The sequence below is a fragment of the Carassius gibelio genome, chromosome B4 (genome assembly GCF_023724105.1).
Source record: "Carassius gibelio isolate Cgi1373 ecotype wild population from Czech Republic chromosome B4, carGib1.2-hapl.c, whole genome shotgun sequence".
Classification (NCBI taxonomy): Eukaryota; Metazoa; Chordata; class Actinopteri; order Cypriniformes; family Cyprinidae; genus Carassius; species Carassius gibelio.
In genome coordinates, this window is record NC_068399.1 from 5,818,138 (window position 1) to 5,890,226 (window position 72,089).

The 72,089-nt window shown below is 38.3% G+C and overlaps 3 protein-coding genes across 7 annotated transcripts; 1 reads left to right on the top strand and 2 right to left on the bottom strand.

The window, feature by feature from the left end:
* Positions 1-22,763: 22,763 nt before the first annotated feature.
* Positions 22,764-30,503, bottom strand: LOC127955941 (uncharacterized). 5 transcript variants are annotated; one of them, XM_052553617.1, is made up of 8 exons: positions 30,375-30,503; positions 29,573-29,695; positions 27,537-27,575; positions 26,233-27,299; positions 25,998-26,153; positions 24,505-24,597; positions 24,177-24,431; positions 22,764-23,806 (listed from the first exon to the last, which is right to left on the bottom strand). In XM_052553617.1, exons 2-8 carry the CDS (start codon positions 29,655-29,657, stop codon positions 23,678-23,680), a joined length of 1,824 nt encoding a protein of 607 aa, XP_052409577.1. In that variant the 5' UTR covers positions 29,658-29,695; positions 30,375-30,503; the 3' UTR covers positions 22,764-23,677. The 5 variants fall into 5 exon arrangements, with proteins under 5 accessions (XP_052409577.1, XP_052409575.1, XP_052409576.1 ...); XM_052553615.1 differs by having other exon boundaries at positions 27,537-27,578; XM_052553616.1 differs by lacking the exon at positions 30,375-30,503 and adding an exon at positions 29,970-30,328 and having other exon boundaries at positions 27,537-27,578.
* A 4,023-nt stretch (positions 30,504-34,526) lies between these two features.
* On the bottom strand, positions 34,527-38,221 carry LOC127955940 (uncharacterized). The gene is made up of 11 exons (XM_052553614.1): positions 38,081-38,221; positions 37,310-37,481; positions 36,994-37,201; positions 36,643-36,916; positions 36,358-36,535; positions 36,169-36,245; positions 35,897-36,077; positions 35,572-35,820; positions 35,253-35,424; positions 35,039-35,175; positions 34,527-34,894 (listed from the first exon to the last, which is right to left on the bottom strand). Exons 2-11 carry the CDS (start codon positions 37,395-37,397, stop codon positions 34,614-34,616), a joined length of 1,845 nt encoding a protein of 614 aa, XP_052409574.1. The 5' UTR covers positions 37,398-37,481; positions 38,081-38,221; the 3' UTR covers positions 34,527-34,613.
* Positions 38,222-39,017: 796 nt separating this feature from the next.
* On the top strand, positions 39,018-51,733 carry LOC127956026 (gastrula zinc finger protein XlCGF8.2DB). The gene is made up of 3 exons (XM_052553782.1): positions 39,018-39,060; positions 39,758-39,893; positions 49,346-51,733. The coding sequence occupies exons 2-3, from the start codon at positions 39,809-39,811 to the stop codon at positions 50,254-50,256; spliced, it is 996 nt and encodes a 331-aa protein (XP_052409742.1). The 5' UTR covers positions 39,018-39,060; positions 39,758-39,808; the 3' UTR covers positions 50,257-51,733.
* Positions 51,734-72,089: the final 20,356 nt, after the last annotated feature.

Consider the following 72,089-nt stretch of genomic DNA (forward strand, 5'->3'; position numbering starts at 1 on the left):
CCGGTAATAATCATATATGTTGGTTTAGCTTGTCAGTGTGAATTAAATCTAAGTATTTATTTGTATTTTAACCGATTTAAAAATGAAACTAAAAGAGAGTCTCCTCCCTTTCAGTCGAATTTCCCTTTCAGGAATTGAACCTGTAGGGGCGCATTTTCTCTCAGACAATGTAAGTCTCAGCACATAATACTCAAACAGAGGGACAGAGTGAGATGAGATGTCTGACAGTTTTTTAATTTTCTGTTATCCATACAGTGTTGTAAAGTCATTAAACTATGCATATTTACTCAGAATAACTTTTTTTTCTGTATGAAAAAAGGTTTTGAAGTGTTTGGAATTTAAAAATGCAGGAAAATTAATAGTTCCATCTTTATTGTCATTTAAAAAAATCACCACGACAAAACCATCCAAGCTATCCAAAACCCATTCACAATTTAAGTTCCTCAATGTTTTTTCAACATGTACACCAAGTTTGGTGTGTATAGTGTTACTCTCCTCTGAGCAGTATGCATTAATTCACAGCTAAATGTAAAAAAAATCCACATTCAAATCAAAATTGCCGACTTCCTGTTGGTCGTAGCTGATGACTGTGAATTAGAAAGTTGTCCGTCTTAAAAAGAACAATTTTTGTACTGAGTTTGGTGTTTGTAGCTAAAACTAACCCCCCCACTTTTGACAAAAGGTGGCGCTATAGAGTGCCTCTTCCACACCCTCTTATGAACTTTTGCCAGTGTCTAGCTGTCACTAATACTGATATGTGTTCTGAGTTTGATGAAATTCTAAGCATGTTATATGCCTCAAAATCACCTGAGAAGTATTCCAGTTTGACATGTTGCCACGGCAACAATATTTTTTAGATATCAATATCCCCCCAGCAGATTTATATCGGCTGTGTTTTAACATTATTCTGATGAAGTTTGAAGCAAATCGAGTAAAAATAAGATGTTGAATTCCAAGCATTTTGAAAATGACACACTTCCTGCTGCCAGTTGGTGGCGCTATAACTTTGACTCCTAATAGTCACATATATGTGATCGACATCATACAATGAATAATCTGATGAAGTTTGATTGAAATCAGGAAATGTATCTGGATGGTATTAGACACTTCCAGTTTCTCAATTCTCGCCATAATTTCAACGCCTCGCCACGAGCAAACCGTTCGAGATATCAAAAATCCCCTGGCAATTTTTCATCCCCAATGTCTTGAGATCATGTTGACCGAGTTTGGTGGTAAATGAGTAAAAAACCTATGACAAGTATATCAAATTCCAGAGCATGCGCTTTTTACATAACTCTAAATAGCTGACTTCCTGTTGGGCGGAGCCCAATGACATGCAATACGAAAATTGTTTGGCACAATGAGATCTATATGTGTACTGAGTTTCATATGAATATGTGCAAGTATGTGTGAGCTATACATCAACATTTATGACTGTGTTCCAGGGGGCGCCGTAGAGCCCCTGTGCCACGCCCGGGTCCCAGCCTCTGCAGGCTCCTAAAGGGCACAGATTCCAAAGTGTGTGCAAATTTTCAAGAGTTTTTGAGTATGTTAGGGACCCCAAAAGCCCCCACAACTTTGACCAAAAATATGAATAATAAACCCTAAATAGCCAACTTCCTGTTGGGCGGAGCCTATGACATGCAGTACGAAAGTTGTTTGGTTTAATGAGATCTACATGTGTACCAAGTTTCATGTGTCTACGTGCAAGTATGTGTGATATATGGCCCTCAGTATTCCAGGGGGCGCTGTAGAGCCCCTGTGCCACGCCCGTGTATCAGTCTCTGCCCGACCCTAATGGCCGCAGGTTCCAATCTGTGTGCCAATTTTCAAGAGTTTTCGAGCATGTTAAGGACCCCAAAAGCCCCCGTAACGTTAGAAAAAAATAATAATAATAATAATAATAAAAAATAATCCTAAGGAAAACAATAGGGCTCTCGCCCTCCAGGCTTGAGCCCTAATTAAAGCTGCAAGCAGCGATGAACGGGCCCTCGCACCCGGGCTCACCGGCAGCGAGTGGCTTTAGTTAATAGGTGAACGGTGAGAAATATGCATTTAAACTCATAAATATAAGTAGAATATATCAATGTTTATTCCATATATGTGCCAATCTTCCTGTTGCCAGCAGGTGGCGCTATCATTATAGTGGAATATTGGCCTTCAGTTGTGTTCAGGGCATGACTTTTGTCGAACATGTGAGGTTTGGGGAGGATTGGACATTTTATGCCTGAGTTACAACAACATCCTATTTCATGGCGAAACATCGAAATTTGTCAGGCCGCCATGGACACGCCCTTTAACGAAACCTCAAGATCTTCGCAATTTAAGATCGCAAAAGGCTTTAGATTACACTGACCAAGTTTGGTGTTGATCTGAATAAATCTCTAGGAGGAGTTCGTTAAAGTCCAACCCCTGAAAATGGCCAAAACAACACTAATTTTGCAGGGAAAATTCTAAATAACTGACTTCCTGTTGAGATTCGGATTTCGTACCAAGAGACTTTTTCGTAGATATTGGTGTGTTACATGTGTGTACCGATTTTTGTACATGTACGTGAAACATAGCTCGAGGCGCACTCCGTTTAAAGTGCATACGCACTCCGTTGAAAGTGTATAGGTGGCGCTATCGAGCCATTTTGCCACACTCGATGGAATATTGGCCTTCAGATCTGTTTAGGCCAGGACCCTTATCACACAAGTGAAGTTTGGGCAAGATCGGACATTTTATGCCTGAGTTATAACATCTTTTATTCCCATGGCGAGACATCGAACTTCATCACGGCGCCATGGACACACCTTTTAACAAAAACTCAAGATCTTCACAACTAAACATCACACAGGTCTTTAGATTAGACTGACCACAAAAAAGACATTGATGTCATAAAATTTCTAGGAGTAGTTTGTCGCAGTGTAAAATATGTAACTTCCTGTTGCCAATAGGTGGCGCTACGACTATAACTGAATATTGGCATGTAGATCTGTTCAGGTCAAGAGTCTTATCCAACATGTGAAGTTTGAGGCAGATTGGACATTGTATGTCTGAGTTACAGCAACTTCCATTTTCATGGCGAAACATCGAAATTTGTCAGGCCGCCATGGACCCGCCCTTTAACGAAACCTCAAGTCCTTCGCAATTTATTATCGCAAAGGGCTTTAGATTACACTGACCAAGTTTGGTGTTGATCTGAATAAATCTCTAGGAGGAGTTCGTTAAAGTACAACCCCTGAAAATGGCAAAAACAACACCAATTTTGAAGGTAAAATTCAAAATAACCGACTTCCTGTTGGGATCCGGATTTCGTACCAAGAGACTTTTTTGTAGGTATTGGAGTGTTACATGTGTGTACCAATTTTTGTACATGTACGTGAAACATAGCTCGAGGCCCACTCCGTTGAAAGTGTATAGGTGGCGCTATAGAGCCATTCTGCCACACCCGGTGGAATATTGGCCTGCAGATCTGTTCAGGCCAGGACTCTTATCACACATGTGAAGTTTGGGGAAGATCGGACATTTTATGCCTGAGTTATAACATCTTTTATTCCCATGGCGAGACATCGAACTTCGTCGTGGCGCCATGAACAAGCCTTTCAACGAAAACTCAAGATCTTCACAACTGAACATCGCACAGGCCTTTAGATTAGACTGACCACAAAAAAGACATTGATGTCATAAAATTTCTAGGAGTAGTTCGTCGCAGCGTAAAATATGTCACTTCCTGTTGCCAATAGGTGGCGCTATGACTATAACTGAATATGGGCATGTCAATCTGTTCAGCTTCGGAGTCTCATCAAACATGTGAAGTTTGGGGCAGATTGGACATTGTATGTGTGAGTTATAGCAACTTCATTTTTCATGGCGAATCGTCGAAATTCGCCAGGCCGCCACGGACACGCCCTTCAACGAAAACTCAAGATCTTCGCAATTTAACATCGCAAAGGCCTTTAGATTAGGCATACCAAATTTGGTGTTGATTTGAAGAACTCTCTAGAAGGAGTTCGTTAAAATACAACACATGGAAATGACCAAAATTACACAAAATATGCTCATAATATTAAAAATAACCGACTTCCTGTTGGGTTTAGAATTTCGCTCCAAGAGTCTTTTTTGTAGGTATTGGTGTGTTACATATGTGTGCCAATTTTCGTGCATGTACGTGAAACACAGCTGGAAGGCTGTTGATTTTCTTGGTATAGGTGGCGCTGTCGAGCCATTTTGCCACACCCTCTTCTGAATCCTATATCAGACGAAAATTTTCACCAGGTTTGACGAGTGTGCAAAGTTTCATGACTTTTTGAGCATGTTTAAGTCCTCAAAAATGCGATTCATTTTGGAGAAGCGGAAGAATAAGAATAATAATTAAAGCTGCAAGCAGCGATGAACGGGCCCTCGCACCCGGGCTCACCGGCAGCGAGTGGCTTTAGTTAATAGGTGAACGGTGAGAAATATGCGTTTAAACTCATAAATATAAGTAGAATATGTCAGTGTTTATTCCATATATGTGCCAATCTTCCTGTTGCCAGCAGGTGGCGCTATCATTATAATGGAATATTGGCCTTCAGATGTGTTCAGGGCAGGACTTTTATCGAACATGTGAGGTTTGGGGAGGATTGGACATTTTATGCCTGAGTTACAACAACATCCTATTTCATGGCGAAACAATGAAATTTGTCAGGCCGCCATGTACACGCCCTTTAACGAAACCTCAAGATCTTCGCAATTTAAGATCGCAAAAGGCTTTAGATTACACTGACTAAGTTTGGTGTTGATCTGAATAAATATCTAGGAGGAGCTCTTTAAAGTACAACCCCTGAAAATGGCCAAAACAACACTAATTTTGCAGAGAAAATTCGAAATAACTGACTTCCTGTTGGGATTCGGACTTCGTACCAAGAGACTTTTTCATAGATATCGGTGTGTTACATGTGTGTACCGATTTTTGTACATGTACGTGAAACATAGCTCAAGGCGCACTCCGTTTAAAGTGTATACGCACTCCGTTGAAAGTGTATAGGTGGCGCTATTGAGCCATTTTGCCACACTCGATGGAATATTGGCCTTCAGATCTGTTCAGGCCAGGACCCTTATCAAACAAGTGAAGTTTGGGCAAGATCGGACATTTTATGCCTGAGTTATAACATCTTTTATTCCCATGGCGAGACATCGAACTTCATCACGGCGCCATGGACACACCTTTTAACAAAAGCTCAAGATCTTCACAACTAAACATCACACAGGTCTTTAGATTAGACTGACCACAAAAAAGACATTGATGTCATAAAATTTCTAGGAGTAGTTTGTCGCAGTGTAAAATATGTAACTTCCTGTTGCCAATAGGTGGCGCTATGACTATAACTGAATATTGGCATGTAGATCTGTTCAGGTCAAGAGTCTTATCCAACATGTGAAGTTTGGGGCAGATTGGACATTGTATGTCTGAGTTACAGCAACTTCCTTTTTCATGGCGAAACATCGAAATTTGTCAGGCCGCCATGGACCCGCCCTTTAACGAAACCTCAAGTCCTTCACAATTTATTATCGCAAAGGGCTTTAGATTACACTGACCAAGTTTGGTGTTGATCTGAATAAATCTCTAGGAGGAGTTCGTTAAAGTACAACCCCTGAAAATGGCAAAAACAACAGCAATTTTGAAGGGAAAATTCAAAATAACCGACTTCCTGTTGGGATCCGGATTTCGTACCAACAGACTTTTTTGTAGGTATTGGAGTGTTACATGTGTGTACCAATTTTTGTACATGTACGTGAAACATAGCTCGAGGCGCACTCCGTTGAAAGTGTATAGGTGGCGCTATAGAGCCATTCTGCCACACCCGGTGGAATATTGGCCTGCAGATCTGTTCAGGTCAGGACTCTTATCACACATGTGAAGTTTGGGGAAGATCGTACATCTTATGCCTGAGTTATAACATCTTTTATTCGCATGGCGAGACATCGAACTTCGTCGCGGCGCCATGAACAAGCCTTTTAACGAAAACTCAAGATCTTCACAACTGAACATCGCACAGGCCTTTAGATTAGACTGACCTCAAAAAAGACATTGATGTCATAAAATTTCTAGGAGTAGTTCGTCGCAGCGTAAAATATGTCACTTCCTGTTGCCAATAGGTGGCGCTATGACTATAACTGAATATGGGCATGTCAATCTGTTCAGGTTCGGAGTCTCATCAAACATGTGAAGTTTGGGGCAGATTGGTCATTGTATGTGTGAGTTATAGCAACTTCATTTTTCATGGCGAATCATCGAAATTCGCCAGGCCGCCAAGGACACGCCCTTCAACGAAAAGTCAGGATCTTCGCAATTTAACATCGCAAAGGCCTTTAGATTAGGCATACCAAATTTGGTGTTGATTTGAAGAACTCTCTAGGAGGAGTTCGTTAAAATACAACACATGGAAATGACCAAAATTACACAAAATATGCTCATAATATTAAAAATAACCGACTTCCTGTTGGGTTTAGAATTTCGCTCCAAGAGTCTTTTTTGTAGGTATTGGTGTGTTACATATGTGTGCCAATTTTCGTGCATGTACGTGAAACATAGCTGGAAGGCTGTTGATTTTCTTGGTATAGGTGGCGCTGTCGAGCCATTTTGCCACACCCTCTTCTGAATCCTATATCAGACGAAAATTTTCACCAGGTTTGACGAGTGTGCAAAGTTTCATGACTTTTTGAGCATGTTAAAGCCCTCAAAAATGCGATTCATTCGGGAGAAGAAGAAGAAGAAGAAGAAGAAGAATAATAATAAATATAGCTGCAAGCAGCGATGGCGGGCTCAAGCCACCAGTGCCATCGCCACCCCGGTGGCATCAGGTAAACTGTGCCCAGCGGGCACATGCATTCATAATATCCCTCTGGCAGTGAGGTTTTAAAGGATATGGCAGTTAAAGGGTTAATCCGAATCATCTAGACTTTAACATCACATTCACAGAACAATATATATGTATAACTTTAGTAACACTTTACAATAAGATTCCATTCATAAACATTATGTTAACATGAACAATATTTATATAGCATTCATTCACGTCAGTTAATATTCCAAACTTAAACATTAAAACATTGTTTTATTGTGATTTTTTTCCAAGCACATTTTACCAATTCCAAACCATATCAATCTTAATAACTACCATTATTTTTTATTTAATCATTTATGAGTGCTATACAATAGTCCAGGAAAGCTGGAAGAGAAAAACTCCTTATATTCATGTGTGCAGAATTATTAGGCATGTTTTCTTTTACAAATGAAATGCGCTAAAATAGACTTTTAACTCAAACTGTAAGGTCGAAAATTATGAAATACCCATGAGAAATATCAAACACAAATGCAATACAGAAATGGATAAGTTAAGACTTGACCATTGTACAAAAAATACTGACTGGGTCATGAGGTCAGAAAAGAAGAAGAAAAAAGCAGGTCAAGAAGAACTGACAAAAAGAATTGCAAAATAATTAGTAATTAATGTGAAGATTAATTTTTAGTCAATTCTGCAAGACAGACTTTTCAGGAAAGGAGGTGGAATAAAAATGAGCTCCTAAATCTTAATCCTGGATTCTGGAAGATATATTCCTCAAACCATCGAACAAGAGGAGGTGGTGCTGGTCCTTCACGAGTCACTCTAATCTGTTCATAAAGCCTATATATAAAGACTTAATATATAGTATTTCACAATACTTCATGGTATTCTAATTAAATCATTTTTTGGAATCTTAAGTCTCTCAGAGCCTGACACCGAGTAATTCTGGAGACTCCAGGAAAGTGGCAGTTCTGTAAAATGTTGGCGCTGGAGACTAAATGCACCCTGATAGTTTCACACCTAATTCACTTAACACACACACACACACACACACACACACATTACCCACAGTGACAGTGGGACTGAGTGACATCAGATGTATGATAGTTTTTTTTAATTTTCTATCATCCATACAGTGTTGTATAGTCATGAAACTATGGTCATGAGACCAGTCATTCTGAGGAAATATGCCTCAGAATGACTTGTCTTCTATGTGTACATTTTTTTTTAAGTGTTTAGAAGCTGCACTTTAAAAAAATAAAAAGACATTTACTGGTTCCTTTTTTACTATTATTTCAAAAAATCATCACGGCAAAACCATTCAAGCTATCCAAAATTCATTCACACCTATTCTGTAAGATTAATTCTTTAAACAGTGGTAAAAGAGGATGTGGTGCTGAACCTTCAAGAGTCACTCAAAACGTTATCTGTCCATAAAGCCTATAAAGAATTATTCTTAATATACAGTTCAAAATACTTCAGCTTGTTATTCTAATTAAGTGAGGGCCATTTTATCAGTAAAATATATACAATTCATTTTTTTTTTTGAAAGATTTCTATAAATGATTTAAATCATACTCGTTTCTACAATAATTATTTAAAAGTAATCCTATAGCTCCCTCTGGTGGCCATTATAGGTACTAAGAATTGCAAGCTTGATTTATAAGTTATGATAGTTTAAATTTTATGCTGGCTCTTGAAAGTGATAAAGCTATGAAACTTACTGTGCTTCCTTCAAATGAGGACTTCTACTTATATAAAAAATTATGAAGATTTAGAATGGAAAATTGTAAAGATATAGTAAAATAACTATTGTATTTTTTTATGTTACTTTAATAAATCTCTATGGCAACACCATTTAAGCTATCCTAAACCCATTCACAATTTAACATCTCAGTATATAGGCATAATGTTGAAAAAGGAGTATGGAGTAGTATGAGTAGGAGTATGAATTCATTTGCAGGCTTTATCATAAATCCACAATAAAATTTCTGAGTTCTGTATCAATCTGTGTTGTTGTTTGTTTATTTTTATCTTTTATTTTTCATAGGAAGATAACTTACTCTCATTTTTAATAAATGTGCTTATAAACCAAGGACAAGCTATTTATAGCTGTATTTATAAACTGCTTACTACTGACTATGTATATTGGGACAAGGCTTTATAAAGCATGAACTGACTATTTAATAATGAGTGTAGTTATTATAAAGTGTTATCAATGAATTTGCTAATGTTAACAAATTAGACATTATTTTACAGTGTTATCAAATCCTTAAATGACTCATAAGCATTTGTGAAAGTTCTGCTTGCATTACAGCTTAGTATTGATCTGTGAGCTGAACAGATTTACTGTTACATCCATGAGATTATGTAAATTAAAATAAATATAATGTCACAGGATGTCATAGGTCAGTATCAAATGAGTTTGAAATTATTATTTGCAGCACAAATAAGGTTTTTTAGGATTTTTAAAAATCCCTAAAACTGTCAGAAAAAGGTTAAGGCCTAAGCTATTTCTATGTGAGTGGCTAATTTTATTTTTGTTTTTATAATTGTATTACACAAACTATGAAATTATACAAAATGTATAAAAAGATAAATAAATAAATACGCACACATTAAAAAAGCAGCCAAGTCGAATGAGTTTCCTTTTTTATATAGATTAAAATTGAAGACAGAAACAAGTGGTAAATGTGGTCACTTTAATATTCAAATCCAGTAGATCCAGTTTATGTTCACGTGGCTGTTTTCGTTTATAGTCGCCAAGCTATTATGTATTTTGAAATAATCTTGTCCGTGATGTGTTCGTTCGTACGACGAAAGGCAGAATCCTGCAGCTCGAGAGATACATGTTATTCTGCCAGTCGCTTTTCAAATAGTCTTGCACACTTAAACAGGTCACAAACACCTGCATTTACCTCTTGTAGTGTTACAATGGGTTTATTGTGTGCATTTGTGGTAATATTTTATTTAAAAAAGCTCTTAAACAAGAATAAATTCGTTTGTTTTGAGCTGGACACTGTACGCGCTGATCGGAGGCGTGATTTCAGATAGGCAGCCACAAATATTTCATTTTCACACAAACAGTTCAAAAACATCTTAATTTAGCTCTTGGTGTGTTCTAATTGGTTGATTGTGTGATATCGCTGTAATAATTTATTTTTAAAAGCTTTAAAACAGGAATAAATTCGTTTTCTCTGAGCTCTTTACTCCAGACGCTCGTGATCACAGCGGTGATTAATCTCTCCTATTTCTCACATATCTCTGGCCAGAAATAATTTATCCATGAGCCCTGAACCGGTAATAATCAGATATGTTGGTTTAGCTTGTCAGTGTGAATTAAATCTAAGTATTTGTTTGTATTTTTAACCGATTTAAAAGTGAAAGTAAAAGTTCGGGAATTGAACCTGTAGGGGCGCTATTTCTCTCAGACAATGGAAGTCTGAAGCACATATACTCAAACAGAGGGACAGCGTGAGATGAGATGTCTGACAGTTTTTTTTATTTTCTGTTATCCATACAGTGTTGTAAAGTCGTGAAACTATGCATATTTCCTCAGAATGACTTTTTCATCTGTATGAAAAAAATATTTGACGTGTTTGGAAGCTGCAATTTAAAAATACAATAATGATTCCCTTTGTAAGGTCATTTAAAAAAATCACCACGGCAAAACCATGCAAGCTATCCAAAATCCATTCACAATTTAAGTTCCTATCAGAAATACTGATGTGTGTTCAGAGTTTTGTGAAATTCTAAGTATGTTATTTGCCTCAAAATCACCTGAGAAGTATTCCAGTTTGACATGTTGCCACGGCAACAATTTTTTAGATATCAATATCCCCCTTGTAGATTTATATCGGCTGTGTTTTAACATTATTCTGATGAAGTTTGAAGCAAATCGAGTAATAATAAGATGCTGAATTCAAATCATTTTGAAAATGACACACTTCCTTCTGCCAGTTGGTGGCGCTATAACTTTGACTCCTAATAGTCACATATATGCGATCGACATTATACAACGAATAATCTAATGAAGTTTGATTAAAATCAGGAAATGTATGTGGATGGTATTAGACACTTCCTGTTTCTAATTTCTTGCCATAATTTCAACGCCTTGCCACGAGCAAACCGTTCGAGATATCAAAAATACCCTGGCAATTTTTCATCCCCAGTGTCTTGAGATCATGTTGACCGAGTTTGGCGGCAATCGAGAAAAAAACCTATGACAAGTATTTCAAATTCCAGAGCATGCGCTTTTTACATAACTCTAAATAGCTGACTTCCTGTTGGGTGGAGCCTATGACATGCAATACGAAAGTTGTTCGGCACGATGAGATCTATATGTGTACTGAGTTTCATATGAATATGTGCAAGTATGTGTGAGCTATACATCAACATTTCTGACTGTGTTCCAGGGGGCGCCGTAGAGCCCCTGTGCCACGCCCGGGTCCCAGCCTCTGCAGGCTCCTAAAGGCCACAGATTCCAAAGTGTGCGCGAATTTTCAAGAGTTTTTGAGTATGTTAAGGACCCCAAAAGCCCCCACAACTTTGACGAAAAATTTGAATACTAAACCCTAAATAGCCAACTTCCTGTTGGGCGGAGCCTATGATATGCAATACAAAAGTTGTTTGGATTGATGAGATTTATATGTGTACCGAGTTTCATACGTCTACGAGCAAGAATGTATGATATATGGCCCTCCATATTCCAGGGGGCGCTGTAGAGCCCCTGTGCCACGCCCGTGTATCAGTCTCTGCCCGGCCCTAATGGCCGCAGGTTCCAATCTGTGTGCCAATTTTCAAGACTTTTTAAGCACGTTAAGGGCCCCAAAAGCCCCCGAGACGTTGGAAAAAAATAATAATAATAATAATAAAAAATAATCCTAAGGAAAACAATAGGCCTCTCGCCCTTTGGGCTTGAGCCCTAATAAAAAACAAAGCAGATACAAGAGGGTCCTCGCACCTCGGTGCTCGGGCCCTAATAATAAACATAGCAGATACAATAGGGTCCTCACACCATCGGTGCTCGGGCCCTAATTAAAGCTGCAAGCAGCGATGAACGGGCCCTCGCACCCGGGCTCACCGCCATCGTGTGGCTTTAGTAAAAAGGTGAACGTTGAGAAATATGCATTTAAACTCATAAATATAAGTGCAATATATCAAAGTTTATTCCATATGTGTGCCAATCTTCCTTTTGCCAGCAGGTGGCGCTATCGTTATAATGGAATATTGGCCTTCAGATGTGTTCAAGCCAGGACCCTTATCACACATGTGAAGTTTGGGCAAGATCGGACATTTTATGCCTGAGTTATAACATCTTTTATTCCCATGGCGAGACATCGAACTTCGTCATGGCGACATGGACATGCCTTTTAACAAAAACTCAAGATCTTCACAACTAAACATCACACAGGTCTTTAGATTAGACTGACCACAAAAAAGACATTGATGTCATAAAATTTCTAGGAGTAGTTTGTCACAGTGTAAAATATGTCACTTCCAGTTGCCAATAGGTGGCGCTATGACTATAACTGAATATTGGCATGTAGATCTGTTCAGGTGTAGAGTCTTATCAAAAATGTGAAGTTTGGGGCGGATTGGACATTGTATGTGTGAGTTATAGCACCATCATTTTTCATGGCGAATCATCGAAATTTGTCAGGCCGCCATGGACACGCCCTTTAACGAAACCTCAATTCCTTCGCAATTTAACATGGCAAAGGGCTTTAGATTACACTGACCAAGTTTGGTGTTGATCTGAATAAATCTCTAGGAGGAGTTCGTTAAAATACAACCCCTGAAAATGACAAAAACAACACCAATTTTGCAGGGAAAATTAAAAATAACCGACTTCCTGTTGGGATTCGGGTTTCGTACCAAGAGACTTTTTTGTAGCTATTGGTGTGTTACATATGTTTACCGATTTTCGTACATGTATATGACATGTAGCTCGAGGCGCACTCCATTGAAAATGTATAGGTGGCGCTATCGAGCCATTTTGCCACACCCAATGGAATATTAGCCTCCAAATGTGTTCAGGTCAGTACTCTTATCAAACATTTGAAGTTTGGGCAAGATCTGATATTTTATGACTGAGTTACAACAACTTCTACTCCCATGGCGAGACATCGAACTTTGACATGGCGCCATGGACACGCCCTTTAACGAAAACTCAAGATCTTCTCAATTTAACATCGTACAGGCCTTTAGATTAGACTGACGACAAAAAAGACATTGATGTCAAAAATTTCTAGGAGTAGTTTGTCGCAGCGTAAAATATGTCACTTCCTGTTGCCAATAGGTGGCGCTATGACTATAACTGAATATGGTCATGTCAAACCGTTCAGGACAGGAGTCTCATCAAACATTTGAAGTTTGGGGCAGATTGGTCATTGTATGTCTGAGTTATAGCAACTTCCTGTTTCATGGCGAATCATCGAAATTCGCCAGGCCGCCACACACAGGCCCTTCAACGAAAACTCAAATGCTTCGCAATTTAACATCGCAAAGGCCTTTAGATTAGGCATACCAAATTTGGTGTTGATCTGAATTAATCTCTAGGAGGAGTTCGTTAAAATACAACGCATGGAATTGACAAAAATGACACAAAATTTGCTCATAATATTAGAAATAACCGACTTCCTGTTGGGTTTCGGATTTTGCTCCAAGAGACTTTTTTGTAGGTATTGGAGAGTTACATGTGTATACCGATTTTCATACATGTACATGAAACGTAGCTCGAGGCGCACACCGTTGAACGTGTATAGGTGGCGCTGTTGAGCCATTTTGCCACACCCACTTCTGAAACCCATATCAGACGTAAATTTTCGCCAGTTCTGAGGTGTGTGCAAAGTTTCATGACTTTTCGAGCATGTTTAGGCCCTCAAAAATGCGATTCATCTTAGAGAAGAAGAATAATAATAATAATTAAAGCTGCAAGCAGCGATGAACGGGCCCTCGCACCCGGGCTCACCGCCAGCGAGTGGCTTTAGTAAAAAGGTGAACAGTGAGAAATATGCATTTAATGTCCTAAATATAAGTGGAATATATCAAAGTATATCCCATATATGTGCCAATCTTACCGTTGCCAGCAGGTGGCGCTATCATCATAATGGAATATTGGCCTTCAGATGTGTTCAGGTCAGGACTCTTATCAAACATGTGAAGTTTGGGGAAGATTGAACATTTTATGCTTGAGTTACAACAACTTCTCTTGCTGTGGCAAAACATCAAATTTTGTCATGGCGCCATGGAAACGCCCTTTAACAAAAACTCAAGATATCCAAAAGTTAACATTGCACAGGCCTTTAGATTAGACTGACCACAAAATATATGTTAATCTCAAAAAAATTATAGGAGTAGTTTGTCGCAGCGTAAAACATGTCACTTCCTGTTGCCAATAGGTGGCGCTATGACTATAACTGAATGTGGGCATGTAGATCTGTTAAGGGCAGAAGTTTTATCTAACATGTGAAGTTTGGGGCAGATTGGACATTGTATGTCTGAGTTACAGCAACTTCCTTTTTCATGGCAAAACATCGAAATTTGTCAGGCCACCATGGACACGCCCTTTAACGAAATCTAAAGATCTTCGCAATTTAACATCGCAAAGGGCTTAAGATTACACTGACCAGGTTTGGTGTTGATCTGAATAAATCTCTAGGAGGAGTTCGTTAAAGTACAACCCCTGAAAATGGCAAAAACAACGCCAATATTGCAGAGAAAATTCTAAATAACCGACTTCCTGTTGGGATTCGGATTTCGTACCAAGAGACTTTTTTGTAGGTATTGGTGTGTTACATGTGTATACCGATTTTTGTACATGTACGTGAAACATAGCTCGAGGCGCACTCTGTTGAAAGTGTATAGGTGGCGCTATCGAGCCATTTTGCCACAACTGATGGAATTTTGGCCTTCAGATGTGTTCAGGCCAGGACTCTTACCACACATGTGAAGTTTGGGGAAGATCGGACATTTTATGCCTGAGTTATAACATCTTTTATTCCCATGGCGAGACATCGAACTTCGTGACGGCGCCATGGACACGCCTTTTAACGAAAACTCAAGATCTTCACAACTTAACATCGCACAGGGCTTTAGATTAGACTGACCACAAAAAATACATTGATGTCATAAAATTTCTAGGAGTAGTTCATCGCAGTGTAAAATATGTCACTTCCTGTTGCCAATAGGTGGCGCTATGACTATAACTGAATATGGGCATGTCAATCTGTTCAGGTCAGGAGTCTCATCAAACATGTGAAGTTTGGGGCAGATTGGTCATTGTATGTCTGAGTTATAGCAACTTCCTGTTTCATGGCGAATCATCGAAATTCGCCAGGCCGCCACGGACACGCCCATTAACGAAAACTCAAAAGCTTCGCAATTTAACATCGCAAAGGCCTTCAGATTAGGCATACCAAATTTGGTGTTGATCTGAATGAATCTCTAGGAGGAGTTCGTTAAAATACAACGCATGGAAATGACAAAAATGACACAAAATTTGCTCATAATATTAGTAATAACCGACTTCCTGTTGGGTTTCGGATTTTGCTCCAAGAGACTTTTTTGTAGGTATTGGAGAGTTACATGTGTATACCGATTTTCATACATGTACATGAAACGTAGCTCGAGGCGCACACCGTTGAACGTGTATAGGTGGCGCTGTTGAGCCATTTTGCCACACCCACTTCTGAAACCCATATCAGACGTAAATTTTCGCCAGTTCTGAGGTGTGTGCAAAGTTTCATGACTTTTCGAGCATGTTTAGGCCCTCAAAAATGCGATTCATTTTGGAGAAGAAGAATAATAATAATAATAATAATAATAATAATAATAATAATAATAATAATAATAATAATAAACGGAGCAATTCCAAGAGGGTCCTCACACCATCGGTGCTCGGGCCCTAATTAAAGCTGCAAGCAGCGATGAACGGGCCCTCGCACCCGGGCGAACCGCCATCGTGTGGCTTTAGTAAAAAGGTGAACGTTGAGAAATATGCATTTAATGTCCTGAATATAAGTGGAATATATCAAAGTATATCCCATATATGTGCCAATCTTACCGTTGCCAGCAGGTGGCGCTATCATTATAATGGAATATTGGCCTTCAGATGTGTTCAGGCCAGGACTCTGATCAAACATGTGAAGTTTGCGGAAGATTGAACATTTTATGCTTGAGTTACAATAACTTCTCTTGCTGTGGCAAGATATCAAATTTTGTCATGGCGCCATGGAAACGCCCTTTAACAAAAACTCAAGATCTCCAAAAGTTAACATTGCACAGGCCTTTAGATTAGACAGACCACAAAATATATGTTAATCTCAAAAAAATTATAGGAGTAGTTTGTCGCAGCGTAAAACATGTCACTTCCTGTTGCCAATAGGTGGCGCTAAGACTATAACTGAATGTGGGCATGTAGATCTGTTAAGGGCAGAAGTTTTATCTAACATGTGAAGTTTGGGGCAGATTGGACATTGTATGTCTGAGTTACAGCAACTTCCTTTTTCATGGCGAAACATCGAAATTTGTCAGGCCGCCATGGACACGCCCTTTAACGAAATCTAAAGATCTTCGCAATTTAACATCGCAAAGGGCTTAAGATTACACTGACCAGGTTTGGTGTTGATCTGACTAAATCTCTAGGAGGAGTTCGTTAAAGTACAACCCCTGAAAATGGCAAAAACAACGCCAATTTTGCAGAGAAAATTCTAAATAACCAACTTCCTGTTGGGATTCGGATTTCGTACCAAGAGACGTTTTTGTAGGTATTGGTGTGTTACAGATGTATACCGATTTTTGTACATGTACGTGAAACATAGCTCGAGGCGCACTCTGTTGAATGTGTATAGGTGGCGCTATCGAGCCATTTTGCCACACCTGATGGAATTTTGGCCTTCAGATGTGTTCAGGCCAGGACTCTTATCACACATGTGCAGTTTGGGGAAGATCGGACATTTTATGCCTGAGTTATAGCATATTTTATTCCCATGGCGAGACATCGAACTTCGTGACGCCGCCATGGACACGCCTTTTAACGAAAACTCAAGATCTTCACAACTTAACATTGCACAGGCCTTTAGATTAGACTGACCACAATAAATACATTGATGTCATAAAATTTCTAGGAGTAGTTCATCGCAGTGTAAAATATGTCACTTCCTGTTGCCAATAGGTGGCGCTATGACTATAACTGAATATGGGCATGTCAATCTGTTCAGGTCAGGAGTCTCATCAAACATGTGAAGTTTGGGGCAGATTGGTCATTGTATGTCTGAGTTATAGCAACTTCCTGTTTCATGGCGAATCATCGAAATTCGCCAGGCCGCCACGGACACGCCCATTAACGAAAACTCAAAAGCTTCGCAATTTAACATCGCAAAGGCCTTCAGATTAGGCATACCAAATTTGGTGTTGATCTGAATGAATCTCTAGGAGGAGTTCGTTAAAATACAACGCATGGAAATGACAAAAATGACACAAAATTTGCTCATAATATTAGTAATAACCGACTTCCTGTTGGGTTTCGGATTTTGCTCCAAGAGACTTTTTTGTAGGTATTGGAGAGTTACATGAGTATACCGATTTTCATACATGTACATGAAACGTAGCTCGAGGCGCACACCGTTGAACGTGTATAGATGGCGCTGTTGAGCCATTTTGCCACACCCACTTCTGAAACCCATATCAGACGTAAATTTTCGCCAGTTCTGAGGTGTGTGCAAAGTTTCATGACTTTTCGAGCATGTTTAGGCCCTCAAAAATGCGATTCATTTTGGAGAAGAAGAATAATAATAATAATAATAATAATAATAATAATAATAATAAACGGAGCAATTCCAAGAGGGTCCTCACACCATCGGTGCTCGGGCCCTAATTAAAGCTGCAAGCAGCGATGAACGGGCCCTCGCACCCGGGCTCACCGGCAGCGAGTGGCTTTAGTAAATAGGTGAACGGTGAGAAACATGCATTTAAACTCATAAATATAAGTGGAATATATCAAAGTTTACTCCATATTTGTGCCAATCTTTGTGTTGCCAGTAGGTGGTGCTCTCATTATAATGGACTATTGGCCTTCAGATGTGTTCAGGGCAGGACTCTTATCGAAAATGTGAAGTTTGGGGAAGATCGAACAAATTATGCCTGAGTTACAACAACTTCTCTTGCTGTGGCAAGACATCAAATTTTGTCATGGCGCCATGGAAACGCCCTTTAACAAAAACTCAAGATCTCCAAAAGTTAACATTGCACAGGCCTTTAGATTAGACTGACCACAAAATATATGTTAATCTCAAAAAAATTATAGGAGTAGTTTGTCGCAGCGTAAAACATGTCACTTCCTGTTGCCAATAGGTGGTGCTATGACTATAACTGAATGTGGGCATGTAGATCTGTTCAGGTCAAGAGTCTTATCCAACATGTGAAGTTTGGGGCAGATTGGACATTGTATGTCTGAGTTACAGCAACTTCCTTTTTCATGGCGAAACAACGAAATTTGTCAGGCCGCCATGGACACGCCCTTTAACGAAATCTAAAGATCTTCGCAATTTAACATCGCAAAGTGCTTAAGATTACACTGACCAAGTTTGTTGTTGATCTGAATAAATCTCTAGGAGGAGTTCGTTAAAGTACAACCCTTGAAAATGGCAAAAACAACGCCAATTTTGCAGAGAAAATTCGAAATAACCGACTTCCTGTTGGGATTTGGATTTCGTGCGAAGAGACTTTTTTGTAGGTATTGCTGTGTTACATGTGTGTACCAATTTTTGTAGATGTACGTGAAACATAGCTAGAGTCGCACTCTGTTGAAAGTGTATAGGTGGCGCTATCGAGCCATTTTGCCACACCTGATGGAATTTTGGCCTTCAGATGTGTTCAGGCCAGGACTCTTATCACACATGTGCAGTTTGGGGAAGATCGGACATTTTATGCCTGAGTTATAACATCTTTTATTCCCATGGCGAGACATCGAACTTCGTGACGGCGCCATGGACACGCCTTTTAACGAAAACTCAAGATCTTCACAACTTAACATCGCACAGGCCTTTAGATTAGACTGACCACAAAAAAGACATTGATGTCATAAAATTTCTAGGAGTAGTTCTTCGCAGCATAAAATATGACACTTCCTGTTGCCAATAGGTGGCGCTATGACTATAACTGCATATGGGCATGTCAATCTATTCTGTTCCAGAGTCTTATCAACCATGTGAAGTTTGGGGCAGATTGGACATTGTATGTCTGAGTTATAGCAACTTCATTTTTCATGGCGAGTCATCGAAATTCGCCAGGCCGCCACGGACACGCCCTTCAACGAAAACTCAAAATCTTCGCAATTTAACATCGCAAAGGCCTTTAGATTAGGCATACCAAATTTGGTGTTGATTTGAAGAAATCTCTAGGAGGAGTTCGTTAAAATACAACGCATGGAAATGGCAAAAATGACACAAAATTTGCTCATAATATTAAAAATAACCGACTTTCTGTTGGGTTTAGAATTTTGCTCCAAGAGTCTTTTTTGTAGGTATTCATGTGTTACATGTGTTTACCGATTTTCATACATGTACGTGAAATGTAGCTCGAGGCGCACACCGCTGAACGTGCATAGGTGGCGCTGTCGAGCCATTTTACCACGCCCACTTCTGAAACCCATATCAGACGTAAATTTTCGCCAGTTCGGAGGCGTGTGCAAAATTTGGTGACTTTTTGAACATGTTTAGGCCCTCAAAAATGCGATTCATTTTGGAGAAGCGGAATAATAATAATAATAAACGGAGCAATTCCAATAGGGTCCTCACACCATCGGTGCTCGGGCCCTAATAATAATAATAATAATAATAAACGGAGCAATTCCAAGAGGGTCCTCACACCATCGGTGCTCGGGCCCTAATAATAATAATAATAATAATAATAATAATAATAAACGGAGCAATTCCAAGAGGGTCCTCACACCATCGGTGCTCGGGCCCTAATAATAAACGGAGCAATTCCAAGAGGGTCCTCACACCATCGGTGCTCGGGCCCTAATAATAATAATAATAATAATAATAATAATAATAAACGGAGCAATTCCAAGAGGGTCCTCACACCATCGGTGCTCGGGCCCTAATAATAATAATAATAATAATAATAATAAACGGAGCAATTCCAAGAGGGTCCTCACACCATCGGTGCTCGGGCCCTAATAAGAAATATTTAGTGACTTGCCTTGTCTGACCATAACTCTATTGTCTGATTTTGTCAATGCAAATAGTTTGAAAAAATGTCTGTTTTGTTAATGAAAGAAACTAGTCAGTGATTCATGATTCCCCATTCATAACTGCTTCATTCCTGTACAAATCAGCAATTCGAATGAATCAATTTAAGTAATTATTAAATGATAAAATCAGTGACCTGCCGCCACTTACTAGCAGTTTTAGTTTCATTTATAAGTATAATTTCAGTCATTTCAATCACTGAATATTTCTACAGGCCTATTAAATTTGTTAATTTAAAACAATCTCAACATGAATTTAATTGCACTCATGCCACCTCTGAGCCTCATTAAACATCTGAAAATGCACCTATAACCCACATTTTTCTTCTTCTGTGCAACCTAGTAGCCTACAAATTAACATTAAAGGAACACTCTGACTTTTTGAGACTACACAGATCACAACATGTAAATAGGAAAATGTTTGCATTATTTTGTCACTTATTGGGATTACTATGCTACCATTATCCATTTACATCCAGTCTTTGTGCTAAGCTAGGCTAGCGGTGGGTGCGTCAATTAACACTTACAGAACGCACAGGAATTAAAAAGGTATGTATGGACTTATCTAACTCTGGGGGATGCTATGAATTAAAGATGGGTTTGTGGACCCACACATCCTAGAGATGTAATTTGAGAACTGTGCTTTGCTACGGTCGTAAACCTCACACATATCTATGGTACTTTCAGACACAGAGCAGGAAAGACATTTTGCAGGGCCTCGGTTTAGCCGTTCCAAAATACCTCCATTTAAAAGCAAAGATAAAATATTAAAATGACCACCTGTAAATCTAATGGCTGTAGTTCTATTTTATATTAAAAGTATCCTTACTATCCATATATTCTTTATTTAAAACAATATATTCAACTGGCGGTATTCCCCCAACGTGTGTTTTCCATCAGTTGTTTGGCCTTCAGCCTTTTTACGTAGTTCTTTTCATTTACTGTAAGATCGCTTTACACTAGTGAAAGTTAACTTTTCTTAAAGTTCAGTTGTATTTTACTGCATCCGCATCCTTCCATCCTGTAGATTGTGTACTGTAAAATAACAAATATACATTTTGCTTAAAGTCAGTAAAATTTCACCTACAATTTTAAACGTGTTTTAAACACATTGTGTGTCATTAAAGCAAGGCACACTGTCTATCGTCTTATTTTTTTATTAACCTGATGACTCAATGCAGTGCTAATTTACTTCAGTAAACAATCGGTCATACTCATTAGGTTACAACAGCTGTTTCAAATTTATTTGCTTCATCTGTCAGCTCTATTGTCCCCAACAGAAGATCGTCATGTAAACTAATTAAATTTTATATTTTAACAGTCTACACAATCATCTAATTCCTATATAAATTGGCAACTTAAACCACCAGGATTTCAATCAGCTTTACATCTCCGATATGGGCTCGAGGCGACTTGAAACGCTGAACCTCTTAACAACCATACTCCAAGTAAGTTCAGTTGCGCGAGAAGCGTACCCCCACCCAGGATTTCCTTCAGAAAACTCGAGATAAAATAAAAAAAATAATAAAAAAAAAACTAAACATAAAAAACAAACAGTGTTCCGATGGAAGGACCACTCACTCACAGACTAACCGGAGTGAAAACTGACGCTTACAGAAATTCTGAAGAGACAATAAAAATACTCCCTCAGAAAAAGCTAAAAATAAATCTCGAACGAGGCCCCATTTTAATGTTACGGCTGACTCATAAACCGCAACATAAAAGAGGCAGACAACAAATTCTTTAACAATAAAGTAATTTATTAGCAAACCAAATAAACAATTCAAAAGAAACGACGTCTAGGGGGAAAAAAAATAGGACACACGCGTGTGGTTATTAAATAAACAAATATAGCAAAGGGATGATTAATAAGAAAATAAAAATGTACAAATGACAAAGTTGGGAGAAGTGAGGGTGAAGCAAACCACCTCTCACTCCAAGTCACCGGCCTTATACTCTGGTGAGTTACTCAATGATTGAATACACCTGTTGCCCAATTAACATGTGCACTGTGTAGCAGAGCCAGCAGGGGGCAAACAGGCAGGCGTAACATAGGGGAATAATATGAATGCGTGTACGAGTGGTCTTGATGCACTGATCACTTTGAAGATCATTGGTGTCTCTCTCCCCTCCCTCCAGGACATTTATGGAACACGTCTCACCCGTAAACCCCTCTGCATCGCAGGTGATCCCACCCACCCATCACACAGCTTCTTCAGTCAGCTGCCATCAGGGAGGAGACTGCGGAGGCTCCAGGCTAGGACCACCAGGCTGAAGGACAGCTTCATCCACCAGGCTGTCAAGAAGCTGAACTCCCTCCCGAACTTACATACCACAAACACAGCTCCGATCATGGCATCCTCCATTCCCCTGTGCTAAATTGACTGCAGTCGCTGGCTGAAGTTACTTCAGTGTTCCTGTTGGTGGTCTGAATACACCAGGAAAATGGCCCTGGGGGGAAACTAGTTCCTCAGGAACCGTTGTGATGAATAGTTCCTAGTACTGTGTGATGTGAAGGCGCCTAATGTCACTTTACCAGACCTCTTCAAACACCTTAGTGCGTATTGTCAGTATATGATTCTCTAAAGTTTTGCATTAGATTTTAGCTGATTGTGTAGTCAGTTAATTACTTTAATTCTTTGTTGAGTTCAGACTAAGGTTTACCTTATTCGTCTCATAGAAACAAGTCTCTGTTTTCACTTTAATTCTTCATTTTATTGCACTTTATCTATTCATAGTGTTCATTAGTAGTTGTTAGTTACTATTGTCTACTGTTGGTTTCATGAGGCAGACTATGGATGACTTATAGCGCAGCACACATGGAAGAAAAAATGTATTGCTCAAAACTTGTTATAGGTTATTCCCAAAACACAATTGTTCCAACATTGCTTAACAGTTACAAGGTTCTCACTTCCTCTCGAAGTGGTGGTTTTATTTACATCCAAACAAAAGAGCAACACATATACATAGAGGTCAATAAATATGGTGAACATGGAAGCTTGATTTTACGGTGCCTCATTTTACAAATGGTGAAAACTGTGTGATGTGTAATAAACTCCACATTCAGTAAATGTGAAAACTAAGGGCTGATGTTAAAGGACTTCAGGAGGTTGACTGACATTAGGTCAAGTGTTGACAGATAAATGTGGATATTGTACTGACTGAAGAGTAAATCTCTTCAGAACATAAATATATATATATATTTTTTTATTGTATAAAATCTGAGAGCTCTCGGTCCCTTCATAGACAGCAATGCAACCACAATGTTCCCAGGTCCAGAAACATAGCAAGGACATGTGACATCAGTGGTTCAACTGTAATTTTCTGAAGCTATAAGAATACTTTTGTGTACAAAGAAAACAATTTACTCAATTCTTCTCCCAGAGTTACTGTCTTCCGCCATTTTGTGATAAAAACTAAAATGACATGATCTTTGTTGGGAAAAAATTATGACCCGTTCTTGTAGAGAGCAACCAATTTTTCAGGATGCGTGTATACAGTTTTAGATTTGACTCAGTCATGTCCATGCAAAATGTTACATTATTTTCTGAGTACTGCTTATTTATTTCACTTCAGTAGAAACAAATAAGACATTACAATTCCAGTATTAACAACTGTTTAATATAAAAGTAGTGGCAACTTTTTTTTTGGTCCAAATAATTTGGTAATCATCAAAGGTTTGCAGGCTCTTAGCAGGAGTTTTCTGATGGTGGATTTTGGAGGACTGCATACAGCGCTTCACAATTTAGATGAAAAGGAGTATCCACAGATTTAGTGTTGCCAAAAGCAATCATGAAATAAAAGATGTTTTTCAAAGTTATTTTCTAAGTAAATGTGGTTTTACTTTCAAAAAGAACAAAGAAAACATGAGAAATTTCAACAACACTCATTGGCAGTTCACTTGTGTACATCCTAGCTAACACTAATGCCATTCTTGCTTGGGCTGTTGTTTTAGTTTTCAGTTTTTTTTTAACTGCCAACTTTCAAGAGCACAGATGCTGTAATTGTATGCACAACTTAACTTCTTCACATCAAATCTAAATTTGATGACAACAGCCTAATTTCTCACACTTTTAGTACAACAATTTGTTTTTTAGAGATATTACCTTTGGGCAAGATTTCATATCATCCAGCTCAAGAAAGATCTTTTGAAATGCCTCAAAAGTGTTTTTCAGTTCTTTTGGGTAGCTGAGGTTGAGTGCATATATTAGTCCCATTAGCAATGCACAGGCCCTGGGTACGTCCAGGTCTTGCTGGACTACTGTTCCCTCAATCACAATTCTTGCAGTGGCTGGTTCTGATATTGTGGAACCTCTAGTTATAATAATCTTCATCACTTCATTGGAAATATCCCCGTAATCCTAAAAAGGTCCAAATCAATGTTGGTTTAAGTTAGAACATATTTGGAAATCAGATTAACTATGTCTGACTTACCGAATGTTCTTTAAACAGCTCTTCCTCGTTTTCTCTGAAATACACCACTAAGGAACGGATAGCAGCCTCTCTCCTTCTTTCCAAAGAATAATCCTGTAAATGAAAAAAGGTTATACTGCTTGTCCATTCGAAATGGGCTTTTAAATACACAACTCTTATAAAAAATATTAAATAAAATAAAAAAAGACTAATTAAAGATGAGGTTTATGACTAAACTGTACCAATTATTGATTTCTACTAGGGCTGTAGCTATCAAATATTTTAGTAATCAAGTATTCTACCAAAAATTCCATCGATTAATCGGATAAAATGTGTTTTTGCTTAAAATGCAATATTAATTATGCAGGAGAAAATAAGACTACGTTCCCTTTTTTAGAAAATTTTTATTTTTATTTTTTAAATGCATACATAAAAAATATAAATTTAATTATTACCCATTGTTTCTCTGTCTGTACTTGTACCGTGAACAATGACAAAGTTGAAAGATGAATTAAGTGCCATTCAGTTGGGGTTTTAATTAAACTTTTTCTGAGATGCACATTAAACACATAAAACATTAATTTATCGTTTAATTATTGAAAATTAACTTAACTTTTTGGTAAATAAAAGGGTATTTACTATTAAAAATAAAACATGGAAGAAATGTAGTGTGATTAAACCTTAAAAAAAGCTTGATTTCTTTTTAGTGGTAGGCTATGTACATTCTGCTGAACAACAGTCTTTAACTGGACTTTTATTTTGACGGGTTGATGTGTCTTTACAGTTCTGTGTATGTGATGTGACGCTAGTTTTACTCAAATCAAACAGTCAAATGCTCATGAAGTAACCGTCACAGCAGTTCTGGAGATGTTGTTCATGTGTTCACGTCTTTGAGTGAGAGGAAAGACGCTGAAATCACTGCGAGCGTCACGCACGCTTCAGTGTGTGTGATAAAGGAAGTCGAGCTTCTGCTCCATTCATTAACAGAGACACACAGAACATGCAGGATTCATATTTAAATAGACCGTTCCGGCTTAATATTTACAGATATTAGTCCATATCGTGATTTGATGTAAGTGCAATGACCTATTTTTTATTGATTCATTAACAATTTGGCAAATTCCATGCCATTTCGTGTTAAACTGTAAATTCTGTTTTTATGACTGGATTCTGCGATTCCCTCCGCGTTTTCTGCATCTGCATTCGTGGTATGCAATCCCTATCTTGCAATGAACATACGCCTCGACGTTCTCTTTACATTTCCCTGCGTCCTCAAATCAAAACACTGCTGACTCCTTGCATTATGCGATTTCGGACACAGCGCTTGTGTCTCCTTCTGCTTTGTGGGTAATGTAAACGCGTTGTGTCACATTAAAAAAAATCATTGCGAAAGATTTCAATGTGCTTTGAAGGACAGTGTTTGTAGCTAACAGGCTCTGAAAGATGATGTTTGTTTGTCTCTTTTTTGTGTTTGTAGTGAGGTTTCTACTTGTAAACGTTACATTTATTCATACCTCTAGTAGCATGTTCTTAATATGCTGAATACTGATTTTTGAAGACCGTCCCCTTGAGAACACCAAGGACATTAATTTAGGAGAGTACTGGTCCAGTTTTGCCATGAACGTTGCCTCCAGGTCAACAGTGGTGATCCTTCTGAATTCTTCGTTTATCTGTAAAAAATAAGGCACAGTTCTGTTAAATGTAGAAAACTGAATGCAATCTAAAAAACTTTTATGACAATATATTTACCTGTGCTGGATCAAAAAGTGCAGGCCATCTGTATTTTAAGTCATTTAATGGTCTTGCTTGACTGACAATTTCCTGCCTGCGAATAGAGAATGTCTTTGCCATTTTTTCACTGATTATTTGATGGTCCACACCCCTAATTATTTCATTAAGGAGCTCGACCCTTTCATTTTCCAAGCTTTCTTCAGTTTCTCCATGTGGGTGAGGGGGTAAAAAGTTCACCTCTGCTTTTCTTGGTTTTTTAATATTTTTTGCAGGTGCTCTTTCATGTGCTCGCTTCTTTTTGAGAGAGTTAACATCGAGCTCGGGGCATCCAAGGCCTCTCAGTTTTGCTCTATAGTTGCCCATTTTATATTTTAGTCTCTGTCGCCATCCATAGCATCCATTATATGAGCCCGGTTCTTTAAGGCAGGGATATTTCTGAACCAGAGCCTCAGCAACATCAGATAACTGCGCGCTTGTTGGGTAGGCCACATACTGAAAGATGTTTTCAGCTAATTTCTCTAGGATGTCTGGAAGGATTGGTGTAAAGTTGAGTTGGGTTCCATCCTTCCTGAAAGCCTCACTTCCTGCGGCAAGCACAAGTTCTGTATCATAGGCAAAGCGAGGTACTGAGAATTCAGTAGGCCAACGTTGTGAACGCTGAGTCTTGTGTTCAGGTGATGGAAGTATCAGTGTATCCTGCGATTCAGAAAAGGAACTGCTGATAGAAGGATAGATGTCGGTCACTGAGGTGTGGACAGAGGTTTGGATGCAGGTCTTTGATGCACTTTTAAAGGAATTCTCCACATCAGTAAAAGTCAAAGTAAGTGTGGGAGGTTCAACAATGTGAATCACCTTAATTGTGTCCTTGTCTTTAATGTCACTTGTTGAGGTAAGAGAGAAATATTCCTCCCCGAAATCAGCATCCTTATAATGCAAAGTAAAGTTCCCATTGAGGACAAATGTCTTCCTCACAATAGACTCGAGTTCACTCACAGTCTCAGGGATTCCCTGAGGCAAGTCCAGTTTGCGAATGTCATGGTCTTGAAGAATGATACGAAGTTTGGCTGGACAAGACTTTGGAGCTTCTGTAAGAGAAACCACATCAGTGTGAGTTACAGAAAATAAAGGGGATGAATCTCTTTCCATATAAACGTCCCTTGTCCACTTCAAACTTCAAACATTAAAAATCATGTAGACTTACCAATGCATGACAATGCAAATGCAAAAAATAAATAAAAAAGGGATAAACAACCAGCAAGCCAATATCGCAGACTATTAAATGGATAGTTCACCCGAAAAAGAAAATGACTTTATCTGCTTACCCCCAGGGCATCCAGGATGTAGGTGACTTAGTTTGTGTTCTACTGAAGAAACAAAGACTTTAAACTCAAACCGCTGCAGTCTATCACTCTTATAATGTAAGTGGATGGGAATCACAACTAAAACATATTTTTGGGTGAATTATCCCTTAAAGGCCAATTCACACTAAGGACAATAACCATAAAGATACAGTTGAATTATTTTTTTTTCAATAAAAAAAGAATAGACAAAGTCCACACAAAAGCTATATAACGATAAAGGCCCAGAAAAATTATATTAGTGGTCGACTGACTTTTTTATTTTATTTTTTTAATATAAATATAGACATCTAGGAGGGGTATATATTTTTTAATTTTTTAATTTTAACAAGAGGGAGGAGCACTGTGCGCACTCAGGCACTGCTCTGCGCCATCAAAATAAATGTCTCGAACACACCAACCAAGCAGAAAAATTGATCAGCCGATGCCATTATTTGAAAAAAGACAAGTATTGGCCGATATATAAAAAAAATATAAAATATTCTTAATTATATATTACACAAAATATACAAATAACAAAACGTTATAAAAGACATTTCAGATCTATACTAGACAAACATTATAAAATACATTCAGGTGATGCATTTTTAAATAAACCAGTTAAACACACCTCTGAATTAAACTATTGTCTGTTTACATTAAAAACAGTACAGTTCAATAAAATATGCTTACCTGCAAACAGAGAGTTAACTGAAAACCAAAATTTTACTTATAAGCCAGTAAACAGTATTTATATTACTTACAGTTATATATAAGTAATACACAGTGCTCAGTCACAGCATCATGTAAGAGCTAGTCTCTGTCTCTCTGTGAAACCTGTGACTTAAAGGTACAATTTGTAAGACATATGCAGTAAAATATCCAAAAACCACTAGGCTAGTGTTATATATTTAGTCCAGCTGATTACTAACATCTCTAATGTTTTCAACTACTTGTAAATCATGAGATAATTCCCATTATAAACAGTGACACGGGGCAATGACGTTAGTTTCCCTTTGTTACCGCCTTTACTGACAAACCACATGACAACAGTGTCGTGGACAAATGCGGAAGTAGCTTTGCGAAAAACTTCAACTAGAAAGAGATGCCGATCTTGCTTGTGTTTTACTCGACAGGTGAGTTGTTTTGATTCGTATCTTTACAGAAAACGTATTCTATTATAACGATCAACAAGATTAGTATTATGGAGCATAAACACCAAACGCGGGGCATCGCGTCTCCAGACCCGCGCGAGGACGCGTCTAATTCGCAGTCTGATCGCGTCTTTGCATTGACTTTGTATGTAACGTTAATCTACTCAAGCAAATCGTTGAACTCGCGTTAAATCCATAATTTATCTTTCCGTCTGATTGATGGCCGTCAGAAGTTGGGTAGAAGACAACAAATCCCATCATTCCACGCTCCTTTCTTGGCATCATCAAACCACGCGATTGTTATTGTTTTGGTAGTGCGCCCTCTCGTGGCAGGTCCTACAACCTGTACCTTTAAGAGACTGTTTGTTTCTAATACCATTTCAGTTTTGGTCTTAGCACTAATCCTAGATCAACGTCAGATACTGAGGGTTTTATAAGAAGTGAAAGTCACAACAGATGTTTTCTTTACAGGCTAATTCATGCCTTTTATTTGAACTCTGTGATGCTAACAATCAAGCAGTTTGATTCAAACCATATATTATGTTGCTGATCACTGGATTTTAAAGCCTTAATTCAGTAAATATATTGAAAGACAAACTTGAAGACAAAAAAAAAAGTTAAGTAACACATCAGATTTATACAATATAAATGCCACTGGGTAGTTATTTACTTTAAGCTAACAAACGTTTTAAACTACTTTCATATTATTTTGAAAAACAACATGTATGTCCACACTCAATATCAAATAAATCAGATTTATTTAGGACCCTCATTTGACATTCTTCAAAAATAGAATATCTGTACAACACAACATTTTAATAATGATCAAAAACTGACTTGAGTTCAGCTCTGAGATAGAAAACCAACCTGTTTGTTCCTCGGCCTCCTCGTGTTTGACTCTGAACGATTCCTCAATCCTCATGTCTTCACTCTCCACTTTAAAAACCGCCATCTTTACAACAGTGTGTCACATGGATCTCATTCGCTTCTCTGTGTGTTTGGAAACATAACCAAGTTTAAGATAAGCATCAATAAGTGGAACAGACATGAACCCAAACTAAATCTCTGTGTGTGCTTCGGTCAGCTCCCTAGTTTAGTAGTTAGCGCACTGGTGAGGCCCGATTAACTTATACAAAAACAATAACAACAACACTCAAAACAAGCACTTCTAATAAATAATAAAAAAAAACAAATTTTACTGACGCTTCATGGTTAGTTACGGTTTATATTTGTATTTAATAATCTGAAGATAAGAAGAGATTACACTTTAAGAGACAGATTGCATTGTTATTAAAACGATTTCCATTTGTTTGTGAAAGCATGTCACTCTCTTGACCAGGTGTCCTCGCGTGCAGGGACTCGAGCGCAAAACTGAATCATTTCGCGAAGCATTTGGTTCAAATGACTCGAATTCTCGAAAAACCCATGTCCTAGCGCTGAATTCGTGTTTACTTTAAACTGATTCCCAAAATGAGACGCATCTTTTCTGTTACTCGTGAATGCATGCGCTTCACAAAGTAAATAACGAGCAGTAATGTTAGATACAGAATAACATTGTTATATTTAATAAAGCTTGCTTGGTTTATGTCGCCTGTGAAAGAAACTATAAAACAGACTGAACAGTTTGCATGTATTTAAAAAAAACTTTCAAATGGTTAAAAACACAAACCTCTCTTCAGTCGAAACGCAGCAGCGTGGCGCCGCCTTGTGACGTCACACAACCAGCCCAGAACAAAAGTCCCAAAACAGGAAGCTAGTCGGTGCAAACAAAAGGACATTCGTAAGCCAGAAGTAGAGGCAGAAATCTTTCAGGTTTTGGATTTTTTTTTATTAAAAAAAAAGGTACCATGGTTCACAACTGTTGATTGCTTTTGAAGCATTCAAGAAAATGTTTATTAGTCAAGTCAAGTCATTAGGATTGGATAAATATCCCAGACAGCAAGCAGTGTGGCCCAGATCTGGCGCGAATGGATTTCACGCGGGCCAGATCTGGGCCAACACTATATTGCTGTCTGGGTTAAAGTCTGTAAACGGTTTCATTAAATCAACATCAAGAAATAAAATAAATGAATAGAATGAAATAAATAAAAGATGGCACATTTTGGCATGAGAGCGAGAGAGGTTGTGGTTTGTCCCTGGCAGGAAGAACAGAAACTCAAGGAAACCTAAACAAACAGAACATAAACGTGACAAATCTGAGCAGCTGAGTTCTTAGCCATCTTCAAGTAATGACTGAAAACACATCTCTTATATCCTTATTTGACCCTCTAATTCAGTGGTTCTCAAACTGGGGAATGCAAAGGGTATCTGAGAGAAAGTGGACATTTCGGAATAAATCATGAAAATTGGCAATTGTATTTTTATATGAAATTAGGACTACAAAGAGGTGCATTAAAAATGAAGTCATACATTTAAGTTTATTGGAGTTATTGAGAACTGGATCCGGTGTCAGGAGCAGTGTCTGCATGAGAAATGATGTAGGTTAGGAGAGGTTGAGATAAAATGGAAAGGTGGCTTCTCAAAAGAGGACAAGCTCCTCCGTCAGAAGACGAACATGTTAGAAGTCCAGAGCCTCAAAAATACAGCAGGGTTAAAGCAAAAAAAAAAAAAATCCTGGGGGTTGCAGGGGCAGACACATACACAGGGTTATTTGGCAAAAAAGAAAATTATGTTCCTTGAAACTAACTAGTAACATTAGTTCGCCATTAGCCCTTGACCGGCTCAGACTACAAATTATGGAGGGATATTTGAAACCGCAATAATAAAGAAAGGTTACTCACTACTGTATGGTGCGAACACATTTAACATGATGCGTTTGATATCAAGTTTTGCTGGTTAGCTTTGTCCTTGACATGGTACAAGATGAACTACAATCTAGAACACAAAATTGTTTTGTTCAAAAGATTTAATGGTAAATTAAATATTAGGATTGAAATGAATAGAAAATAAACAAAGACAGTTTACTACAGAAAACTTCACGTCGGTTCAAATGACAACAACAATAACATTAAAATTAAAAACATTAAAGGGGTCATAAGATGCGATTTCAAGTTTTCCTTTCTCTTTGGAGTATTACAAGCTGACTGTGCAGAGATAAGATCCCTGAAGTTGCAAAGACTAAAGTCTCAAAACCAAAGATTTTATTTTATTTTTTTATGAAAAGACTGTCACACACCCCTAAAACGGCTCATTCAAACACATCACCACGTCTACAACACTATGTGGAAATATTTGCATAATGCCGCCTCCCTTTTCATATTATTGCTGATTAGTGTTGCCAAGTCTGAGGTTATCATGCAGGTTTAAGCAACCCCAATAACAGGATATTTAGCCCCTAAAATTCAAATTCACTAGAGGAATCCCATGTACGAATAAGATTTTTACCAATTTTACCAAATATATATATATTTTTTATACCGTATTTTCCGAACTATAAGTTGCACTTTTTTTTCATAGTTTGGCTGGTCCTGAGACTTATAGTCAGGTGCGACTTGTTTATCAAAATTAATTTGACATGAACCAAGAGAAAACATTGCTGTCTCCAGCCGCTCTATGCTGCTCAGTGCTCCTGTAGCATACACTGAAAACATAGAGCGCCTTCTCGCTGCTGTAGATTGTAATGTTTTCTCTTGGTTCTTGGTTCTAAATAAACGCGTCTTTTAGTCCAGTGCGACTTATATGTTTTTTTCCTCATCATGACGTATTTTTGGTCTGATGTGACTTATACTCAGGTGCGACTTATAGTCCGAAAAATACGTTAGTAATTGAGTGAGTTTTGTATTGAAAACCCAAGAGCTCATGCTCCTAGGCAGGCCATCGCTAGTGGGGTGAAAGGTGTCGACGATTATGGGGACCACGGCTGATATGGGTCCCCTAAACCCCCATCCCCCCACCCGATTATGTCAACTGTTTGCCTGAGGCCAACCAAAAAAGATGATCACGACAGTCAACAGTGTTTAAGGAATGATAAGGAAAAGCTTATCATTTTCACAGGTTTTTAAGCCTTGTCACTTGCCAATTTAAACATTCAAAAGCGTTTAAAGTATTTAAAAACAGGACATGGAAAAGCTCAACTGAGTAGCTGATTACTCTCTCGCTGTGTTCGGTGCGCACGCAGAGAGCTATGTCCTCTCCTTTGTGAAGTTCGCCTCGAAGTTCCTCATGTCCTGCAGCTGAACGAACAAATACAAAATCACAGTTTAAACAAACAAAAGGATGTGAAAGAGCCCAATACAGCAATACAATACGCTTCAACACCGAATTTGCCTCTCTTTGCTTTTGTACTGACAAATACATACAAAATTCCAGTCTTGGAAAGCAGGTTCGAAAAAACTGTCTATGTCTTAAGTGAAAGTAAAGTAAACAGTGAAGAAAGAAATTGAAAGGTATATCATTATAATGTATGCATTAAAGAGCACCTATTATGGCATTTAAAATGTTCCAAATATTGTTTTAGAAGTCTCCAACAACAGTTTTGCATGAATGCAATGACAAAAAAGACTTTAGTTTTCTTATAATATGAATTTATTTTTACCTGTTTTGACAGCGATTCTCAAATGATTTGTTTAGTGATTCACTTTTCAAAACCCCGCCTTTACGTGACGCTAATCTGCGGTGATTGGTCCGATGACCCAGTCAGTTTTGATTGGTATAGTCTGTGCAGATATTTTCGGAAACGGAACGCCCATCACCATAAATGGTTTTCGGTTTAACAAGTTTAAACACGTATAAAGTGTGTGAACAAACATGGCATAAATTTTACCCTATCAATTCGAGCCTGAATATGAAGGGGAAAACGTCTGGAGATGCGAATGATCAACAAACTCAATCGCAAACACCACGACTGGAGCGGGATATTTCTCAATGGTAAGCATCAATTGTAACATTACCTTAGTTTTTGTCACTTCAGGCCAATGGAGCACGCTTAATATGAGTATTAATGTTAAATAATTTTGCTGTCATTAAGTGTAACGTAAGTAACAGATTAATTAATTGGCGATTTTTTTAGGTGCACGTGCGGAAACTGCATTAAAATGCCAAGAGAGACAGAAAATGTTTGCTGCAAAGAAATACGACAGGTAATGCTGATCTATTGTTTATTCAATACTTGTGCTTTTGAAACTAGTACATGTAAACCTATAGATTAAAATCACAATCTACGTGAAGTGAACACATTTTATATCTCTCTATATATATATATATATATATATATATATTATATACATACAGGAAGAAATTAAGTGCTCTAAATGTCTGTGAACTAAACTACTGTGTGATTTCATGCAATATTTTAATTTTCTGAGATTATAATATTGTGGTTTTCACAAGCTGTAAACCATAATCATAAATTATAACAAATAAAGGCTTGAAATATCTCACTTTGCTTGTAATGAGTGTAATGATTTATTTTCAAATTTTAAGTTGAATTCCTGAAGTGAATTAATGTTTTAATTTGATAAACACACACACATATATATATATATATTGACTTATACTTGTTCTTTGATGATTAAACTTTTTTTTTCAATATAGGTTGTAAAAAAATGAATGAAGTTCCAGTCCCACCAACATGCATGCTGCATCATCCATGCTTTGATCCGAATTGTCTGAATATTCATGTACTGCAGAACATCTGTTATACAGATGTGACTATGGCCATCTAAGGCGAAGAAACACAGAGGAGTAAGTATAGTTTGACATTACTACAAATAATCAAATCTATATAATAACATTCTTATATTTTTATTGTATAAGTTGAACACGTAAATGACAAAATCGAAATAATGTTTTTATTTTCATTAATCTTTATTTATTAAAAAACAATATGTAATCATCTTATTTGGTCACATAGAAAAAAACATGTCTTTTATTTTTAGAAAGTTCCGCCATGTGGCATACCGCAGCTTTGTTAGCTGGTGCTGGGGCTACTTGGGTCGGAGTGTCCGTGTTGTCCTTCCGAGCCGTGTTGTGAACCGGATACGCCAGGAGTTTCCAGATCCGACCGGAGAGTACACCGGCTTTCGACCTCCGCTTGACTGAATCTTGAAACATGGCTGGAAATTGCTTCCACCTTGACAAACTCTGCACAAAGTGGCTTTGGAATGGGGATTGTTTTCAGTTCTTCCACAAATGTAGAGGGGTCCATGACCACTTCTTCAAATACGAGCTTCAGTAGCTCATCAATATAAGCTGTAATTAAAACATTACATTTTTTATTAATTATTTCATATTTAAAATATCTTTATTTTTTAGTTGGTGTTTGTAATTTAAATGTTACATTACTTATTACACATAATATATTTCACATTTTTTATAAAATGTTTTGTTACGTACTATATGTTGACTCTTTTTTTAATGGCCGCCCTTTTTTTGATTTCGGGAACACCAATCGGTACACCGGCTGTCCTGCCTTGGTTGTGGCTTGTTCTCTGTTGGCGTTTTCATTATGATGAAGCGCAGCAAGATACAGCCTGCAATAACAAAATAGACAGTTAAGGCCAGCTTCTCTACAATACGTTTCTAATTTTTTTGTTAATCGTCATATTACCTGCACAACATTCCGATGAAAGGCAACACTACATTTTTCGGTGCAAAACGTAGAATTAAGCTGTGGAAAGCCTCAAGGGAAGATGTCTGGAAACTGTGACTGAGCTTCTCCACATCTCTGAGCACCCTTTTGTTGTAAAGTATTTGTTCGACTTTGTGGACAGCTAGCGATCCTTTATTATTAGAAAAGTGTCAGTAATACCCAAATGATAGTAATACATTACCATTCCATTAATTATTTCACAGTAATAAATAATTTTTGCATATGTAACAATTTTTTTTTATTAATAAAATATATCATAGACAATATTAAGACTTACCTTGTTGAAACCATTTCTTTTGATTATTTGAAGCTATGAGTGGATGTTCGCACTTGGGAAAGATAGGATTGTCATGTGTGTGCACATTCTGGAGGTGGTTGACCAGTGAAGTCCACTTAGCCACCTTCTCTGGTCCAGATGTCGAGGAAGTGGCGCACCAGTAAACATGATTTCTGATGCTACGCAGCCACGGCCTCAACAATTCACAGTCCTTTTTTTTTGCCAGTTTATCCAATTTCTTAGACAAACCTGATATACAGAAATGAAAGAATAAGTAATGCATCAAAATTAAAATAAGTATATGGTTAAAAAGTCATACCCTAACCTTGCTCAAAGTGCCACACATCATAGAACTGTGTTATGTCACGCTCCCTGAGATACTTCTGGATCTGTGGATGACGGTCAGTGACGATGTAATCCACTTCTAAATCGTTAGACTCCAGCAGGTCCAGACATCTCTTTAGGCCTTCCTTCTCCATGTGATAGCTACCACCGACCTCACTGCTCTAAGTAAGCATCATAACATATATTTTAACTAAAATTACTTAATTTAATTTTTAAGTCAATCATGTACACTATTGTAAAAAGGTTACACACCTGAACAAGCTGTAAGTCAACAATAGTATTGCTATGCATGTGCATAAGAGTATAGCTGCCATATTTAGCAGAATGTCCTACATAAATTAAAAATAAAACAATTGTTTCAACATATGATTTAATGCTCACATATACACAATTTGTAAACTTAATTTTGAGCTATTAATAAAAGACAAACGTATGGATTACCTGGGGAATCTGCACGCATATCTCCAGATAATGCAATCTTTCCTCCCTTTTGTAACTTTTGTATAATTTTTCGTTGTTCACTTCTCCACTTGTGTACAATTGCTGGTTCCAAAAAACTCCTGCAATGTCTCCTGAATGTGACGTACTGGTGAATTTTTAATTCCATGGCCTTGAAAATCTATCGTTTTGAAACAATCACAAATTACATTTGTAAATAATATTAACATTTATAATTTCACACAAAGAACATACGTTTCATTGTTGTAATACTGATTGCATGCCTACCTTTCGTAGTTGGATGAATGATCCCCCAGTAAAATGAGTTGCAGCTGATAACAGGAGGTTGCCCATTGGTGTACTTCCAATTATTGGTTGGCTCTGCCACTTACGGTTGTACAAACACTTGGGGCAAAGCTGCCTGATTGCAACATAAGTGCCTATTCGTTGTAGCTTCATATCAGATTGCGAATTGCAAATTGGACACGTGGAGAACAACTCACGCAAACATGTTTCAAACACAATGTATTTTGTGTCTGCATATGTGGAGCTTTGCCCAAACCTGATAAATAAGTAAATAAGTGTAATTAAAAAAAAACCATGTATCAGTGACAAAGTGAACTTATAGATGTTTTTTACCACATTTCAGATTTGTGTGAAATTGTTGTGTCATCAGCGGGGTTAAAAGTTGAATCATGAGGTTCTGTTGGAATTTGTATGTCTGACTCTTCCTCCTCCTCTCCCCCCTCTTCCTCCAACAGCAGAGGGATTTTTGGTGCTCTGAAACCAGACTTTACTGGTGTTGGTGCAAATGGTAAATCATAGGTGGTTGATGTGGTTGTTGAACCTTAAAAATAACATACAATTACATTCAATTTTTTATGTATAAAAAAAGACATTTAAAAAGTGATATTAAACTCTTTAAAAATAAATAAAATATTTATGAAACGTATACCTGTACTCCGAATGTGAATGTTCTTCATTGTACTAGAGGACAGTTGGGTTCCAACAGATTTTTTCTGAAATTCATCTGTTTGCGTCATCACAGAAACAGTTTGTGGACAGTCAGTCTGACAAGCCACATCCGATTGCAAAACTCTCCTTTGACTGCTCTGATATGATGTACTCTGAAAGAATAAAAGCAAATAATTTATTTGTTAAGGAAATGTTGGTGCATAAAAAGGAATAAAAACACATAATTTACGTAAAAATTACAAAAAACAACATATAAGTTTATTAAAACATTGGTGCACATATTGTATCCAATGTCTGTATATAAGTAAAATGTTAGCAGTGTTTACAGAGATAATACTTATTGTTTAACACGGAGTACAATGATGCTTTTATCAATTGCATTGTGTTATAATAATGATAACAGTCAACTGCTTTGTAGTCTATAGTAAAAAATTAAAAATAAGATAAGGAATTATGTTAGCGAGTATATCCCAGAGTTCATATTGTAAAAGCACAATCAGTCTTTGTTTGCGTTAACTCTATGCATAAACATAACGTTTTTACAAAAAAAATAAAAAATGCAGTAACTTTAAGTTACTACGAGGTATGACTCTATTCTTAAAGAAAACTCCGAAAACAACGACAAACAATTCACATCTCAATACAATTGTCATTGAAGACCTAGAAGCTAAACGGTGCTTACACAACAAACCAAACAATTATTAAGCATGCTACATAAAACATAAAAGCAACAATTATTAATAACACTTACAGGTTGTGATACGGAGGAGGAAGCTGATGCAAATACACTTGGAACTGAACCTTCCTTCAATATCAGCCGGCTCGCGAATCCAAGTTTGATTGCATTTAAGTTGGTAAAGCAATCGTCTTCAAAATGGCGTGAACAAAGCACAAGGCTGGGACTATACTTCTGTGGTACAGTTGTATATATGAATTGTAGCCACTTAGTCTTCAAATGCTCATCCTTGGGCAGATGAAAAAAGTTTGCTTTTGAGTCGCACTTCAGAACACAGCGTCTCGACGCCATGATGTTTTCTAGTTTTCACTGGCGTCTTGGAGCGCAATTAGTGGGCGTGTCGTATTCAAATAACTTGACAAGTTGACGTCATCTAGTCAGAGAAAAAGCTTCGGTCTTCTAACGAATCATAAAAATGACTCAGAGTCGACCCTTACTTTTGAAAGACAATAACTTTATATACGGTGCACTGTCATATTTCAAACTTTGCAGGATGTTTTTGTTCACTTAGATCTATGTTACACACTACATGAAAGGTAAATTTCAAAATTCCATGATAGGTGCTCTTTAAAAATACAATGCTGGGACATTATTTGTCTCTTGTATGTCACTTTCGCTTTAGATATCAATTTCTCAAACTTGACAAGCATTTCATCAATATCAAATCTTGATCTAAATAATTTTTTCGATGGATACACATCAATTAATTTAAATGGAAGCTATTTTACTTTTGGGGAAATTGGAAAACAAAGGTAGCTCATTCTTATCTCTTTTAATTCATTTGAATCAAAATATATAATTAAAAAAAGAAACATATGATGAGTCGAACTGGGTTAAGTCTATTAATGAAAATGCTTCTTATAAATAAGTTCGTACATTTTTATTTTTTTAATTTATTTTTATATCTGACAGAAGTGCACTATCTGGGACTTTTATTTTGATCTGACGGTGTGACGTCTTAAGGATGCCCCACGCTGGGATTTGGCTGAAGAAAGGTTGGTGTTTTTAAGCTTTTTACAGGCAATTTAACATGAATGACAAAATATTGAATGTGACATTGAAATTATTTACCTTACATTTAGGAACGTTATGCTGTAAATAAAGCACACCAACACATGACTAACAGAAAAGGCGCGTCTAGTTTTGCTCACTAACGTTAACGTTATATCACTTTATTGTAAATATGAATTTGGTCACACTGTCAAACGCTGTTGGAAACTCCGAGCTCAGCAAAATTATTCACTGTTTCGAGGTTTCAAATACTATTGTATTGAATGAAACAACCAACCTGTTTTTTTTTAAATATATAATAATAATTATAACAACAATTATAAATTAAATGCATACATAACACAAATTCTTAATTAATAAATATTTAAATATGTAACTTAATTTGTGTCCTTTTAATAATTTGCAGTTCTAGTTTTGCATGTGTTTTGGCTAATCAGACATTTATCGCGAAGACTATATACCAAAACTTTCAATCTGTGTTTCCCAAAAGCATCGTTTCCCAAGTATTATTACAAGATGCATTGAACTGTATTAGTAATGACAGAACTTTAAACCATACTTGCTTTTGGGAAACGCATCCCTTCTTGCCAGAGCACTGGGTGCAGACGGAAACACACAGAGATATTTAGTTTGCATTATAAGCTATTATTTCTGCTAATTGTTCTCATCTTAAACGCACAGAAAAAACTCCAGATGAAGCGACTGGGATTCATGTGACATACCATTATCAAGATGGCATTTATTAAAGAGGAAAGTAAAGACATGAGAATTGAAGAAACATTCAGAGTCAAACAAGAAGTGACTGAGGAACAAACAGGTTGTTGTTTTTTTATTCTCAAAGCTTAATTCATTTGATCTACATTAAAATTGTCAACATTTACAGAAATTAATGATATTTCAGAAGAATGACTTGTCTAACCTTTCTTTTTGATAAATACAACACCATGATCAACCATATCATAATTGATACTTTTTCCCCCTCTAGTTTAATTGTATATATATACAATACACATATTTTAACACATAAATTAAACGAACAAGATGTGCTTTAACTGCAGCTGTAATTTGAGGGTATTTACATCCAAATCAGGTGAACGGTGTAGGAATTACAACAGTTTGTATATGTACATCCCACTTTTTAAGGGACCAAAAGTAATGGGAAAGATTAACAATCATAAATCAAACTTTCACTTTTTAATACTTGATTGCAAATCCTGCAGTCAATTACAGCCTGAAGTCTGGAACGCATAGACATCACCAGATGCTGGGTCTCATCCCTGGTGATGCTCTGCCAGGCCTCTACTGCAACTGTCTTCAGTTCCTGCTTGTTCTTGGGGCATTTTCCCTTCAGTTTTGTCTTCAGCAAGTGAAATGCATGCTCAATCGGATTCAGGTCTGGTGATTGACTTGGCCATTGCATAACATTCCACTTCTTTCCCTTAAAAAACTCTTTGGTTGCTTTTGCAGTATGCTTCGGGTCATTGTCCATCTGCACTGTGAAGTGCCGTCCAATGAGTTCTGAAGCATTTGGCTGAATATGAGCAGATAATATTGCCCAAAACACTTCAGAATTCACCCTGCTACTTTTGTCACCAGTCACATCATCAATAAATACAAGAGAACCAGTTCCATTGGCAGCCATACATGCCCACGCCAAGACACTACCACCACCATGCTTCAATGATGAGGTGGTGTGCTTTGGATCATGAGCAGTTCCTTTCCTTCTCCATGCTCTTCTCTTCCCATCACTCTGGTACAAGTTGATCTTTGTCTCATCTGTCCATAGGATGCTATTCCAGAACTGTGAAGGCTTTTCTAGATGTGTTTTGGCCAAGGGTCCAAGGGTTTACATCTTGTGGTGAACCCTCTGTATTCACATGGTGAAGTCTTTTCTTGATTGTTGACTTTGACACACACATACACCTACCTCCTGGAGAGTGTTCTTGATCTGGCCAATTGTTGTGAAGGGTTTCTTCACCAGGGAAAGAATTCTTCCGTCATCCACCACAGTTGTTTTCCATGGTCTTCCGGGTCGTTTGGTGTTGCTGAGCTCACCGGTGCATTCTTTCTTTTTAAGAATGTTCCAAACGGTTGATTTGGCCACACCTAATGTTTTTGCTATCTCTCTGATGGGTTTGTTTGGTTTCTTCAGCCTAATGATGGCTTGCTTCACTGATAGTGAAAGCTCTTTGGATCTCATATTGAGAGTTAATAGCAACAGATTCCAAATGCAAATATCACATTTGAAATTAACTCCGGACCTTTTATCTGCTCCTTGTAAAAGGAATAATGAATTTTTTGAGATGTGTTGATGCCATGAAATTTAAAATCACCTATTTTTCCCTTAAAATGATACATTTTCTCAGTTTAAACATTTTTCATCTATGTTGTATTCTGAATAAAATATTGAAATTTGAAACTTCCACATCATTGCTTTCTGTTTTTATTCACAATTTGTACAGTGTCCAACTTTTTTGGAATCAGGTTTGTATATTTGGTTAGGTTATTTATTTTTTTTGTTTAATTTTTTTTGTTACACAAAACCTGATTGTGTGTGTGTGTGCTAATGTTTGTCCACAAATGTCAAATAGTACAAAAAATACACACTGCATACTCCTTCGTCAGGCACACACTGACCAAAATGTTTCCACTTTAACTTTTTTTTTAAATAAATGGATAATTACGGTGCTCAGGATATGACATGTTCAGTTCACTTAGTTTTGGCATGGCCACAACATAACGTAAGTTATGACTATAACTATGGATCTATGAGACCGAACGATGACCGTCACCACGGTCTTACCTTGAATGACGCCATTCCTCCGCCTATCCTTGAGACCAAATATCAACAATGTCAGGTGACTGACCTTAGGGGTTGGCTATATAACATCCAGGTGAACCAACCACTTCCTCTTGCCTGGAACGCCCCAGTTCATCCCGAGTGACAAGGGATGGTGACGGTCATCGTTCGGTCTCATAGATCCATAGTTATAGTCATAACTTACGATCTATTTCGACCTCACTCAGACCGTCACCACGGTCTTACCTTGGATGACTTATACCCCCAGGGTCACGAGGGACTAGCATGTTTTCCTTCCCCTGTTTATTTAGCCGCAGATAAAACCGCAGACCCAAAAGGATTTGGCTTTGCCACATTAATCCTATAAAACCTCGTAAACGTGCACAAGCTGCTCCAAGAGGCTGCGGCACAGATGTCCGATAGTGCTACCCCCTTCAGTGCCGCCCAGGAAGTGGCCATGCTCCTGGTAGAGTGAGCAACCAGACCACCAGGGATAGATAGATTTTGGCTGACATAAGCTTGTGAAATGGTATCCACTATCCAATGAGATAACCGTTGCTTAGACACAGGTTTGCCTGCACACTTCTTGTCAAAACATACAAATAGTTGTGTGTGTGACTGTCGTAGTTGATGAGTTTGCTCAATATATGTGTGCAATGCCCTAACAGGACATAGAGAACAATGATCCAACTCTTCACCTGAACAAAGGGGATCTGGACGGAAAGCATCAAGCTCAATTACCTGATTTATTGTGCTAGGCTTAAGGACCTTGGGCAAGAATGATGGGTTTGGCCAGAGAAAAACCCCTGTTTTTTCTGCCTTCCATCTCAAGCAGTCTTCACTGACTGATAAAGCGTGCAACTCACCAACTCTCTTGGCTGAACACATCGCTAGTAGGAAAACTGTTTTCCATGTCAAGAACTTGAGATCTGCTTGCTCCAAAGGTTCAAAAGGTGCTTTGGCCAGTGACTGTAAGACAATAGAAAGGTCCCAAGCAGGTGATCTCATAATTCTCCCTGGTCGCAAGCGTTTTGCACCCTTAAGAAATTGAGACACCAAACGGTGTTTGCCAATATTTGCACCATCCACTGACACATGGAAGTGTGAGATGGCTGCAATGTAGACTTTTATGGTATTAACTGATTTCCCAGAATCAATCAATGTTTGAAGAAAACGAAGAACCAAACTGGTGTCACACTTGGCCGGATCTAGTTGTCGGTCATGACACCATGTTGAGAATATTCGCCACTTGCTAAAATAGTTACTCCACGTAGACGGTGCCTTAGAACTATTTATTGTCCTTAATACAGCTTCATCTAAGCCTTCAGAGAGGGACTGAGCAAGGGCCATACCCATAGTTGAAGTGTCTCTGGACTGGGGTGCCAGATTTGGCCTTCCACTTGAGAGAGGAGATCTGCTCTCTGTGGTAACTGCCAAGGGTAACCTTGGACCAAACGTACAAGGGTCGGAAACCAAAGTTTCTTTGGCCAACGTGGGGCCACAAGTAAAATCTTGTGACGGCCCAAAGCTACCCTGTTGATCACAAGGTGGATCAAGGGTAGGGGTGGAAAAGCGTACAACAATTCTTCCGGCCATTCTTGAGATAGTGCATCGATCCCTAAAGGGCCTCCCTGGCTGTTCAGGGAATACCATAGATCGCAATGAGTTGTCTCCGTGGTCGCAAGCAAATCGACCTTCGCCATACCGAAACGCCTCCATATCAATCTCACCACTTCGGGATGGAGGCGCCACTCTCCCGGGAGTGGTCCAGTTCGTGACAGCAGGTCTGCCGCTCTGTTCGCCACTCCCGGTATGTATACTGCTCTGAGTGATGAGAGCTTTGGAAATGCCCAAGAAAGTAGTTCCTGTGTCACCTGGAGACACCGCGCTGATCTGGTGCCACCCTGGTGATTGATGTGGTACACTGCCGACATGTTGTCTGTTCTCACTAAAACATGTTTGTTCTGTAACAACGGGAGAAAAACCCTCAGGGAGAGATGGACTGCCCTGAGTTCCAGCACGTTGATGTGCTCTGTGGTCCAGGGGAATTTCCAGTGTCCCCTGATGGACCTGCCTTCCCAAACTGCTCCCCACCCTGTTAGAGAGGCATCTGTCGTTATCACAGACCGCCTCGCTGGGATGTTGCCTAGAGAAACCCCTTGTGACGGTAACGACTTCCAAGGGTGTAACATTTGGACACACCTTCGTGTAACCTTTATCCTTACATGTCTGTGTAATTTGGGATGCAAGTGAAAGCTGTTCAACCAACGTTGTAGTGGACGGGCTTTGAGAAGGCCGAGTGGGACCACAGCTGCTGCTGCTGCAATCATGCCCAACAATCGCTGAAACTGAATTAACTTCACCTTCTTGTTCAGATGGAATGATTGAGTTAGACTGATCAACTGTACCACTCTCTGGGGTGATAAAGTTGCCGTCATCAGTTGGGAATCTAGCGAAACTCCTACAAACACGGTCTGTTGTCTGGGACTTAGATTGCTCTTTTCCCAGTTCACTTTGAACCCGAGAGACTGGACATGTTGGAGCACCACTTCGGTGTCCCTCATGGCTTGACTGTGTGAAGGAGCACAAATTAGCCAGTCGTCCAGGTATGACAGAATCTTCAAACCTGCACACTGAAGGGGACGAAGGGCTGCTGACACCACCCTGGTGAAGACCCTTGGAGACAGAGACAGGCCAAATGGAAGGACCCTGAACTGATAAACCCGATCTTGAAAGGCAAAGCGAAGAAACGGGCAGTGATCCTGACAGATGGGTATGTGGAAATAGGCATCCTTCAAGTCTATGGAAGTGAACCATTCTCCCAGTTCTATGGATTCCAGAATTTGTGCTGTAGTCAGCATTTTGAAGGGCAATACCTTTATGAATTCGTTCAACTTTCGTAAGTCTAGAATGGGTCGAAGTCCCCCGTCTCTCTTTGGCACCAGGAAATACTTTGAATAGAACCCAGTGAGCTGTTTGCTGGTGTCTATCTGTACAATCGCCTTTTTCTGAAGTAAAACTGTGATCTCTTTGGCCAAAATTTGTGCCTGGACTGGGTCTCTGACTACGGTCATATGATCGCCTGAAAAAGTAGGAGGGCGCCGCCGGAACTGTATCCTGTATCCTGTCTTGATGGTATCTAGGACCCAGGGATCTGATGTTACCTTCTCCCAACTGTCCAGGCACAGTTGGGAGCATTCTCCGACGACACAGAGACCGCTATGCCTGGCCTCCCCGGGGTTTGAAACCCCTGGAAGGACGCCTCTTAAGTGGTCCTCCCCTGACTGGATTATGGGCCTGGTCGGCCTGGGGAGTCTGATAAAAAGGTCTGGTTCCTCGATCATGGGACTGGTAACCCCTAGATCGTCTTCTGTCATACCCCCAAGTTTCTGAACGAGGAAAGTGTGGGGGCTGAAAAGAATGAGCAGCCCTATGGCCACATTTGGTAGGGCCAGCAAATGTTTGCTGAACTGACTCCCTTCTGCGTCTTGCCTGATCAGCATTATCCAGCAAAGCCTGTGCATCAGTGTGAAATATCCGTCCTGGAACCACTGGCATATTAGTCAAATCCTTCCTGATTGCGTCAGGTAAAGATGTTTGAGCCAACCAAATTTGTCTTCTGGCTAAAATTGCAGACGACATAGATGCCCCTATGTCCCTGGTAAGCTGTGAGTGTGTGATGAGTGCTGTGTCAATCAAGCTCATCACATCACGCTCTTCCTTATTAACAACCTTTCTTAACGCAGCCAAAACTATTGCTAGAGCATTTCCTGAACGGGCTGCCCGAGTAGCTGCATTATATGCCTGACTCATTAACCGGTCTGTCTTTTGGCACTCCTTACCGGGACAACGAGGATTGTCAGTAACCTTATCAGGTCCCAAAGCGGTTAAGGCTGCGATCTCTCGCTCCACTGATGGCATGTTCCCCATACCACTCTCAGCGGGATAATCCAACTTAACAAACCGTCTACATCCTGCATTAAACTGGGGTGCCGCTTTTGGATTATTCCAGGCTTTCCTCAACATCTGGGAATAATCCTCAGCTACAGGGATTGACACAGTAGGCTGTGCAGGGGAAATACTCGCCCATACACCTTGTGTGGGGGCTGGAGCTGTAGCTTCTTCCTGTGCATTAAGGCCCAGGATCCTTGCTGCACTTAAAATGCGCGAAAGAACATCAGAATGCAGGCTTCCTTCTGAAACCTCAGACCTGGATTCCTCTCCCTCGTTTTCATCTGCATTCTCCTCACTACCATAAAGGGAGTTATTTGCATGCAGTGAGACGGCATCCGTATAATCATCCCCCTCTTTCTGACGTGATGTCAACTCATCCCCAGCCCGGAGTGCAGATGGCTGTGTGTTTACTGAAGAATTACGTGTTTCAAGCTTACCAGCTAAGTCATGCAATGCTGCTAAGATTTGCAACTGAGTGTCATCCTTGGGATCTCGGACTACTGTGGCTTTCTTTATTTTATCTGGAGGCATGTCAGGACCTGCATCTGGCCTCTTACGTTTATGAGAGGAACTACTGGGAATAATTTCTTTATTACCACCAGTTAACAGTTTAGCTCTTTGCACTCTTTCCCGCAAAGATAGCTCCAACGCAGCTGCACAGGGATCCTCAATATCATCTAGTACATGTTGCATACCCAAACAGGAGGGACATTCGCGATGCCCATCTCTTGGGTGTATGCTAGTTTGGCAAAAACGACACCTTGAGTGACTCATGACAACAAGTCCGAGGTCAGGTCACTCATATAATGATAGTGCATGAAAAGGAAATAAACTGTAATGAATCACAGTATTTAACTAATTCTGGAAGTTGAACTGCGAGACTCCAAAATAACTCAGCATTTAATTGAAAGAAACAAGCAAAAATGCCATTAACAAATAGACTGTGACGAATCACTAGATCATAATCAAATTGAACACTTCCTTAATCCACAAAAAATATATGTCTGGTATTAGTTAAACACAATTAACCAGGTACAATTTAATATAAAGATTGTGACGAATCACTCTTCATACTCATCATTCAGAATACGTCTGCGAACAGAACTCCTTAGAAAATTATATATCCATCATTCTACGTGCGCACACGCAGTAAATGGAAAAGAAAACTCTCGTCTGCTGCGAACAGCTGACCTGAGAACCATCAATAAATGCCTGAAAACAAACAGAGAAAAATAAAGAAATACTCACCGACATGCGTTCCGACGACACGTCGAAATATTTAAATGAGGAGAAAAACCACTGCAATCCTCAGGGACTTGAAGCACCTGCACAAAACGTGACGGATTGAAACTAATCTCTCCTGTAATCAAAAACAATGCGCTCTACCGCGTCGGTCTCAGATGAGGCGAGAAAGGCAAGAGGAAGTGGTTGGTTCACCTGGATGTTATATAGCCAACCCCTAAGGTCAGTCACCTGACATTGTTGATATTTGGTCTCGAGGATAGGCGGAGGAATGGCGTCATTCAAGGTAAGACCGTGGTGACGGTCTGAGTGAGGTCGAAATAGATCCCAAGGGAACGTGATATGTTGTGGCCACAAGATCATTTTGATGAGGTAATCCATATGTCATGACCTCGAGTTGTTATTTTATATTATATTTATTGTTATATATGCTTATTTCCCCTTTCAATTTGTGTATTGCTTTACCTAGTAAAGGTTTTGTATAATTATGCTAGTATTTGCTAGACTACCATATATTTTGCAAATAAACGGCTGATAATTATGCCAAAAAGGTTTGGATTTTTTAAAATTGTATTTATGCATGTGTGTGATGATAAATGAGCATATTGTTTTTATTTACAAATTAAGCTACGTGAACGATTAATTCTTTGATAAAATGCTATAGTATTAATAATTATGGTCTATTAATTAGCCAAAATACAATTTAACATGTGAAATGTAAACTGCTGTCTAGTATAAATTCCAGTCACCATAATCAAAGCTTTATTGGCATGTTGAGCATTTACAGTTGGCTATTATTTACAAAAGTATTCAGAAAGTTAAGTAAAAAAATATCAAAATGTTGATAATAAAAATAATAATATACAAATATTATGGTTAAAAGACAATTAATTAATGGCCTTAAAAAGACTGTTGGACAGATAAAAGTGTTTTCTTGAAGGCCTATTTTACATTATGCACTATTACATTTATTCATGATGAACTTCATTTAAATGCCGACTATCACTTAATACAGTCTGGTAAAGCCAAGGCATGTGGTTAATATCATTTCTATAATAATAATAATAATTTCTAAATTTAAAAAAATAATCAATGATTCCATCTCTTGTAATCCCGGGTTGCTGTGGTCACACAGGATTGTTTATTCGCATTAGAGAAAAAATGTCTTTCCCTCAACATAACATCTTGAGGTCACCTGTGTTGTGATTCGACACCAGCTTAGAGCAGGCTGCCCTCCTGCAAACGTGATTGGACTCGTTTTGGAGTAGTTTTGAGAAGCAAGTGGGCAGGAGCGTGTGCTAGAGATGCATTTATAGTCACAGGAGCGTTTTAACTGACGAGATGCACATGAAATTCGCATTCGTTTTTTTGCACAGCCCTACCTATTTAACAAAGCTAAACAGCGTTGCCCTTTGTGTAATAAGTTACAGAAACGGTTAAACGCTACCACTTAAATAATAAAATACACTTGCCGGTTGTGGTCCATAAACAACGCCTTCTCCAGACAAAGAGGGAACTGCTCCATCTTTCAAGAATAATTTTGGTGCGAATCCGGCATTAAACTAATTGAGAAAGTAAAAATAAATGCTGTAAAATATGCTGCACATAGTTTTATATGTGGATTATAATTTTCCAGAACCGAGTTAAACATAAATTGTAAATCTCCAAGTATAGTGTCCCTGGGAAGCCCAAACAAAGATGATTGGACTCCGAGATGAAAATAACAGAGTTTCAAACGACATGGCGACAAACACAAACACAGCTCTTCCTCTTCTCCGTCGGAGCGCAACAAGGCCACGCCCCCTTTTTCTGTATTCCTGTGGGCGGAGGTTAGTCAAAAAACTAGTGACATCATTAGTGACGTCATTACTGCAGGAACTAGAGGGCTGTAGTCCAAATGGTTAGTTTTTTGTAGGCGAATTGTGTTAAATGAAATATCTCGCTTGGCATTGAACTTTGAGCTTTAGCATTTTACAGATATTATTTATACTCTAACAACAACATTACACTCTAACTAAAGTTTAAAACATGGAATCACGAAGAAGGGGACCTTTAAAGCTAATAAAGAAATCGTAGTTAACTTTAATAAGCAAAGGTTCTGTATTATAATAGGGTTTAATCTTAACTGTTCGTAAATGGCATATGACAGTCTATAATATACCCTCCAAGAACTGAGTTTGACACTTATGATTTACACGTATAAATGCAACTTAAAGCAATTAAACGAGTTAACTTTTTTAACACCGTTAACAGTTTGTCTCTTTTCACTCTAGACCCAATGCAGCTGAAAGAGGAGTGTGAAGTACTGAGTGAAATGGAAGTGAAAGAACAGAATGAGAAACATCATGATTTCATAACTGGAGAAAAAATCAGTTGCCCACAGACTGAAAAGACTTCCTCACAACAAAGAGCTCAAAATACTGAAATTCGAAATTATTTATCCTGCTTTCAGTGTGGAAAGATTTTCAGTCAACATGGAAACCTTAAGACCCACATGAGAACTCACACTGGAGAGAAGCCTTACTCCTGCCAGCAGTGTGGAAAGAGTTTCACTCAAAAAGGTAACCTTAAGACCCACATGAAGACTCACACAGAAGTCAGCTCTTTTATCTGTCATCAGTGTGGAAAACATTTTAACAAAAAAGCAAACCTTCAAGTCCACATGAGAGTTCACTCTGAAAAGACGTTTTTCATCTGCCCTCAGTGTGGAAAACAATTTAACAGAATAGGAAACCTTAATTCCCACATGAGAATTCACACTGGAGAAAAGCCTTACACATGCCCTAAATGTGGATTAAGCTTCACTCAAATAGGAAACCTTAACAGGCACATGAGTATTCATACTGGAATGAACCCTTTCAACTGCAAACTGTGTGGAAAATATTTTGTCCAAAAAGAGAGCCTTAAAAGCCACATGAGAATTCACACCGGAGAGAAGCCTTACACCTGCAAACAATGTGGAAAGAGCTTTACACACAAACCAGCTCTCAATGCCCACATGCGAATTCACACCGGAGAGAAGCCTTACTCTTGCAAGGAATGTGGAAAGAGTTTCAATCAAAAACAAAACCTTAGAGTCCACATGAGAATTCACAACGGAGAAGTCCCTTTTTCCTGCCAACAGTGTGGACAGTGTTTCACTCAAAAAGGAAACCTTAACCCCTTTGCGTGCAAACATCGCTGACGGCCCCAGTTTATTATTGTTTCACTTTCACAGCACATTAAACATCACTGTCTTACTTCATCTGGACAAACTGTGCATCAATGGAAAGTTTAAAGACTCAAGCTTCGATATTTGACCAATATTTTGATAAAACATTGTTGCAGTGACAGATATTTAGTGATTTATGTCAGGAGTGCAAAATAATAAATCCGTATTATGCCACATTTTGAATAGAAATTCACAACTCACTCATATTCAGTCACGTCAAGAGCGGTTTATTTGTGTTCACATAGACTCACTGAACAGCGTCAATAAGGATTTACAGACCAAAGATGCATATCTGCGGAGATATATGGATATATTTACTGATGTTTACTTCATATTTCTTCAGACAGAATCGTCATTTCTATTCATTTTCCACGGATTTACGCGATCAGATGATAAACAGCCTCTCCCAGCGATCTCTGTGTGCGTGCAGTAGTCACAGCTCGTGCGGTGTGTGACTCAGACTCTGATTGGGTCTTTCAAACATCAATCTTAGAGTTTCATATCTGGACACCGCCCCATCGTGTCACATGCTTCCTGCACACTTCCTGGTAGTTATCTTGCCAAAACAACACTGAAACACCTCTGTACACACAAAATATCCGAATAATAAACCCGCGATTACGATAGTAAAGCTTGGTATGAGAATTTCTTGAGATCTGGGGCGTTTTTATAAAAAAAATCGAAAATGTACATCGGAAATGCTAACTTGTGCAGCGATGAAAAAGGCAACAAATAACATATTTTTACAACAGTAAACGACCAAATTCCACCCCTGATCGCTAAAGGAAGTTATTATAAACACTCGATCGGGGTTTAAAGTGAGTTTTGAGTAAAAGTGTACTAATAATTTCATAAATTGTCAGATGTAGCTTGATGCTAACGTTAGCACCAATGCTACTAATAGCAGGTGCTTTTCTTCTTCATAATGCATTTTTGTCTCAATAATTCACGTAAGGTCGTAAGAAAATGTTTTGTTGTATTTTTATAGTAAGACTTTTGATAAATAAGGGCTAAATGCAAAGAGAGACTGAAGTGAGATCGCTGCTTTGTTGCTTTGTAAAGCCTGAAAAACCACAATCAAGGCTAATAAAGGTGGAATAAAAACAAAAGAATAATGATAAAAGAATAATGCGGATAATGTGTCATATTTGGCGGAGGTGTGAAAGAACCGTTTGGTGAGAACAATACAATCATGATTCGGGCAGTTTTCTACAGTGAAACATACACAAAGAGCACAGGAAAGTTTACATGTGAGATCTTACAGAGATGACAAGGGCCATAAATCAATCTGATTAGCCTTCTCTAAAAACACACATGACATGGCCTTAGAAAATATTTCATAAAATTCACAGTTTTACAGATTCGATTATGAAATTTTTTATGAAGTCTTGGAAGACTTGTGGCCTTAGCTACACTGTGTTTTCAAACTCATTTCCTACATCAACATTTTTTTAAATACATTTAAAACATATGTTTTTAATATTTTTATTTTTGTTTTTATGTTTGAGCTTATATATCTCTATTATCATAACAGTCTGAGTGATTCTGATTCCTGAACAGTAAACTTTAAAGTGTCAGCTTTGTGAACATATGTTGAATATGTATCTAGTCAGAAAGAATCATGAGCAGAAACCTTTTTATTTTGGGTATGTAATTTCGGTCTCCATGCCAAAAAAGGGGGGTTACTAGTAAGGGGTTAAAAGACACATGAACATTCACACTGGAGAGAAGTCTTTCACATGTAATCAGTGTGGAATGAACTTCCCAGACATAACACACTTAAATAAGCACACAATAATTCACTCTGGAGGGAAACCATTCAAATGTTACCAGTGTGGAAAGAGTTTTCGGGGAACAAAAAACCTAAAGACTCACATGAGAGTTCACACTGGACAGAGCCTTCACAGCGGCCAACTGTGTGGAAAGAGCTTTTCACAAAAAATAAATCTTCAGTCTTACAAAAGCTTCCACTCTGGAGGAGGGCCATTTAATTGTCAGTGTAATAAAAAAAATATTTTGTCATCACACTTACAGATACACCTGAAAAGTCATACAGGTGCGAGACCCTATTCTTGTTCTTTGTGTAGAAAGCAGTTCAAATGGCTCAGCAATTTAAAATGGCAACAGAAAGTATGAATCTGTGTAAAATTAAGAGTGCGTTCATATCACAGCTGAATGTGGACCAATTCTGAACATCACATTAAAGCACAAAGATTATTTTACATTATTTCTGAGTTCTGAGTTATAAATGATTAGAGTGAGAATTAAGTTGCACTCATTAAAGTCACCCTGTAGACAAAATGTTTTATCCCCTAAAACTTCATCATCAAAATTACATATTTAAATGTTGTTTCTTGTGAAAATAATTTTCTCATGTCTAAAATTAGATTGAATGTAACTCTACACCCTTGACTAATTTACTATACACAAATCTATGAATGCACAAATTAGCCCCGCCTCCACTCGGTCACACTAGCAATGGCCTCCTGATCCAATAACTGAACTGTAGTAAAGGCAATACATGGGCACATGGGAATATTGTTTAAACTAAACCATGTTTGAATCGGAAGAAGAAGAGGAGGAGATAATTTTACAGGGTCATTTACAAGTCGATGTGTCAGAATGGCAATTCATTTTATCACTCTGTTAGACACCTAATGTAGTTTCTGTAATTAGTCCTTGGCTTAACTATGTTATCAAACAGCTGATGATATTGTTGTGTCCTCAACATGCTTCCAAGACTTGAATGCAGTCAAGTTTGTGATTCCAATTTGCGCTCACAAGCATATGCGTGTGAAGTGTGGACACCAATGCAGGAGAGGTGGGTCTATAACTCCTGGCTACTGCAACATCTGCAACCGAAAAATGAAAATTTGAGGAATTATATTAGGCCAAGGCTATGTCTAATCAAAACAAGAGCCAAGCATAACATACAAAATGCATTAAGAGTCAGAAAATGCCTTATTCGCTATTTTATTTTTTATTATTATTATTATATTTCTGTGCTGTTACATGTGTCCTTTCTAAAATGGAACAGCTCACTCAATTTCCCCTCAGGTATTAATAAAGTGTTGATAAATTCACATTAAATTAAACTGAATTAAAACAAATTCATTAATGTTTTGTTTTTCTTGTCAAATACAGCCCAAAGTGCCGATCATTAGGTTGCAAGCACAATCACCTTGTGTAGAGTATGCAACTATCTTACAGTAGCCATGTCTCTTTTCAAATATATGATGAGTATTTAAGGGTCTTTATGTGGAAGTATTATTTTTTTTTTGTACTATATTGCAATGGACAAATAATATTGTAGATATAATATTATAGATTTCTTTTGTAAACAACCTGAAGTTAAACTCTTATTTGTTGTGAAATAGGATGGTGTATTTGGTGTTAAATTTTACATTCAGCTCTGCCAATTGCATGAAAGGTTGTCAGCTAGAGGTGTGCGAAATTGACAAAAAATTATATCTATTTACTTGAATTTTATTGATAACAACAACTTGACTAAATGTTACTGTTCTTATATCTTGAGTTCTAAAATGTTTTATAGTCTTCATATTCTGTGTGGTGGTCAGTTCACAGCAGTGAAAGAATTGAAACTTTTCCACTAACTTTACATTTATTTTGACCTTTTATGATCATGTACCTTAAAGCCATTTTTTATATTTAATTGGTCAATTATAATAAGACATTTGGGCTGTTATCAAGCAAAATTAATCTTTGCAATGCAGAGAAAAAAAGACCCTGCATCTGAAATGGCATTTAGACACTGATTAATGCAAGACATTTATGCATTTAATCTGCAGTTACACATGCATAAACAATATTTTAATATTTGAAAAAACCTAAAACGTTGAATACTGATTTAAATATTTGAAACTTTAAATGTGAAATTTAAACCGCCAGCAGGCGGCAGCAAGTCACTGTTAATATCAGCAAATTCTTTAATAAATTAAAACATTAAAAATGTGAACCAAAGACATCACTTGGTAAATTTAAATGTAAAGGAAGACACAAATATACCTAAGTATATGAAGCACATGATTCTTTTATTACCGCTGTAAACGTTTACTTAAGTAAGATGTATTTGTTATTTAGAGTGATGAAAACTGATGGGGAAAAAACTCAATTTCTGTGGCTCCTTCTAGTGGACAACATTGATCAATGCGTTGTAGTTAAAACGTTTTCGATCTCTTCTTAAACCACTTAACTGATTCACACAAAATGTTGAATGTAACGTGTATTGACACTTATGCCAAAGTTATCAAAATAATTTCAATTATTCCAATCTTTTAGCATATATAAGGCTCCATACACTTAATAAACACTTGTTAAACTGGCTCTTCTAAACCATTTGATGAATCCAAAATCCAAAGTTTTTGTCATCAGGATCTCTAGATGACATACAAATTTCCCAATATAAATTTGCCTGGACAATAGGTCTAGGAGGAAATAAAAAATATAGGTTTACAAAAAAGCTAAAAAAAAAAAATTTAAAAACAGAAATAAGATATGTTTAGCTGGAATTAGTGAAATCAACTTTTTCATGATATTCTAATTATATGACCAGCACCTGTATAATTAGAATATCATCAAAAAGTTTATTTCACTAATTCCATTCAATAGTGAAACTTGTATATTATATTCATTCATTATACACAGACTGAAATATTTAAAATGTTTATTTATTTTAATTGTTATGATTACAACTGACAACTAAGGAAAATCCCAAATTCAGTATCTCAGAAAATTAGAATATTGTGAAAAGGTTTAATATCGAAGACACCTGGTGCCACACTCTAATCAGCTAATTAACTCAAAACACCTGCAAAGGCCTTTAAAGGCTACGCGCTACACAAGGCTACACAATCATGGAGAAGACTGCTGACTTGACGATTGTCTAAAACACAACCACTGACCCCTTACACAAGGAGGGCAAGACACAAAAGGTCATTGCTGTTCACAGAGCTCTGTGTCCAAGCACATTAATAGAGAGGCGAAGGGAAGGAATAGATGTGGTAGAAAAAAAGTGTACAAGCAATAGGGATAACCGCACCCTGGAGAGGATTGTGAAACAAAATCCATTCAAAAATCTGGAAGAGATTCACAAAGAGCGGACTGCAGCTGGAGTCAGTGCTTCAAGAACAACAGACAGCTTCAGAAGCGTCTCGCCTGGGCCAAAGACAAAAAGGTCTGGACTGCTGCTGAGTGGTCCACAGTTATGTTCTCCGATGAAAGTAATTTTTGCATTTCCTTTGGAAATCAGGGTCCCAAAGTCTGGAAGAAGAGAGCAGAGGCACAAAATCCATGTTGCTTGAGGTCCAGTTTAAAGTTTCCACAGTCAGTGATGGTTTGGGGTGCCATGTCTTCTGTTGGTGTTGGTCCACTGTGTTTTCTGAGGTCCAAGGTCAACACAGCCATATACATTTACATTTACATTTACTCATTTAGCTGACGCTTTTATCCAAAGCGACTTACAATTGCTATATATGTCAGAGGTCGCACGCCTCTGGAGCAACTAGGGGTTAAGTGTCTTGCTCAGGGACACATTGGTGTCTCACAGTGGATTCGAACCTGGGTCTCCCACACCACAGACGTGTATCTTATCCACTGCGCTAACACCACCCCATATATACATATATACCAGGAAGTTTTAGAGCACTTCATGCTTCCTGCTGCTGACCAACTCTATGGAGATGCAGATTTCATTTTCCAACAGGACTTGACCCCTGCACACAGTGCCAAAGCTACCAGTATCTGGTTTAAGGACCATGGTATCCCTGTTATTAATTGGCCAGCAAACTCACCTGGCCTTAATGTGAAGGAAGGTGTGATATGCCAGACCCAAGAATGCAGAAGAACTGAAGGCCACTATCAGAGAAACCTGGGCTCTTATAACACCTGAGCAGTGCTACAGACTGATGACTCCATGCCACGCCGCATTGCTGCAGTAATTCAGGCAAAAGGAGCCCCAACTAAGTATTGAGTGCTGTACATGCTCAAACTTTTCATGTTCATACTTTTCATTTAGCCAAGATTTCTAAAAATCCTTTCTTTGTATTGGTCTTAAGTAATATTCCAATTTTCTGAGATATTGAATTTGGTATTTTCCTTAGTTGTCAGTTATAATCATCAAAATTAAAAGAAATAAACATTTGAAATATATCAGTCTGTGTGTAATGAATGAATATAATATACAAGTTTCACTTATTGAATGGAATTAGTGAAATAAATCAACTTTTTGATGATATTCTAATTATATGAACAGCACCTGTATATATTGCAACCTGTTATATGGATGAAGAATTAGAAGCAAAAATATAAAAGTACTTATTATGGCACCAACTATAGGTGTGTGTTTGCACCCGAGAAGTGGGGGAGATTTGGGATCATCCTGACAAATTTGGTGTTTCTAGGACTCATCAAAGAAGAAAACTGGTACAAATATATATGGACTGCTTTCTGATGGTCTGGCTATTGGACTGGAGCAGCAGGATGGTGAGATGAGTTTGGCAGCAAGCGGCTCTTAACCCCCAATTAGAAATTCCCAAAATTAGTTCTTTACTTGCTATGTCTGCTGAGATGTTGGATAAGGATTGGGAACATGGTGGCAGGTGACATCAGCAGGTTAACATCATCGCACCCTATCAGAACCTCTACCTTTCAGAGTCAGTTACCCCACTAAGCAGACAGCCTCTTGTTCTCTGACAGGAAAATAAAAGCTGCTTGTCTAGATCGTGACATCAGGGAATATAGGTGAGAAGAGAAACAAAATGTATGCAACAATTGATGCTTAATAAGTAAGCTTTGAGAGATATGAATGTACTAATCTCTTACACCCCTTTCTTTCTGTACCCCACACTTTTCTATTCCTCTCCCTGTAGAATCCCACAAAATCTGCCTTAGCTTTCCAGAACAAAAAGCAAAATGCCAGAGTTTATCTTTGACTCATTATATAAAAGCCATCACGGTAGTGCAGTTGTGGGTCTGGAGTGTTGGCTGCATTTCTTGACATCTCAAGAGATATGAAGATACATTGAGCCAGCTTGTTGAAGTAAATTGTTTAAAACTCCAAGCTGTTCTATGGTTTAAGTTGTGTCTCCAAGAGAGTTTCTTTTAAGGGAAGTTTGCACAGATTGCCTGTCAATTCATGATACTTTTGTCATTAATATACATTGTTGTCTAAAAAATTATTTTATAAATGGTATATGATAAGTAGAAGGCTTCATATAGACCCCATGATCATAGATCTGGCTGATATTGCTTTCATCGATTAGAAAAATTATAATCAAATTACTAAGCAACAATTAAATGGAATAACACAAAATAGGGATCATTAAATGCACAGCTTTTTAATGAATGTATTTAAATGTATTCATGAATGTATGAACTATTTTGATCAACTCTTAATGATAACTGAGTAGTAAAAGTTCATTCCAGTAATTCAACTCAAATTGTGAAACTCATGTATTAAATATATTCAATGCACACAGACTGAAGTAGGTTAAATCTTTGGTTCTTTTAATTGTGATGATTTTGGCTCACATTTTCACATTCACATATTGGGAAGCACCTGTATATACACTCACCTAAAGGAGTATTAGGAACACCATACTAATACTGTGTTTGACCCCCTTTTGCCTTCAGAACTGCCTTAATTCTACGTGGCATTGATTCAACAGGGTGCTGAAAGCATTCTTTAGAAATGTTGGCCCATATGATAGGATAGCATCTTGCAGTTGATGGAGATTAGTGGGATGCACATCCAGGGCACGAAGCTCCCATTCCACCACATCCCAAAGATGCTTTATTGGGTTGAGATCTGGTGACTGTGGGGGCCATTTTAGAACAGTGAACTCATTTTCATGTTTAAGAAACCAATTTGAAATGATTTGAGCTTTGTGACATGGTGCATTATCCTGCTGGAAGTAGCCATCAGAGGATGGGTACATGGTGGTCATAAAGGGATGGACATGTTCAGAAACAATGCTCAGGTAGGCCATGGCATTTAAACAATGCCCAATTGGCACTAAGGGGCCTAAAGTGTGCCAAGAAAACATCCCCCACACCATTACACCACCACCACCATCCTGCACAGTGGTAACAAGGAATGATGGATCCATGTTCTCATACTGTTTACACCAAATTCTGACTCTACCATCTGAATGTCTCAACAGAAATTGAGACTCATCAGACCAGGCAACATTTTTCCAGTCTTCAACTGTCCAATTTTGGTGAGCTCGTGCAAATTGTAGCCTCTTTTTCCAATTTGTAGTGGAGATGAGTGGTACCCGGTGGGGTCTTCTGCTGTTGTAGCCCATCCGCCTCAAGGTTGTGTGTGTTGTTGCTTCACAAATGCTTTGCTGCATACCTCGGTTGTAACAAGTGGTTATTTCAGTCAAAGTTGCTCTTCTATCAGCTTGAATCAGTCAGCCCATTCTCCTCTGACCTCTAGCATCAACATGGCATTTTCACCCACAGTACTGCCACATACTGGATGTTTTTCCCTTTTCACACCATTCTTTGTAAACCCTAGAAATGGTTGTGCATGAAAATGCCAGTAACTGAGAAGATATGAATACTCAGACCAGCCCGTCTGGCACCAACAACCATGCCACGCTCAAAATTGCTTAAATCACCTTTCTTTGCCATTCTGACATTCAGTTAGATTCAGATTCAGATTCAGTTCAGGAGATTGTCTTGACAAGGACCACACCCCTAAATGCATTGAAGCAAATGCCATGTGATTGGTTGATTAGATAATTGCATTAATGATAAATTGAACAGATGTTCCGAATATTCCTTTAGATGAGTGTATATTTAGGTCATATGACATTTAAAAGGTATCACATAGTAGTAGAATGGAACACGCATACATGTGCATATCAATAAGTTTTGCATGAAGTGCTCAAAAATCTCTTGGTAAACGGGAGCAGTGACTTTGGTTTTAAAAAAACACAATGGACCAACACCAGCAGATGACACCACAGCCCAAATCATCAAAGACTGTGGAAATTTAACACTGGACTTCAAGCAACTTGGGCTATGAGCTTCTTCACCCTTCCTTCAGATTCTAGGACCTTGGTTTCCAAATGAAAAGAGGACTTTGGACCACTCTGCAACAGTCCAGTTCTTTTTCTCCTTAGCCCAGGTAAGATGCCTCTGATGTTGTCTGCGGTTCAGGAGTGGGCTAACAAGAGGAGTATGACAATTGTAGCCAAATTCCTTGACACTTCTGTGTGTGGTGGCTCTTGATGCCTTGACCCCAGCCTCAGTCCATTCCTTTTGAAGTTCGCTCAAAATCTTGAATCAATTTTGCTTGACAGTCCTCATAAGGCCGCATTTTTTTCCAGTCAACTGTCTGTTAACATGCATTGATACAGCACTCTTTGGCAATGAATGTTTGTGGCTTACCCCCTTTGTGAAGAGTGTCAATGATTGTCTTGTGGACAACCCTCAGATCAGCACTCTTCCCCATGACTGTGTAGCCTAGTGAACTAGTTTGAACCAAACTGAGAGACCATTTTGAAGGCTCAGGAAACCTTTGCAGGTGTTTTGTGTTGATTAGCTGATTGGCATGTCACCATATTCTAATTTGCTGAGGTTTTTGTTAAATGTGAACCGAAATCATCACAATTAAAAGAACAATTAAAGACTTAATTTTGACTTGTTTTGGGATTTGACAAAACTTGTGTGAGGCATTATTTTCGTTTATCTCACTCAAACAATTTCAAAACTGTCGAGGCCCAAGAAAAAGGCTACCTTGATTCCATATGCTGTAACTTTATATTACTTCATGACATCACGGATATCGTCTAAAAAAAATGTTTCTCCTTTTTATAGATATTGAAATTGAATGCCAAAAAAAAAATTAACTGAAAATATTCCCTTGAGCACACTAAGTTTTCTTACATTTTCATCACCTATTTCTCTGCATGAGAATGTCCAAATTAATTAATTTTTAAATATAGAAAGATTTCTATCAAATGATGTTTACCTTTTAACTCTCCATGCTATGGTTTTTGAGTTGTGGGTCATTAATTTTGTGTATGTCACTCAGAAAACAACACCTTCAGGGAGGCAAAAATGTCTTTAAGGGGTCATATGATGCAATTTCAAGTTTTCCTTTCCATTTGGAGTGTTAAAAGCTCTTGGTGCATAAAAAAAGATCTGTAAAGTTGCAAAGATTAAAGTCTCAAATCCAAAGAGATGTTCTTTATAAGAGTCAACCACACCCCACTAAAACAGCTTGTTCTAACACACCCCCACGTCTACATCACTATGTGGCAAAAATTTGCATTACACCACCCAAACGTTCCTGCAAAGAAAGAAGGCGCAACTTTTAATCTTGCTGTTGCCGCCGCTGTGTTTTTTGTTGTGAAAGCAAAACTACTTTGTTTGGCCTTCCAAAAGAGGACACAACTAGAAATCAGTGGATAAGTTGTATTACCACCACTGTTCTGGAACAGTTCAACCCAAATATGTGAGCAAATTTCGAATTTGCAAGTACAGTCTGTCACTTCTGTTTCACAGTAAGTACGTTAACATATGTAAAGGATTTGCCACAGATAATTCAAAAGTGAGTATATACGCAAAGCAACGTGTAATAAGACTGTGAAAGCCATTTAAACCAGTAATTATGTCCCCACTGGATTCAACAAATGCCTCATTTGTAATGGGTTTTATTGTTTTTGTCTTGCTATGCCCGGGCACACGTCATCACAGTATAGTGAGGGACGTTACATTTCCCTCATATGCTTGAGGCATTCTAATCACAATTCACTGGATAGCTGGCCAATCAGAGCACACCTCACTTTTCAGAATGATGAGCTTTGTAAAAAATGAAGTGTTTCAGAAGGCAGGGCACAGAGGAGAAACATTCATTTACATTATGTGTAAAATAATGTGTTTTTTGAACCTCAAACCACATAAACACATTTCATTACACCAAATACACAAAATAATGTGCAAAGTTCAAGCTTATCATCACAAACACTATATTCAGGATGGCAAATAAGTACACGTGTATACGTGCACGATACAAGGAAATGGTCTGTCACTTTGAGGTATGATATCTATATCAGTAAGATTGATTCCATGCTATATAATTAAATCTAGTGTATGATTAAAGCAATGAGTGGGTCCGGTGTCATTTTGCTTGACTCCAAAAGAGATTATTAGGTCATTAAACGCAAGTCCTAATGCATAATTTGTATTATCAACATGAATATTAAAATCTCTGATGATTAGCGCTTTATCAACTGTAACCAGAAGGTCTGAGAGGAATCTGCAAATTCTTTAAAGAATTCTGTATATGGCCCTAGGGGTCTATACACATTAGCCAGGGCAAAATAAACAATATATTTATTTTGCATATCTTACAGTGTAACATTAAACAGAAGCATTTCAAATGAGTTAAACCTGTATCCTGTTTTCTGGGTAACATTGAGAATATCACTATATATTGTTGCCATCTATAGTTTTTCCCCAACACCCATTCTGACATGTTTATGAGCCCAAACTTAAAAAATTCCTTTTAAATATTTATTTTACGTTTTTCGGGCTAATCATGATAAGATTTTTCCTAGATCTTACATTAAATTTATATTTTGACCTCACTATTCGGGGAACAGAAACAGTCTTAATAGATTGGACAGCAAAAGTACTTTTATTATTTAAGCGGGTGGAACAAAAATCATATTTTCATAAGTTATTTGAGAATTGTCTTACTAGTCACATGGAGCGAAGTGTCCTGGAGATGTTGTCAGAAAGCAGCTCCACTCCGACTCTACTGGGGTGCAATCCATCAGCGCGAAACAGCCTAGGACGCCCCCGGAAAAGATTCCAGTTATTAAAGGGGGGGTGAAATGCTCGTTTTCACTCAATATCCTGTTAATCTTGAGTACCTATAGAGTAGTACTGCATCCTTCATAACTCCAAAAAGTCTTTATTTTTATTATATTTATAAGAGAAAGATAGTCTGTACCGATTTTTCCCAGAAAAACACGAGTGCCTGGAGGCGTGACGTGTGGGCGGAGCTAAAGAATGACGAGTGCCAGTAGGCTTTTGAGTTGAGGGCATGTGGAAGCTGTGACACAGATCCAGAGGCTGAAATTTAACAAGAGCAGCATCAGCAAAGGCGGTATGCTATGTGGTCTGTACTGAAACTGTATATATTTGCTTAGCGGTTTTGGAAAATGACTAAGTTCCACTTTATGTCGTCTTTTTTTTTTTAAGCTGTACATGTGGAAAGTGCAGTTTGATGACAACATCACATGTTGTTTACTTGATGTGCTTACACGCTGATAGCTAAGTTAACAACACAGAGATATTTGAAGCAGTTTTACTCACCGCATGTGGTTCCAACACACAATCGTGACCCTTTTCCGTTGGGACTGCATTATCCTTAAGAAATAAACGATGTGCAATCCGAAATGCAGGGAACAAACAAAAACACTTGCACAACTCCGTTGATGCTCTGTAAAAATAAACTCCATCCACTGGTCCCTTAATGCTGTTTCTCTTTTGGTAATCTGTGCAGGGTTGTCTTGCCCTGGCAACCAAAAACACACTTCTTTTGTGACTTTTCGCGACGCTCTCGCTCTGATCAGGCTGTGCTCAGCCTCTCTCTGCTCTGCTATATGGGAGCGCGCGCTCTTCCGGCAGACGTGCCCTCAGGACCCATATAAGGAAATTCCGCTCCATCTAACGTCACACAGAGCCATACTCGAAAAAGACTTTCCGAAACTTGTGACAAACCGGAAGGAGTATTTTTGGAACAGAAATACTCCTTCAAACGTACAACTTAATTTTTGAAACTTTTCCATGTTTAGCATGGGAATCCAACTCTTTAACAGTGTAAAAAACTCAGTATGCATGAAATAGCATTTCACCCCACCTAACAAATAGCAGTTTCTGTTCTTTACATCATGACAACAACCATTCATTTAAAGCAAAAAGTCTACTGAACCTTTCGTGTCCTCGTCGATACGTGGGCAGTGGTCCTGACACGTGCTGCGAACCGTCTCTATCAGACGTCTCCGTCTGCCGCAGCGTGATGTCGTTAACCCCGGCGTGAAGCACGACCGCTCTGGGGCTCTCGTCGGCCTTTAGGATCGCGGGTATCTGCGCAGAAACATCGAGAACACGAGCACCAGGGAAACAATGAGTGTGCACTTTACCTTCGGCTAACGTAGCACAGACGTGTCGGACGATGGAATCTCTGATGATCACAGTGACGCATCCCGTCTCACGGAGGTGAATGAAGCGGTTCCGGGTGGAGATCTCGAAGACTGGAGGAGGAGAAGTCGTCGCCCGGGCCCTGGCTCACGTCCTCCGTTGTGGATGCACCCAGGGTCCATGGTGTCCTAGCGCCGGAGTGAAGGACATCTGGAAAGATCGCGTCCTGGGTGCACCGGGCCTGTGCAGAGAAACACACGGAATAGACGTGGTGGGACTGTTAGCAGTACACTGTATACTTACCTCGGACTTGTGAGCGTCAGCCCGGGAGGTTTCCAGCCCGGCTCTCTGCTCTGCCTCACCTCCACGTCGCGAATCTGCTTCTCCACGGCCTCCAGCTGTCCTCATGTCCTTACCTGCAATCAAAGGTAGACATACATCCCCCATTAAAGCAAGTAAAAGTGAGTAAAGCAATGGTAATGTGTGTGAATAGAGTATTAGCAATGCAAGCGGGTTTGGCGGCTACCACGCTGGTGATGCTAACTGGCTATAAGCCAAATAGTGGACCAGGGAAATCAAAATGAAACTAGTGATAAAGACGCACTCTGATTGTTTTTGTTGTAAAATACGATAGAGGATATATTAACACATTATTGTTAAATGAAAATTATGGTGTATAAATAGATTTTTTAAGATAAAAATAGTCAATAAAAAAAATAACGTGACAGAGCTCAAACGCAATACACACTGCAGCAAAAACAGGAAGTGACATCTGATGCTCAGTTAGTGATCATCCACACACAGAGAGAACGCGGCCCTGGGGAGCTCCAGTGCTGATTGTGCTGGATGTGTATTTTCCCAGCCTCACTAGATGCTGCCTGTCTGTCAGGAAGCTGTTGAAAGCTGTTGTCAGGAAGCAGCAGCTGGCCGTTCCAGTGATCCACAGCCCCAAGTTGATGCATTTCTTCAGCGACCATCACAGATCAGCTCTGGGCATGATCAGGTGGATATTGACCTCTTTTGGAAGCCCAAAGAAAGTAGTTTCACTTTCACAACTAAACACATAGCTTCTCCACCACATGGCGGAGGCGGCAATAGCAAGAATAAAAGTTACAACTTATTTCTTAGAGTGAACATTTGGGCGGCGTTATGCAAATCTTCCCACATAATGACGTAGACGTAGGGGCATGTTTGAACAAGCCATTTTAGGGAGGTGTGGCTGGCTATTAACTTTTATAAAGAATATCTCTTTGGATTTGAGACTTTAAAAACTTGTTTATGTACCAAGAGCTTGTAACACTCCAAAGAGAAAGAAAAAACTGAAATCCCATCATATGACCCCTTTAAGTGGAACAATCAAATTAACCGGTTATTGTAGTCCTTTGGGGTTAATTAGATATCCATTTAAAAAATATCAAATCATATCAATATAAAGTATCAAATGCTCAAAGATTAATCTAAACGTAAAATATGAATACCTGTCCTTAGAAAACACATAGTATAAAGTGAAGAGACACACATCAACACTACGGGTTTTCTGGCTACAGAATTGCCCTGATATCCCCAAGACAAATATCCCCAGAGATAGAGACAGGATTTAAAAATTGGTATTTGCATTGGTCATGTAGTTATCACCTCTTTTTGGATGAAAGACACTGGGAAATGGCACACCCTCTACAGTGAGCAAAATATCTCTTAACCTCTTAGAATCTGTATCACCTTTTAGTCTACTTCTTGTAAAATTGAGACCATTGTACCAGTCGCTCTGAGACAATTTAAATGACACCAAACATGACTAAATATCACTTGCATTCATGTAGAACATTATATTATTGAATATTTTGAGTGAGCTGGGTGAAGTGAGGTATTATATATCTTAAAATCAGTTCTGTTTATACTACTTTGTGGCAAACGAGAATTCAAACAAAATGATAATTTATAAGCTACAAGCTAGGTAGCAAAGGATCTGGGCAACGTTTACCTTTAAACCATGAAGCCAGGTCAGGAGGGGACAATAAACCATTTGCTAGCATGGTTGTAAAGAAAAGGGTTTTTATTCTTGGATTACCACAAGTCTTGGTCTTATCACTGCTTTAGATGTCTCTTGAGACAATTGGGTGCCTTAGTTAACCCCTTTGATCAATTTTACAACTTGCAAAATGATTAGGAGGGAGAATCTTAAGATGTCTCTGGAATGTAGAGTTTCATCAGCTCACATGGTGATTAGGATTATTTCCTATATCAACATACTTGCTAGATTGTAAAAAGAATGGCATCTATGCTAATATCAGTCTGTTTCATTCTTATTCCGAGGTCAACTTAGCCACCAAATCCAGTCTGTTTCCAGATCAGAAGGTGGAGCAGCACCTAGAGATGACCTCCACAGCCCTGAAAGTCAGCAGAGACCATAGCCCCTTTCACACTGCCATTCCGGCAAATACATGGGTAAAGTGTTCCGGCAATTGTTCCCAGGACGTTAGATTTTGCACTTACACACTGCCAGTGATTACCCAGGGATATGTGCGTGCTTTTCACATACAAGTCTCGTAACGACACGTGACATCAGGGCATGACGTGTAATGTACGAGTCGAAAACGTTAGGCATGTTATACTTTCACTGAAGCAAGAAAACGATCTTGGCGTCAGCGCGGAAAGTGATGAACTAACTGATATCTGCTTTATTACAGTTTGCACATATGTTTTCATTGCGAACGTTGATCTTCCTTCAAAACAGCCGGTAAAAGAGTCACGCGATAACGTATGTCGTCACTTCGACAAGGCAGTAGATCTGCCTTTATGTTCACACAGCGCTCGTCCTGGGTTGAACCCGGCAATGTTACTAGGTCCCCGACCCGGGTTCAATGCCGGAATCAATCACGGGACGTGTTTGCTTTCAAACAGAAGGCGACCCAGTAATGTTCTGGCAATATGACGGGTCCGACGTGCAGTTTGAAAGGGGCTCATGTCAACTAGATGAGCACCAAAGACAGAACCCCTTCAAAGATCTTGTCACCTAGATAACAATCGCTACAGTACCATGGGAACCAGATGAGTCCTCTGCTCAATCTGACTTGTGTTGCAGCCTAAAATTTAACTACAAATTAAAGTTGCTGGTTTCACCTGGCCGGAGGAGAAATGGCCCCCCGTCGCCTTTAGCTTGCTTATTTGGGGACACTTATTTTCTGGCAATTCTATTTGAACTGTACAGAGCTGGATGATGACATCACAGTCGATAAACTGACTTTTTTTTGTTTTTGTGACCGTTGTCCTGTTTTGCTTTATCAACAGACTATTTTCCTTTTTAATACTGTAAAGCTGCTTTGACGCCATCTGTATTGTATAAGTTGCATTTAAATAAAGGTGACTTGATTTGAATGTTTAGCCATATCAGCAGCTAGAACTATCTCCCAGATGTCATCACATGAGCCCCAGCTACTGCTACTGCAACACATTTACCTGTTAACTGTCCCATGAATCAAATAATGCAGTGTTCATTATTTATATACCATTTGTGTGCTTTTATTTATATAATCTTTCTTTAACATTGTGGCATTTCACAGCTTTTTCACCAATAATTTGATTCTGATTAACAATATATGTAATCGAACAATGCCTCTAGTGTGAAAAACAGTTCATACGTACATGACAAAAGAAAATAAAAAGGCCCAAGGTAAAGTATAAAGAGGTGAACACTGAAAATACAATAAGTGGTCATAAACGTAGACGATCACAGTTTCTTTACAGAATGAGTTTACAAAAGATGTGTCAAGTCTCTTTTATATGTTAAACTATTATTGCACTGAAGACACTTAAAAGGCTTCTCTCCAGTATGAATACTTTTGTGAGTCTGAAGGTTCCTTTTTGTGAGGAAGTCTTTTTCTGTCTTTAAGGATTTTTCTCCTCTTTTGAAATCTTTACGTTTCTCATCCTGATTTTTCTCTTCCATTTCATTCAGTTCTTCTCTCAGACTTTCCTCTTTCAGTGCCATCAGCCCTAAAGTGGAAAAAATTACATTAAAGTAAAAAAAAAAAAAAATAAAAAATAACATCAAAGCCAACACACAGATCATATGCAATTAGCGACTAAAAGACAAATTCTCAGAATCTATAATATTTTTATAAGGTTTAAAATGGATGTAACAATTCACTAAACTCAAAGTGAGATTCGATTCACAATACTGATTTCATAATATGATTTTCTTGCGATTTTTTTTTAAAACAAAATTAGATTTAAGGCAACATTTTAATGAAAAGGTGTTCTTTAATTATTGCTTCGGACAAAATGCTAAAGCTTTTTTTGTTTGTATTATTGAAATATATCATATAACAAAACTATGATAGGGATAGTAACTTTCTTCTACTAAGTAATGCCAAACATTAATTATTCATTATTGGACCAAAAATCTCTAAACATAAGTGGATAGATCTCAATTTATGTACTGCAAAGAGAATAAGTTATTACTGACAACAGCATTTAATTTAGAAGATAGGTAAATGTACTGCAGCATGAGCTTCAGAAAGGTTTTTCATAAAACTGCTCAATAGGGATTTCAAAGACATTGTATGACTTTGTCATGATGTAATTTCCTGTAAAGCTGCTCTGGTACAATGAGTATTGTGAAAATGCTATACAATTTAGTACAACTTAGCATCAACAAACTATTTTATTTGATGTGTTAAAGGTTAATTGTACCATTTTCATTTTAACCCTTTGGCACGGGTGATCATACCGGTGCACCTTTTTTTACATTTTATATAGTGCTTTAAGCAATACAGATTGTATCAAAGCACTTTACAGTATTAAATAGTAATATTAAATACAGTAAAATGTTAATAATGCAAAATGACAATATTAAACACTAAATTTTCAGTTAAAGGCAGTTCATCATTGAATTCAGTGATGTCATCATCCAGCTCAGTTCCCCGTGGATCTGTATCTGGGGCTCTAGTTGTCCTGGTCTCCGCTGTCTTTCAGGGCAGTAGAGGTCCTTTCTAGGTGCTGATCCACCATCTGGTCTGGATCCGGGTGACTGCAGTGACCCTCTGATCTGGATACAGACTGGATCTGGTGGCTACAGTGACCTCGGAATAAGAGAGAAACAGACTAATATTAGCGTAGATGCCATTCTTCTAACAATGAAGTAAGTATATGAAATGTACCGCTCACCAAAAGAGTTTTAACGTATAAAGCCAGTGATGCAATAAAGGCTTTTTAACTTTGACTACAATTTGAGTGCCTTGGAGTTCTTGTCCTTAAATATAGCAAGTACATTGTGTGTTATTGGAAGTGTTCCCGGTTCCGGTTTAACTAATTAATGCAGACTAAAAATCTTTTAACGGATTTGAATATTAGAAATGTGTTATATTTAGAATATTAGTGTGTGTGACGAGTGGGGCGGGGCCGAGAGCTGTGGGAACGGACCGAGGCCAGTGAAGTAATTTGGAAATTAGCGACACCTGCTCCACTCACCAGTCTCGAGTCCCAAGGAGGAGATCGGAAAGATACAAAAAAGGAGCGACAACCGTGAAGGATGATAGAGGACCAGGCCTGGGCTTTATTTTGTGTTTTGGTTTTGTTTCTGTTTTGTGTTTATTTTATTACTAATGTTTCACTTGAATGTTTGCAGGTTCCCGCCTCCTCTTTCCCGTGATTATGAAGTTTTTAATGTGTTACTGTGTGTTATGTTTAAGCCAGTTTACAGGAATGGGTCTTTAATCTAGACTTAAACTGACAGAGTGTGTCTGCCTCCCGAACAATGTTAGGTAGGTTATTCCAGAGTTTTGTCACTAAATAGGAAAATGATCTGCTGCCCGCAGTTGATTTTGATATTCTAGGTATTATCATTACCATTATCATATTGCTTGAGTATTGAGAACGCAGCGGACGTGGAGGACTATAATGTAACAAGAGCTCATTCAAATACTGGTGCTAAACCATTCAGGGCTTTATAAGTAATAAGCAAGATTTTAAAATCTATAAATAGTTTAATACGTAGCCGGTTCAGTGTTGACAGGACCGGGCTAATATGGTCATAATTCCTGGTTCTAGTAAGAACTCTTGCTGCTGCATTTTGGACTAGCTGTAGTTTGTTTACTAAGAGTGCAGAACAACCACACAATAAAGCATTACAATAATCTAACCTTGAGGTCATAAATGCATGAATTAACATTTCTGGATTCAACATTGAGAGCATAGGTCTTAATTTAGATATATTTTTGAGATAAAAAAAATGCTAGAAGTTGAGTTTTACAAATGCTAGAAACGTGGCTTTCAAAGGAAAGATTTTTATCAAATAGCACACCTAGGTTCCTAACTGATGACAAAGAATTGACAGAGCAACCATCAAGTCTTAGACAGTGTTCTAGGTTATTACATGCATAGGTTTTAGGTCTGATAATTAACACCTCTGTTTTTTCTGAATTTAGCAGAAAGAAATTACTCATGATCCAGTTTTTATACTGACTATGCATTCCATTAGTTTTTTCAAATTGGTATGTTTCATGGGGCTGCAAAGTTATATAGAGCTGAGTATCATCAGCATAACAGTGAAAGCTAACACCGTGTTTCCTGAGGATATCTCTCAAGGGTAACATGTAAAGCGTGAAGAGTAACGGCCCTAGTACTGAGCCTTGAGGTACTCCATACTGCACTTGTGATGATATGATACCTCTTCATTCACTTCCTCAGGGAATGTATAGAGCACTGTCTGATGCTACACTGTAGCTGACGGCTGAATGGTTACAATTTTATCTCTAATAGTATCAATCTTGGAAGTAGTTCATAAAGTCATCACTGCTATGATGTTGGGAAATGTCAACACCTGTTAATGATTTATTTTCATATATTTAGCCACTGTATTCAATAAATACATGGATTATGTTTGTTCGTTTTTTTCTAAAAAGAGACGAAAAATAATCAGATCTAGCAGTTTTTAATGCTTTTCTGTAGGATATCATACTTTCCTGCCAAGCAATAAAAAATACCTCTAGTTTTGTTTTCCTCCAGCTGTGCTCCATTTTCCGTGCTGCTCTGTATAGGGTGCGAATTGACACTGTTTTCGTTAATCTTCTTTAACCATTAAGTAGCAATTGTATCTAAAATGCTGGAAAAGAGAAAGTCCATAGTTTCTGTTACATCATCAAGTTGTTCTGAGGTTTTGGATATGCTAAAGAATTGAGATAAATCAGAAAGATTACTAATGCCGCGTTTCCACCGCAGGAACTTTACCCAGGAACTAGGGACTTTGGCCTGGTACTTGGTGTGTTTACACCAAGGGAACCAGGAACTAAATAAAGTTCCGGGTAAAAAATGCCGATCAGAAAGTCCCTGCTGGCGAGGTGGTACTTTTTCAAAGTTCCGGAACTTTCGGGGGCGGGACTTTGGCGCTAAACATGCTGATTGGTTGAGTTCACGCAGCATTGGTTGAGTTCAACCACCATTTATTCAGATCAACATTTTCAAAATATTACTGTTATTGTGTAATGAAATTTAATTTTATAAGTATTTCAGACGAGAATGTAGTTGTTTAAAACTCAAATCTGTTGTTTATTTATAAAGACAGTGCCAATTTAAAAATGTTTTTCGCCGATCTCGGAGACGGTGAGCTCCACACGATCAGCGGGAGCTCAGTGATCATCTATCTGACAAAGAGCAGCCTAACCTCGGATAGACCTTCTAATATGTGCCGCTGGCTCTGATGTCTCTTTAGTGGTTACACATAAAATATAATTCAGCTGCGGGGTAAATCTAACAGGTTTTCTTTGGTCTGTATTAAATTTATCTATATGTTAAAATGAAAATAAAAAACGCAAGTCTATATAATATTTATTTTTTCTTTGTAATGGCTATATATAACGTTACACATATCCCTGAACTAAGTACATTTCTGCAGCTGTTATTATGTTTAAATGAAAACGAAAGGAGGCCGTAGTATTTTATATCCTATTTCGTTCTATTGTAAATATACTGAGGGGAAAATTGCAGTAGCCAAAGCCATCTGAGTTCACGCAGCATTGGTCGAGTTCAAACACCATTTATTTGGATCATTTTCAAATATTACTGTTATGGTGTCATTAAATGTAATTTTAAAAGTATTTCAGGTGAGAATGTAGTTGTTTAAAACTCAAATCTATGGTTTCTTTATAAAGACAGCGCCTATTTAAAAATGTGTTGCGCTGATCTCGGCGACGGTGAGCTACACTCGATCAGCAGGAGCTCAGTCCTCATGTATCCGCAGAGAGCAGCCTCACCTTGGCTAGACCTTCGGATATGTGCCGCTGGCTCTGATGTGTCTTTAGTGGTTAAACATAAAATATAATTCAGCTGCGGGGTAAATCTATCAGATTTTCTTTGGTCTGTATTCAATTTATCTATATGTTAAAATGAAAATAAAAAAGGCAAATTTATATAATATTTCGTTTCATTGTAATGGCTGCATACATATCCCTGAACTAAGTACATTTCTGCAGCTGTTATTATGCTTAAATGAAAACCAAAGGAGGCAGTGGTATTTGATATCCTATTTCGTTTTATTGTAAATACACAGTAAGGAAAATTACAGGATTCGCGTCGTCGCGGACATCACACTTCCAAGTCAAATGCACAAAGTCTGAGCTAACTACCGA

Coding starts and splice junctions, on each gene's coding strand:
- LOC127955940 (XM_052553614.1), bottom strand. CDS start 37,397: ATGACGCAAACAGATGAATTTCAGAAAAAATCTGTTGGAACCCAACTG. Junction 36,917..36,993: donor TCACACAAATCTGAAATGTG/GTAAAAAACATC, acceptor CTTATTTATCAG/GTTTGGGCAAAGCTCCACAT. Junction 35,176..35,252: donor TTCATCGGAATGTTGTGCAG/GTAATATGACGA, acceptor TTGTTATTGCAG/GCTGTATCTTGCTGCGCTTC.
- LOC127956026 (XM_052553782.1), top strand. CDS start 39,809: ATGGCATTTATTAAAGAGGAAAGTAAAGACATGAGAATTGAAGAAACA. Junction 39,894..49,345: donor AGTGACTGAGGAACAAACAG/GTTGTTGTTTTT, acceptor TTTTCACTCTAG/ACCCAATGCAGCTGAAAGAG.
- LOC127955941 (XM_052553615.1), bottom strand. CDS start 29,657: ATGGCGGTTTTTAAAGTGGAGAGTGAAGACATGAGGATTGAGGAATCG. Junction 24,598..25,997: donor TTAAGAACATGCTACTAGAG/GTATGAATAAAT, acceptor TTTCATTTACAG/GATTATTCTTTGGAAAGAAG. Junction 24,432..24,504: donor AGCTGTTTAAAGAACATTCG/GTAAGTCAGACA, acceptor GGACCTTTTTAG/GATTACGGGGATATTTCCAA.